Source organism: Salvelinus fontinalis, chromosome 4 (assembly GCF_029448725.1).
Source record: "Salvelinus fontinalis isolate EN_2023a chromosome 4, ASM2944872v1, whole genome shotgun sequence".
Lineage (NCBI taxonomy): Eukaryota > Metazoa > Chordata > Actinopteri > Salmoniformes > Salmonidae > Salvelinus > Salvelinus fontinalis.
Genome location: NC_074668.1, coordinates 51,836,512 through 51,902,884, shown reverse-complemented (window position 1 = coordinate 51,902,884; position 66,373 = coordinate 51,836,512). Strand labels below are relative to the sequence as shown.

General features: G+C 43.9%; 1 protein-coding gene across 2 annotated transcripts; it reads left to right on the top strand.

The window, feature by feature from the left end:
* The first annotated feature begins 9,664 nt into the window (after nucleotides 1-9,664).
* Nucleotides 9,665-36,414, top strand: surf4l (surfeit 4, like). Of its 2 annotated transcripts, XM_055920566.1 has the most exons (6): nucleotides 9,665-9,879; nucleotides 19,244-19,430; nucleotides 28,746-28,822; nucleotides 28,976-29,019; nucleotides 34,054-34,240; nucleotides 34,934-36,414. In XM_055920566.1, exons 1-6 carry the CDS (start codon nucleotides 9,832-9,834, stop codon nucleotides 35,198-35,200), a joined length of 810 nt encoding a protein of 269 aa, XP_055776541.1. In that variant the 5' UTR covers nucleotides 9,665-9,831; the 3' UTR covers nucleotides 35,201-36,414. The 2 variants fall into 2 exon arrangements, with proteins under 2 accessions (XP_055776541.1, XP_055776542.1); XM_055920567.1 differs by lacking the exons at nucleotides 9,665-9,879; nucleotides 19,244-19,430 and adding an exon at nucleotides 19,626-28,071.
* Nucleotides 36,415-66,373: the final 29,959 nt, after the last annotated feature.

Sequence of the window (66,373 nt, the reverse complement as noted above, 5' to 3'; positions counted from 1 at the left end):
CTCTATGCTCCAGACCTCCAGTGCGCCTCCACGGCCCAGTATATCCTGCACTGGCCATACATACTGTGTCTCCAGTGCGCCTTCACAGCCCAGTGCGTCCTGTGCCAGCTCCCCGCACTTGCCATGCGAAGGTGGTCCTTTGTCCAGGAGGCGTTGTGCCAGCTCTACACTCCAGACCTCCAGTGCGCCTCCACGGTCCAGTATATCCTGTGCACCCGGCCTCCAGTGCGTGTCTCCAGCCTGGTACGTCCTGTGCCTGCTCCACGCACGACACCTCCAGTGACGATCCATGGCACGAAGCTTCCAGTGACGATCCATGGCCCGAAGCCTCCAGTGATGATCCATGGCCTGAAGACTCCAGTGATGATCCATGGCCCGGAGCCTCCAGTGATGATCAATGGCCCAAAGCCTCCAGTGATGATCCATGGCCCGAAGCCTCCAGTGATGATCCATGGCCCGGAGCCTCCAGTGATGATCCATGGCCCGGAGCCTCCAGTGATGATTCATGGCCCGGAGCCTCCAGTGATGATTCATGGCCCGGAGCCTCCAGTGATGGTCCATGACCCAGAGCCTCCAGTGAAGATCCATGGCACAGAGCCTCCAGAGACGATCCAAGGTCCGGAGTCTCCAGCGACGGTCTGCAGTCCAGAGCCTCCAGCGACGTGCAGTCCAGAGGCTCCAGCGAGGGTTCCCAGTCCGGAGCCTCCAGCGGGGGTTCCCAGTCAGGAGCCATCTGCGACGATCTACGGTCCGGAGTCCCCGGCGACGATCTACGGTCCGGAGTCCCCGGCGACGATCTACGGTCCGCAGTCCCTTGCGACGATCTACGGTCCGGAGTCCCCGGCGACGATCTACGGTCCGGAGTCCCCGGCGACGATCTACGGTCCGGAGTCCCCGATGACGATCTACGGTCCGGAGTCCCCGGCGATGATCCACAGTTCGATTCCTCCGGCGATGATTCACGGTACGGAGCTTCCGGCGACAATCCCCGCACCAGAGGTGCCACCGAAGTTGGCGGAGCCACGAGCGGAGCGGGGTCTGCTTCCCGCACCGGAGCCGCCACCGAGGGTAGATGCCCACCAGGACCCTCCCCTATAGGTTCAGGGGGTACTGTCACGCCTTGACCTTAGAGATCCTTTTAATTCTCTATTTGGTTAGGTCAGGGTGTGACTAGGGTGGGCAATCTTTGTTTTCTATTTCTTTGTTGGCCGGGTATGGTTCTTTCCAGCCCTACAGAACTGTGCGTTTCGTATTGTATTTGTTGTTTTTTTCGGTGTCATCAATAAAAGAAAGATGCACGCATACCACGCTGCACCTTGGTCCGATCCTTCCATTGACGAACGTAACAATGGCAATTAAATGATAATTCTTCTTCCGGTGTTCTCTGCAAATGTCTTAGTGCCTTTTCAGACCCTCTGCCAGGATCTCATTTGCCAGGACATCCTCAACACTTGAATCTGCCTATACCAAAATAAATGTGAATATGTCAACTGTGTAGGTCTACATCAAGGATACACGATAATCAAATGAATGAATTCCAGACTTACTTCATAATGTACATCTTAGAAGGATATTGAGCCTTTTGGCCAAACTTCAAAAAGTATGGGGAGAACTTTGTCATCATTTTGTTAAGGCTGTCGCTCTCCTCATCCTCAGATGAGGTGAGGAGAGAAGGATCTTCTGACCAAAATGCGGAGTCAGGGAAATATGCCATCTTTATTACAAATAAGACGTCGACTAAACAAAACAAAAACACTTTCAAAACTTACAAAATAACAAAACGTAACGAACGGAACCTGAACATAAACTTACATAGACAAACGTAAACTCACGAACAGGAACGGACATCGAAACATACGAACAGCCAAACAGCTCCAAAAGTGAATACATCGAACACAAACGAAGACATCACAGGAGACAATCACCCACCAACAAACAGTGAGAATGCCCTACCTAAATATGACTCTTGATTAGAGGAAAATGCAAACCACCTGCCTCTAATCAAGAGCCATACCAGGCAAACCGAAACCAACATAGAAACAGATAACATAGACTGCCCACCCAAAACACATGCCCTGACCAAAAACACATAAAAACTAACATAAATAGGTCAGGACTGTTACACATTTGTTTCTTTGTTCTGATTACAAAAATGGTAGCATCCAGGAATTTGTTTCATTGTTCTGCTTTCAGGTTCACCTGTTTGTTAATCAAGGGTCCTGAAAGATATAAATACGTTTGAGGATTATGTAATTCCAATGTCATCACAATTTATAAATTATATTTTTAATACCTTTCAATCTTGGCATTCATCATCTCCACCAAGCCATTTGTTTGAGTGTACAGGGAACAAAAGCTACGTTATATTCCCAGCCTCTCACAGACATCTCTGTTGATCTTTCAAAGTGGGCAAATTATTAATTTGAATGTTCCACTCTAATGTCAATGTTAAAGCATGTTGAAAACGTGTCAATGAGAAATTAGGATACCTGGAATTTGTAGTTCAATTTAAGCAAAATACTAAGCATTAGACTGAAAAGTATTAGTAATGTTTGGACTAAAACTTACCTTGTTCACAAATTACTTTCCTAGATCAGTTACAATTATTCTGGGGGCGCCAAACCTGTAGAACAATTTCACAATGCCGTCTGTGACCTCCTCTGCACATTTTGTCTTTAACTTCTTACGGCTGAGATCGGCTGAAATCCCGTTAACGGGATCGACTTGACAACAGCCAGTGAAAGTGCAGGGCGCCAAATTCAAACAACAGAAATCTCATAATTAAAATTCCTCAAACATACAAGTATTTTACACCATTTTAAAGATAAACTTGTTGTTAATTCCACCACAGTGTCCGATTTCAAAAAGGCTTTACGACGAAAGCACAACATATCATTATGTTAGGTCAGTGCCTAGTCACAGAAAAACCCTGCCATTTTTCTAGCCAAAGAGAGGAGTCACAAAAAGCAGAAATAGAGATGAAATTAATCTCTAACCTTTGATGATCTTCATCAGATGACACTCATAGGCCTTCATGTTACACAATACATGTATGTTTTGTTCGATAAAGTTCATATTTATATCCAAAAATCTTAGTTTACATTGGCGCTGTCACGTTCCTGACCTATTTTCTGTTGTTTTGTATGTGTTAGTCGGTCAGGGCATGAGTGTGGGTGGGCATTTCTATGTTTTGTGTTTCTATGTTTAGTTCTTGTAATCAGCCTTATATGGTTCTCAATCAGAGACAGGTGTTTGACGTTTTCCTCTGATTAAGAACCATATATAGGTTGGCTGTTCACACTGTTTGTTGGTGGGTGATTGTCTCCTGTGTTTTCCGTGTCTGTGCACCACACGGGACTGTTTTGGTTGTTCGGTTCGTTTATTGTAGTCTGTGCCTGTTCGTGAGTTCTGCATGTTTTATGTAAGTTCCATGATCAGGTCTGTCTACGTTGTTTGTTTGTTATTTTGTATAAGTCAAGTATAGTTCGTGTCAGTCTTCGTCTTTTCAATAAATTCATTATGTCAATATACCTCGCTGCGTATTGGTCCACCGATCCTTCTCTCCTCTCCTCGTCCGAGGAAGAGGAAGACGACAGCCGTTACAGAACCACCCACCAACCTAGGACCAAGCGGCGGGGGAGAGCTCAACAGAGCAACCAGGACTACTGGACTTGGGAGGACGAGCTGGATGGAAAAGGACCTTGGGCTCAACCAGGAGAATATCGCCGCCCCAAAGCTGAGCTGGAGGCAGCGAAAGCAGAGAGGCGGCGATATGAGGAGGCAGCAAGGAGACGTGGCTGGAAGCCTGAAAAGCCCGTGAGTACTACCCAAAAATTTCTTGGGAGGGGGCTAAGAGGTAGTGGGCCAAGGGCAGGTTGGAGACCTGCGCCCACTTCCCAGCCTAACCGTGGAGAGCGGGAGTACGGGCGGACACCGTGTTACGCAGTAGAGCGCACGGTGTCTCCTGTACGTGTGCATAGCCCGGTGCGGGTTATTCCACCTCCCCGCACTGGTAGGGCTAGATTGGGCATTGAGCCAGGTGCCATGAAGCCGGCTCAACGCGTCTGGTCTCCAGTGCGTCTCCTCGGGCCGGCATTCATGGCACCAGCCTTACGCATGGTGTCCCCGGTTCGCCTACATAGCCCGGTGCGGGTTATTCCACCTCCCCGCACTGGTCGGGCGACGGGGAGTATTCAACCAGGTAAGGTTGGGCAGGCTCAATGCTCAAGGGAGCCAGTACGCCTGCACGGTCCGGTATTTCCGGCGCCACCTCCCCGCTCCAGCCCAGTACCACCAGTGCCTACACCACGCACCAGGCTTCCTGTGCGTCTCCAGAGCCCAGTTCCTCCTCCACGCACTCTTCCTGTGGTGTGTGTCTCCGGCCCGGTGCCTCCAGTTCCGGCACCACGCACTAAGCCACCTGTGCGTCTCCAGAGCCCTGTACGCACTGTTCCTTCTCCCCGCACTGGCCCTGAGGTGCGTGCCCTCAGCCCGGTACCTCCAGTTCCGGTACCATGCACCAGGCCTATAGGGCGCATCGAGAGTCCAGTGTGCCCTGTTGTTGTTCCCCGCACTAGCCTAAAGGTGCGTGTCCTTAGCCCGGTACCTCCAGTTCCGGCGCCACGCACCAGGCCTATAGTGCGTCTCAGCCGGCCAGAGTCTGCCGTCTGCCCAGCGGCGCATGAACTGCCCGTCTGCCAAGCGGCGCCTGAACTGCCCGTCTGCCCAACGGCGCCTGAACTGCCCGTCTGCCCAACGCTGTCTGAACTGTCCGTCTGCCAAGCGCCGCATGAACTGCCCGTCTGTATTGAGCCTTCAAAGCCGCCCGTCTGCCATGAGCCTGCAAAGCCGCCCGTCTGCCATGAGCCTACAGAGCCGTCCGCCAGACAGGAGCCGCTAGAGCCTTCCGCCAGACAGGAGCCGCTAGAGCCTTCCGCCAGACAGGAGCCGCTAGAGCCTTCCGCCAGACAGGAGCAGCCAGAGCCTTCCGCCAGACCGGATCAGCCAGAGCCTTCCGCCAGACCGGATCAGCCAGAGCCTTCCGCCAGCCATGACCAGCCAGAGCCGTCATCCAGCCAGGATCCGCCAGAGCCGTCATCCAGCCAGGATCCGCCACAGCCGTCATCCAGCCAGGATCCGCCAGAGCCGTCATCCAGCCAGGATCCGCCAGAGCCGTCATCCAGCCAGGATCCGCCAGAGCCGCCAACCAGACAGGATCCGCCAGAGCCGCCAACCAGACAGGATCTGCCAGAGCCGCCAACCAGACAGGATCTGCCAGAGCCGCCAACCAGACAGGATCTGCCAGAGCCGCCAACCAGACAGGACCTGCCAGAGCCGTCCAGCCAGGACCAGCCAGAGCCGGCCAGCCAGGATCCGCCAGAGCCAGCCAGCCAGGATCTGCCAGAGTCAGCCAGCCATGAGCGTCCAGAGCCGTCAGCGAGCCATGACCAGCCAGAGCCAGCCAGCCAGGATCCGCCAGAGCCAGCCAGCCAGGATCCGCCAGTCATTCTGGTGTTGCCCCTTAATTTAGGTGGGGTTATTTGGAGGGTGGTCATTTTGAGGAGGCTACGGAAGCTGGGATTGACTATGGTGGGGTGGGGACCTCGTCCAGAGCCTGAGCCACCACCGTGGTCAGATGCCCACCCAGACCCTCCCCTAGACTTTTGGTAGTGCGTCCGGAGTACGCACCTTGAGGGGGGGGGTTATGTCACGTTCCTGACCTATTTTCTGTTGTTTTGTATGTGTTAGTCGGTCAGGGCATGAGTGTGGGTGGGCATTTCTATGTTTTGTGTTTCTATGTTTAGGTCTTGTAATCAGCCTTATATGGTTCTCAATCAGAGACAGGTGTTTGACGTTTTCCTCTGATTGAGAACCATATATAGGTTGGCTGTTCACACTGTTTGTTGGTGGGTGATTGTCTCCTGTGTTTTCCGTGTCTGTGCACCACACGGGACTGTTTTGGTTGTTCGGTTCGTTTATTGTAGTCTGTGCCTGTTCGTGAGTTCTGCGTGTTTTATGTAAGTTCCATGATCAGGTCTGTCTACGTTGTTTGTTTGTTATTTTGTATAAGTCAAGTATAGTTCGTGTCAGTCTTTGTCTTTTCAATAAATTCATTATGTCAACATACCTCGCTGCGTATTGGTCCACTGATCCTTCTCTCCTCTCCTCGTCCGAGGAAGAGGAAGACGACAGCCGTTACAGAAGCGTTATGTTCAGTAATGTTTTGCCTCCAAAACATCTGATGATTTTTCAGAGAGCCACATCAATTTACAGAAATACTCATCATAAATGTTGATGAAAATACAAGTGTTATGCATGGAACTTTAGATAAACTAGATAAATTCAACCGGAGATATCCTTTGTCTTTAGAAAGGAGAAGGAACGCAGCTACCTCTCACGGGGGAGCGCCTGAGTGAGCTCATGGCACTCTGCCAGACACCTGGTTGAAACAGCTCTCATTCCCTCATCCTTCACAGTAGAATTCTGAAACAATGTTCTAAAGACTGTTGACATCTAGTGGAAGCCTTAGGAAGTGCAATATGACCCCATAGACACTGTATATTCGATAGGAAATTACTTGAAAAACTACAAACCTCAGGTTTCCTATTTCCTGGTTGGATTTTTTCTCAGGTTTTTGCCTGCCATATGAGTTCTGTTAAACTCACAGACATCATTCAAACAGTTTTAGAAACTTCAGAGTGTTTTCTATCCAAACTACTAATAATAAGCATGTCTTAGTTTCTCTGCCTGAGTAGCAGGCAGTTTACTCTGGGCATCTTATTCATCCAAGCTAGTCAATACTGCCCCCAGCCATAAGAAGGGGAAAGTCTCTGTCCATTTTGAAATGTAATCCATCATTACACATATGTACTGGTACCCCTCAGATGCCCTGGTTAGGTCCATCCCAACCAATTCCCATGGTTCCATTACCTAACAAAGCAGAAAAGACAAAAACATCTTCTATATCTGCATATTCATTGTTCAAAGGCATTGGAAATGTGTGGGTCGGTGGAGAGGAAATTACCACTATTGGGGTTTCAAGTTTTAATGTCACATGCACTAGTACATTTATTGCAAACTCAAAACTCCGAAATGCAATAATCAATAACAATGTATTAATAGAATAAAACACAAGAGAAATAAGAATAAGAAATATGAAATATAAAATACACAAAGTAAGTAAGCATACAGGAAATATTTAAAAAGTCAGTGCCAATACCATATTTACATGTGCAGGAATACTGGAGTGATGAAGGTAGATATGTATGGGGTAAGGGGTAAGGGTTAAGGTAACAGGATATAAAATAAACAGAATAGCAGCAGTTTGCATGTGAAGGGGTGTGCGGGTGTGTAGAATCAGTATACATGTACAGTATGTGCATATTACAGTATGTGTGAATGAGCAAATGATGGAATGAGTGTTTATGTGTGTGTTGGAGTGACAGTGTGTGTGCATGTGTAGGGCCATGTGAGTGTGCATAGAAACAGTGCAAATATTTAAATAAAAGGTCAATAAAGATAACTCAATAACTCAGTCTGTGTAGCTATTTTGTTAGCTATTTTTCAGTTGTATTGCTTGGGGATAGAACTTGTTCAAGAGCCTGTTATGGTCAGACTTGTAAGCAGACAATGAAAGCTCTTACAATATTCAATGATGACATTTCTCTAAACCAGGCTATAAGCTACATGTGCACCACCAAGTCAGAACAGTAGGCTAAATTATGAGGGGAAAAAGGACCAAATTATTAGGGTGAGGCACATGGGTTACTAACAGCTTACTATCCAACATATACATAGTATTACTTTCTTAGCTACAGTATACATATCTCCCTGGCATATTACATAATTTTTGCAGTAGCATAAAATACATTTCTGGACTCACGTTGTTGTGCTGTGTTCACTTGAACAGGAATGTGGCACGGCACTCCTTCGTGGGCAAATTTTGTCATCAAACTTTGTCATCAAAGTCTGGCATTCTCTGGATTTATGGTGCTTTCAAGACAACAGGGGATTCAGAAAAAAACAAGGTTGAATCATGACGTTAGTGATCTTCAGGATGGAGTTCTAGAAAGAGGTAGGTTGGAATTCCGAATTGGATGACTGTTCAAAATGTATTTTCCCAGTCAGAGCTCGTTTTTTTCAGAGTTCTTGAACTCACTGAAGTCTGAGATTTCCCAGTTCCGAGTTTCCAGTTGTTTTGAAAGGGGTAGAAGTCATGCTGGATTGACAGCATGGCCAATGTTGAATGTTTATCCTTTTAAGCTTGAAAAAGAGACTCTTAAACTCAGACTCGGACCACAAATCCACTCCACTGAATAGCAGGCTAGTGATTGCTTTGCAATGCTTGCAGTTAGCCACTGATTCCTTCCAAACCACTCATTGTTGAATTTGCAATTTCCAACTTGTTATGTAATGTTTATGTCCAATGGCCGATGAGCACCGAAACGTTTTATCTATAATTCTCTTCATAATTTCTCTTCATATGACAAGGATTGAAAAGGATTTTCCAGTAGATTGTCGACTTGATTCAAGATGATGACTGCTAGCTTGTCCAATCAAAGATAAAATCAAAGTTACTGTAGATATAACGTGGGCAGAGCCAAGCACACGCTAGCGAGATCCTATTGGTGCGTTCTAGCATGCACCTGCATATTTCCGTTAGGGAACGCCTACTCTGTGGTGTGCTTGCAATAACTCAATTCGCCTTTGCATTACACAGCGCGATTTTTTTAACGTTTTGCGAAAGGTACTTTACCTACAAAACTTAGTCCGCTCTGTTCAAAGTAGATTTGGGAACAGAAAACTGTATTGAGAGCAACGAGGAGTAGATGAGGAGAAAATGTGCAGAATGTCAGCCCCAAAAAATAGAGACCATATTTGTATTCGGCTTTATTACCTCAATTATTATAATTTTTTTTTATTTTTTACATTGTTTGCAAACTGATATTTGACACGTACTAATGCCAAAATAACATGCAAAACAGGCACATTTAAAAAAAATATATATAATAATTATAATTCTTGTTTTTAGCTAAACAGGTTCAATTCAATGCCCCACCTACCCTGGATGACGGTTCGCCACTGGTTAGGCTTAAGGTTAGTTAACTTAGAGTTTAGGGTAGGGACTTCCAATGGATCCCAGATAGCACTTTCCATTATAACACCGACGAGATTGCATGAGTGATTAAGATAGTTTTTCCTTCTGTGTGCACATGTGACACATTTTACCTTTATTCAACTAGGCAAATCAGTTAAACACACATTCTTATTTACAATGACAGCCTACCCTGGCAATGCTGGGCCAATTGTGCACTAACCTATGGGACTCCCAATCACAGCCAGATGTGATACAGCCTGGATTAGACCGCTGTACCACTCAGGAGCCCTAGCAGCATGAATATAAAATGTAAAATATAAAACTTTGGCTGTGAGTGATGGAAGAAAATTGGCCTTGGAGACAATTCATGGAAAAACTCAATGGATATTTGTCACAAAGGTGATGATGAAAGTTTCTTCTTAAATCATTTTGAAAATGGACTTCTCTTTGAGGGCGTCTTCTGGGCTCCGCGTCAGTTAAACTGCAGTACCGCCAGTCTCCTCTGTCTACATGGGATGGCGTGCTTCCCAACCCAAATGGATAAGTATACGTGGCACGCTATGGCAATTACTGCCTACAGAGGGAGCTGTGTTATGGGGCGGAGGTAGCGCTTGCACTTCTTAGATGAAGAGGAGCTAGCGTCTGAAAAAACCCAAGGCGAAAGGTCAGATTTTTGTCAGTTAGAATTTTAGGAAACTGTCGTGGCACCAGCTGTACCAGACTCAGAGCGTGACATGGGGCAGAATAATCTGATGAGCAATGCGGAGGACGTGGCGGACCAGGTAAGCAGTTAACCGACAAGGCCCTCGCGGCCACGGCAGAATCAGACAGGAGTCACCATTGAATTAAGAGGAGGGAGTCTTCTCACTTTTTCATGATAGCGAAACTAGAATGTGGATAAAAAAGTGAATGTAAATTATTGAACAATGATGGTGTAGTCCCTTCCCGTTGGAGTTATTCTTCAATCGTACAGTCATGAAGCCGAAACAGTTGCAATAGTGGCTACCTCAGGTTTAGCTTTCGAAAACACTTCTGTTCCGTATGTATGGGTTTCAGCGGTTACATTCGTCCACATTTGGTACATTTCCGACGCTGTGTTTCTACTCTTAGAAACGTCAATAATCATTGTTTTCGAAACGTATGCTGATATGCCCCTGACAATTGTTATAATAAAAATATATATATAATTACTGTAGCAGTTATGCTTACACACAGGTGTTCAGCGCAAGCTATATGGCTGATTAGCACATGTGGCCGCCTATGTCTTCCATCCGTCTTTTGAAACAAACGTAAACATGCAGATATGGCCGTGTGGGAACACTAACCATATAAAGGTGTGTCGTAGTTTAACCTTTTAGTTTTTAGAAAATCGTTTCGCTTAAATGAAAGATACGTTCCTTATGTTTCCAAAAACGTACCTCAATCGATATGTTAATGTTTAGATTAGTGTCGGGGCTCCTAACAAAACTCCCCCAGTTAGAAGCTACTATCATCAACAGGTAAGCGGTGGACCGCTAAATCAGTTGGCGTCTATGAATTGTCTACCTCAGGCTGTTTGCAGTAAACACAGTAACATGGATAGTCAGATTTAATATAGTTTGTTTAAAACGTTTACATGCTTTGCAATAAATATTATAATCCTGTTCACATGGAAATTTGAAATCAGGCTACCTGATGGGATTTAAATAAATTTAAGAAAATCTCTAATCAAAATAAACATTCTACCACAGAGATGATGTTATTTTTGTGAATCTTATTTGATTTTGAGATTGGACATATAAAGTTTGAATGTGAACTATTTCTAAGATGCATACTTGGGGTAAGTGAAGTGAGTTCATAAAAACTCAAGGTAGTATGACTGTCAGATTTGTCAATCTGAAGTTTAAAAAAACATTCATATGCAATTAGAATCCAACCTGAATAAGACATCCTATTTCTGACTTCCTTATAACTCATATCCAACCAAAATAAGATCCGTTTATGACCTGCCAATATTACTTGTGTAATGCTGTACTCATTTATCTCACAGCAGCAATGTACACTGCAAATCAAACTTTATTTGCCACATGCGCCGAATACAACAAGTGTAGACTTTACCGTGAAATGCTTACTTACAAGCCCTTAACCAACAGTGCAGTTCAACAGTGCATTTATTTACCAAGTAGGCTAAAATAAAAAAGTAACACAATAAAAGAAAAAATAACGAGGCTATATACAGGGGTCACCGGTACAGAGTCAGTGTGCGGGGGTACAGGCTAGTTGAGGTAATCTGTACATGTAGGTGGGGCGACGTGACTATGCATATGTAACAAACAAACAGCGAGTAGCAGCAGTTTACAAAAGGGAGGGGGGGTGTCAATGTAAATTGTCCGGTGGCGATTGTTATGAATTGTTCAGCAGTCTAATGGCTTGGGGGTATAAGCAGTTGAGGAGCCTTTTGGTCCTAGACGTGGCTTGCCATGCGACGGCAGAGAAAACAGTCTATAACTAGGGTGTTTGGAGTCTCTGACATATTTTATGGCCTTTCCTCTGACGCCGTCTATAAATCAGTCCATATGTATAGTACTTTACACCACTATCACAATATCCAGCTACTATGACAATGGTGAGATTATCGACAAAAATGAAATTGCCTTTTTAAAATAGCCAAATTATCCTAGGGTTCCATTCACAATAACTGTTGAACATTTATTTTGTACCACCATAAAAAAAAAACACATCAATAAAGAAATACAGTTTCTAAGTCGAATAAATTAACTAGGGGGGAGGAGATTATGTTACAAAATGAACCCAAATTAACAAGAACAGCAGCAACAACTTATTTTAGTGGCGATCCTCCACTCCATTGTTTATCCAGTGCCTACTTTTGAAAATTGACTTCTATGGTGGTGTTTTCTGGACTCCGCATCAGTTAAACTGCAGTACTGCCAGTCTCCTCTGCGTCTTTACGGTGCATACTTTAGCACCAGTCTGACACGGAACCCAAACCGGCTGCGCGTGTCCACCATCGTGCATAAATATATTTTGTCCCCCTACACCAAACGCGATCACGACACGCAGGTTAAAATATCAAAACAAACTCTGAGCCAATTACATTAATTTGGGGACAGGTCGGAATGCATTAAAAATGTAAGGCAATTTGCTAGTTAGCTTGCACTTGCTAGCTAATTTGTCCTATATAGCTACCTTGCTGTTGCTAGCTAATTTGTCCTGGGATATAAACATTGAGTTGTGCATTTCAGGTAAAATAACAAGGTCCTCTACTCCGACAATTAATCCATACATCAAACGGTCAACCGAATCGTTTCTACTCATATCTCCTCCTTCCAGGCTTTTTCATCGTTGAACTTATATGGTGATTGGCATCTAAACTTTCATAGTATTACCACGGCGACCGGCAAAACATTTCGTCTTTCAATCACCCACGTGGGTATAAACAATGGAGAGATGGCACTGACTGTTAGCACTTGGTCTATAGCAACTTCCCACAAGAATGGGCTTTAGGTGAGGCAGATTAACCTGTAGCCATATTACTTCAACAGTATTTAACATTAGATTGTCGCTAAGCTTTACAGGAATGTGGTTCTGAATATAGACCGAAACCACGCCTCATTGGCATTTGTCTTTTCGGTAGATGTGATAACCATGTATTGCTACCACTCTTATCTAAGTGAGTTTCAGAGATAATCAGAATATGAATGTCTTCTGTTACAAGCAAGTTATTGACTTAATGGACCTTGTTGATATGGGCTATTTTTAGCACTTCTGGGTTGTTTGATTTGTTTTTAATGCTTTACTGGGAAGCTTATCAGAAGTAGACTTGCTCATATTATTTATTATTATTTAGCTCACCCTGCACTAAGTGGACTTCCTACTAGAGCGCACCACCTCAGTGCTAACAGTGTATTTCCGGTTTCTTAGGCTCATGATTACTGCATACAAGAGGTATTCAGGGCAATTAGGGGTACATAAATTAAGTTACTTATATTGTCTGCCAATGCCCTTAGGATAATGTACATTGGATGCAGCATTATGATGACTCATTGTCACAATGATACAATGGTAGAGATTAATTGAGCTGGTCTTGGGTCACATGATGTCATAATGACGTCATGTGTCCATTGGGTAAGACGGAGGCTTGTGCTACCAGTGGTGGCACATGTGCAGATCAAATGCACAGCTGGAACACTGATTAAGCTGTTTACATGTCCTAATAATTTGAAAGATTGCTCAGAAAAACAGGTGTTTTAATCAGCGTATGCTTACTTAGATTTTGATTTGACGCAGATTTTAAGATAAGCAGAGTAAGATGTTTACATGACAATTTCCATACTCAACCTGCTGCCATAATCAGTTTAATATTGAATTATTTGAGTGCATGTAAACGTACCCAGTGATAGTTCTCTGAAACATTATGGGCATGGCTTCATTATGGTGACTTAACGTTGCTCAGTAAGTAAATAATCGTGGACGGCGAGAAGAACTTCAGTCTGGTGGCCAAGATTGAACGTTGATTGTATGAACTTGAGTAATGCTTCATGATTTTACTTTTTGGCTACTAGCTAACCTCTTTGCTCTGTATATTTTTGTCAGACATCTTTGTTTGGCTATGTTGTCGTCATGAATTACATCTAATCTGAAAACTCACTTAATGTTTAATCAGATACACTGTATGTATCACATGCAGTGCAGTCCATTGTACTGGTCCCGTGTGGCTCAGTTGGTAGAGCATGGCGCTTGCAACGCCAGGGTTGTGGGTTCAATTCCCACGGGGGGACCAGGATGAATATGTATGAACTTTCCAATTTGTAAGTCGCTCTGGATAAGAGCGTCTGCTAAATGACTTAAATGTAAATGTAAATGTACTTCACCTGTAAACCAGTAAAGTGACACATGATATCCAATCCATATAGCATTTTTCCCTGATGGAACAATTGCGCAGTACTTGTGTTTTATCTTTGAAGCTATCTTAAAATGCCTGTGATGTACATTGGAGAATAGGGCCCGGACGATACCAGTATTGCAATATTTTTTCCTATGACAATTATGAACTTTTTTACAAATAGATGCTTTAAGTCAAATATTGATATCATCCCAAAATGTATATAGCGATTAGTGTTGCACATTTTGGAGAATATTCGGAGGTGGAAACTTTCCGTGGGAATTAACAGGAATATATGGGAATTAACGGGAATATATGCAAATTAATATTAATGCCATTTAAATGTAGATGGTTTTTGCATTGGATATATTTACCATATATTATGAAGACAGAAACATAAACCTTTTACCTTATCATAAGTAGACATAATTGCAAATGATTGAATCAGTTCCAATAGAAACCCCCCCCCCCCAAAACAATTTACTTAGGAATTGAACTTCAATTAAATGTGTTGATTCTTCATATGGGATGATTTCACTGACCCAACGATCCATCGCATCTCCCAAAAATGTTTTCAACATGCATCTGTAAAGCTTTGGTTGTCTTCCTCTCGGGCTACCATGCCTTCTCCCTGGACCTCCTCAATGTCCACCTCTTGAACATCAGAATCTGAGGCCTCATCGTCACTGTCACTTTCCAACCTTGTTGAGGATGGCTCGTTGTCAGGCTAAAAAAAACTCACATTTGCTCAGATGGCCAGCAATTTTTCAACCCTTGTATTGGTCAGCCTGTTGCGTGCTTTGGTGTGTGTTCCCAAACAAGGACCAGTTGCGCTGAGGCGGCTGATGTTGGTGGGATTTGGCGGCTGATGGAGGAAACTGGGGAAAGAGCCTCAGATCCACAAAGTCCCTTCCACCAGGTGGCTGATGAGATATGTTGGCACGACTGCCATATTGCATCTCCATCCCAAAGCCCTTGCTTGGAAGTGTACTTTGCCAGACTGCCAAGAACCTTGCCCTCATCCAGGCCAAGTTGGCGAGACACGGTAGTGATGACACCATAGGCCTTGTTGATCTCTGCACCAGACAGGATGCTCTTGCCAGCATACTTGGGGTCCAACATGTACACTGCGGCGTGTATGGGCAGTTACTTATGCTTGAAGCAACAGTAAAGTGGGCAGGGCAGTACAGATTTATTCTCTTACATCTGCAAGCAGAGTCTGAACTAGAGGTTGACCGATTATTGGAGGATAAAAAAAAGCCGATAACGATGAATCAGCCGATTTTTAAAATGTATTTTTAATAATGACAATTACAAAAATACTGAATGAACACTTATTTTAACTTAATATAATGCATCAATAAAATCAATTTAGCCTCAAATAAATAATGAAACATGTTCAATTTGGTTTAAATAATGCAAAACAAAGTGTGGAGAAGAAAGTAAAAGTGCAATATGTGTCATGTAAGAAAGCTAACGTTTAAGTTCCTCGCTCAGAACAAGAGAACATATGAAAGCTGGTGGTTCCTTTTAACATCAGTCTTAAATATTCCCAGGTAAGAAGTTTTATGTTGTAGTTATTATAGGACTATTTATCTCTATACCATTTGTATTTGATATACCTTTCACTATTGGATGTTCTAATAGGCTCTTTAGTATTGCCAGTGTAACAGTATAGCTTCCGTACCTCTCCTCGCTCCTACCTGGGCTAGAACCAGGAACACAACGACAACAGCCACCCTCGAAGCAGCGTTACCCATGCAGAGCAAGGGGAACAATTACTCCAAGTCTCAGAGCGAGTGACATTTGAAACGCTATTAGTGCGCACCCCGCTAACTAGCTAGCCATTTCACATCACATTGTTACACCAGCCTAATCTCGGGAGTTGATAGGCTTGAAGTTATAAACAGCAGAGCTGCTGGCAAAATGCACGAAAGTGCTGTTTGAATGAATGCTTATGAGCCTACTGGTGCCTACCATCGCTCAGTCAGACTGCTCTATCAAATCATAGATTTTAATTATAACATAATAACACAGAAATGCGAGTCTTAGGTCATTAATATGGTCAAATCCGGAAACTATCATCTCGAAAACAAGACGTTTATTCTTTAAGTGAAATACGGAACCGTTACGTATTTTATCTAACGGGTGGCATCCATCAGTCTAAATATTCCTGTTACATTGCACAACCTTCAATGTAATGTCATAATTACGTAAAATTCTGGCAAATTAGTTCACAATTAGCCAGACGGCCCAAACTGTTGCATATACCCTGACTCTGCGTGCAATGAACGCAAGAGAAGTGACACAATTTCACCTGGTTAATATTGCCTGCTAACCTGGATTTATTTTAGCTAAATATGCAGGTTTAAAAATATATACTCCTGTCTATTGATTTGAAGAAAGGCATTGGTGTTTATGGTTAGGTACACGTTGGAGCAACGACAGTCCTTTTTCGCGAATGCGCACTGCATCGATTATATGCAACGCTAGATAAACTAGTAATATCATCAACCATGTGTAGTTGTAACTAGTGATTATAATTGATTTAAGTTTAATGCTAGCTAGCAACTTACCTTGGCTTCTTACTGCATTCGCGTAACAGGCGGCCTCCTCGTGAGGCTGGTGGCTAGAGCGTTGGACTCCAACCACAGTAAGGTTGCAAGATTGAATCCCTGAGCTGACAAGGTGAAAATCTGTTGTTCTGCCCCTGAACAAGGCAGTTAACCCACCGTTCCTAGGCCGTCATTGAAAATAAGAATGTGTTCTTAGCTGACTTGCCTAGTTAAATAAAGGTGTAAAAAAAAAAAATGGCAAAATCGGCGTCCAAAATGACCGATTTCCGATTGTTATGAAAACTTGAAATCGGCCCTAATTAATCGGCCATTCCGATTAATCGGTCGACCTCTAGCCTGAACATCAGACAGGATGGCATTCTCCCTCAATCTGTGCAATGGCTACTGCTATAGGTTTCAGGCTGCTTACAACTCTCTCCCAAAATACATCATACAGGAGGATCCTCTTGATGGGGCTGTCCATATCGGCAGACTGTGATATATGGCCATTTCTTGGAGAGACTCCTACACCTCCAGGAGACTGTCAAACATGACAAAACCACCCCAACACGTGTGGCTGGGCAGCTTCAATGTGGTTCTCTTATTCTTTGCTGGGTGAGGTAGATTACTGCTATAACTTGATGACCATTCACATACCTGTTAAACTCTCTTGTAGAGTTTATCCATTGTTTTCAGTGCCATGATGTCCTTGAGGAGCAGATTCAATGCATGAGCAGCACAGCCCATGGGTGTGATGTGAGGGTAGGACTCCTCCACTTTAGACCAAGCAGCCTTCATGTTCGCAGCATTTTCTGTCACCAGTGGAAATACCTTCTGTGGTCCAAGGTCATTGATGACTGCCTTCAGCTCATCTGCAATGTATAGACTGGTGTCTGTGCTCTTGTAGAATACTGGTTGAGGGGTGGAGATGATGTAGTTAGTTATTCCTTGCCCACGAGCAGTCGACCACCCATCAGAGATGATTGCAATACAGTCTGTTTTCTCTATGATTTGCTTGACCTTCACTTGAACTCTGATGAACTCTGCATCCAGCAAATTAGTAGATAAATCATGTCTGGTTGGAGGGGTGTATGCTGGGTGTAAAATGTTCAGAAATCTCTCCAGTTGCACATTGCCTGTGAGCATCAGAGGTGAACCAGTTGCATACACCGCTCGAGCAAGACATTCATCAATTTCTGACTACGTTCCTCAATTGAGTAAAAATAACTACTGATTCCAGGAGGACCATGAGCTGTTCCTATCGATTAAGTGTCTGATTCATAGTTTTCACCTCGAATAGAAGTAGAGGGACTTTTGTCAAATGTTGTGAGTGCTGAGGGAAAGTTAAGCACTTAGCCAGATGATTCTGCATCTTTGCCTTCTTCACATATGATTTGGCACAGTATTTGCAAATGTACACAGCTTTTCCTTCTAGATTAGCTGCAGTGAAATGTCTCCATACATCAGATAGTGCCCGTGACATTTTCCTGTAAAGATTAGAAAAAATGAGTAAAAAAACAAATACAATTTAATGTACAAACAAATAGTTAAGCAGTTAGATTAAACAACTCCTGTGTATGATACATGTTTTAAAATGAAAGAAGTATTGAAACAGGTGAATTAACACTCCTCAGTTAGCAGGCTCAAGCAAGCTCAAACCCACATGGTAGCAAAGACTAACTAGCAGAAATTAAGTTAGAAATTATTTTAAAACACTTTGCTGTAGGCTACTATTTACTAGTTAACAAAAAATCATGTTTGTCATATAAAATATGTTCACCCCACCCAGTATTGTAATCAAAACTTACCAGAAAGCATGTAGTCCTTGGCTCAGACAGTGTGGTTGTTTTGGGCTCAATAGCATCTCATTAGTGTGCAAGATCTTGAGATTCAGCTGTACATGTGATGGAAAAATGCACTGTGCATGCAGAGGGTTGCAATTCCATTGAATTGGGGATAGTTTAACCAAAATATGCCACAAGACCTAGAATTGCCTTGTGTATCTTACAAAAAAAGGTTCACTGTTATAAGCTAACTTTTTTTGATGAATTTAAGCAAAATTCCCCAAATTCATAAGCTAAACTTCCCATGGAAATTTACCTGGAAGTTTACGATCCTTTGCAACCCTAACTGCGATATGTAACTATCAATCCCCCCCCCCCCCCCCCCCCCCCCCCCCCCCCATCACTACTATTAGCCTACTTTCTAGTGTACTGATATATCCTAGCCTATAGCCTAACATCAGAGGGACAGTACAAGCACTACTGCAACAGTCCTCCCTCCCTTCACCGATCCCCTGTAGACACAACCGACTAGGTCGTAAATCTGCTTATAGGAATATATACCCGGTAAGCAAATCATCTTCTTCTGGCTCTAACCATTGGCAATGCTGGGGGCATTCCATGTTGTCTGTTATTATGCTAATGCATCTCAGAAGATGTCATATTAACCTGAGACGTTCAACACTTGTTACTGGACAGAAGATGACCTGCCTGAAACGCCAGTAATGACTACAAAAGTTGACCTTAGATACTGATCTTGGGTTATTTTAGCATTTTCCCCACTTATGGATAAGGTTTGGATTGAGGGAGGTATCCTAGATCTGTACCTAGGGAAAACTTAAACTCAAACCTGCAACTGCATGTGTTGTGACTGAGCTACTCTCTCTGACTGTAACCATTTAACCAACCACTTCATCTTTTCTGGCAGTTCCTGAGAGTGACCAAACAATACCTTCCTCACGTGGCGCGCCTGTGTCTCATCAGCACCTTCCTGGAAGACGGCATCCGCATGTGGTTCCAGTGGAATGAGCAGCGGGACTACATTGAGGCCACCTGGAGCTGTGGCTACTTTCTGTCCGCCTGCTTCGTGTTACTGAACCTACTAGGACAGCTAGGTGAGTTACTTGAACCTGTTACTGAACCTACTAGAACAGTTGCACTGTAAAGCTTTTCCCTGTAAGTTTACAGCATTATACTGGCACCAGAGTTGCCAGCTTAATACTGTAATTTTGCTTTACAGCAGAGATGCTGTAATTTATTTGACAGTATTATTTTCCTTACTGTAAAAATATTTTGCAGCTCCCTGCTGTACATTTTAATGGATGGTGTAATGTTTTACAGTAAGGAAAATAGTACTGTCAAATACATTACAGGATCTCTTCTCACCAATTCGGAAAAGCATAGAAAAATAAAGAATAGAATGAGAGATGAGCACCAGTTACTCTGTGGGTAAAAAGGCAGGTGTTAAGGGACATATCAAGCTTGTGTGTGGTCATCCAAACTCAGTGAGCTCTTGGAAGAATGGGGCAATGTAGGGGTTGAGAACAGCTGGCTTCCTCTGGGCCACCTTGTCATGCACTTTGTCCCATCTTCAGGGTTAATCTTGGGTTAATTCAAACCAGGAATCTGTACAGCCATATATCCAATATAGTTTATGGAATCAATTGAGGCATTGAACAAATGCAAATAAGACAGCTAGATAAACCTACTTCAAACCTTTGCTAACTATACTGATCAAAAATATACTGTATATATAAATGTAAAGTGTTGGTACTAGGGATGCAAAATATATCTGTGAACATATCGGAATAGGCCGATATTAGCTAAAAATGCCAACATCGGTATCGGGCCGATGTGAAAAACGTCAAAGCTTACGTGCATACCAAAAAACTTAGGTACATGATGTAATGACGCCACATAAAATTTGCACTACACGTGCAACACAGCATTCCTAACCTAGCCCACAATGTCTGCTGTGTGGATCGAGCACTCATTTCAAAGAGTAAGAATATTTCAGCGAAACAACTCAAAAGTGAAATCCATTAATGGCAAGATAATGGAATTCATTGACAATCAACCGCTTTGTCGTGGTTGATGTTGGCTTTTGCGACTGGTCGAGCACCGGTACACACTAACGTTACCACGTGTGCTATTGTTCAGATGTTACCCTACTGGAGTTACACAGTAATAGCGTCACTGTTATTAGCTTCACGACATACTATGGAACGCCGTTTCGGTCTTTGCGTATCAAAAAAGATGCACGTCAAATAACACTATTTGACAATAACACTTTGACGTGTTAAATTAGCTTTTAATTTGACACATCAAATAACACCGTTCTAATATAGAATGTTGTCTTCTGAATTTTCACGTGCAAGCCAAGCACCACCACTACTATCAGTAGCACTGTCAAAGCGGTAAAACAAAAAGTCTGCAAACATTGGCCACGAACAATCTGTTTATAATACCGCGTAGGTAATAAACCATTATTTGTTTGACCGCAACTTCTGGGGTAGCTAGCTAGCTTTAGCTTGGTACCTAGATAGTACCAATACAACCAGCCTGAAAACAATGACCAGTAGAAACTGCAGTCATTTTCACTATTCTTAGAAATGATTTAGTAATCCTTGTGATTTAAGTATTAGCTTGGTAGCCACTTGTTGTTCGCCTATTGAAATTGAACTTCAGTTCATGAAAATAAATAGCTAGCCAGTTAATTAACTCTGTTGCCCAAAGCTAACGTTATAAGCAGCCAGATAGCTTCATCTGCCTAGTGAGGCTCGACCTGACCGGGTTGTGTGTTGTGAAGAAAGACACTAAGGATTAGACACAATATTGGAGTTTGCCTTCAAAATAAAAGTACCTCTTTGAAAGTGATGCAGAAGGTTACAATTGGTGGAATCATGCCATATTTAGACTAGATAATGTTAAAGAAGGTTGGAATGTGAAGCAATGAAGTGGGGGTTCAGTCTACTCGGTGACACCCACAGAACACAACTGTGAAGAGTTTATGCAAATATTAGCGTTGTAGCTCATATCGCGGGACTGTGACTTGTGTGAAATCACCTCCCCAGTCAGCCTATTGACATTCATATTGCGCTGTACAGCTTTACCGAAGGATTGGGGATCAATGAAATGGGGTAACAGTCTACTCAATACCCAATATATTTTTTCCCAGCGTCCTCCTCAGAGTTATCAGGCTCCTAAACATCCACACAGTATTGTTTTTCCTCGAATAGTGTTCAATACACATTGGTTGACAATAAATGTGGCTCAATTCAGTTGTTTCAGAGTCTGAGCTATGATGCTAATGTTCTCTGGGTGTCACTGAGCAGACTGATAACCCATGTCATTGAGCCACAATCCATAGAGAAGGCTGTACACAGTGAAATAAATAAACTGTACTAGAATGCTTAAAAGGCCGCAGGATTTTTTTTGGCAAGGAAAATATTGGATATTGGTATCGGCCAAAGATGTCATATCGGTGCATCATTAGTTGGTACCATGTTTCATGAGCTGAAAAAGAAGATCCCAGAATTGCATGTGTCTGCACCTATTTGTCTCTACAGTCCCGTTGTTCCATAAGTTGTATTTTTACCTGTGTTTTTAAAATCTGATTCTACTGCGTGCATCAGTTACCATGGATCTACAGTTGAAGTCTGACGTTTACATACACTTAGGTTGGAGTCATTAAAACTAGTTTTTCAACCAATCCAAAAATGTCTTGTTAACAAACTATAGGTTTGGCAAGTCAGTTGTCATGCACAAAGTAGATGTCCTAAGTAATTTTTCCAACAATTGTTTACAGACAGATTATTTCACTTAATTCACTATCACAATTCTAGTGGGTCAGAAGTTTACATACATTAAGTTGACTGCCTTTAAACAGCTTTGAAAATTCCAGAAAATGATTTCATGGCTTTAGAAGCTTCTGATAGGCTAAATTGACATCATTTGGGTCAATTGGAGGTGTAGCTGTGGATGTATTTCAAGGCCTACCTTCAAACTCAGTGCCCCTTTGTCAAGCTATTGGAGTGGCCATCACAAAGCCCTGACCTCAATCCCATAGAAAATGTGTGGGCAGAACTGAAAAAGCGTGTGCAAGCAAGGAGGCCTACAAACTTGACTCAGTTACACACATCATGGGAAAATCAAAAGAAATCAGCCAAGACCTGCATTTTTTTTTTTGTAGACCTCCAAGTCTGGTTCATCCTGGGAGCAATTTCCAAACGCCTGAAGGTACCACGTTCATCTGTACAAACAATAGTAAGCAAGTATAAACACCATGGGACCACGCAGCCGTCATACCGCTCAGGAAGGAGACGCGTTCTGTCTCCTAGAGATGAACGTACTTTGGTGCGAAAAGTGCAAATCAATTGAAGAACAACAGCAAAGGACCTTGTGAATATGCTGGAAGAAATGGGTACAAAAGTATATATTCACAGTAAAACGAGTCCTATGTCGATATAACCTGAAAGGCCGCTCAGCAAGGAAGAAGTCACTGCTCCAAAACCGCCATAAAAAAGCCAGACTACAGTTTGCAACTGCACATGGGTACAAAGATTGTACTTTTTGAAGATATGTACTCTGGTCTGATGAAACAAAAATAGAACTGTTTGGCAATAATGACATCGTTACGTTTGGAGGAAAAAGGGGGAGGCTGGCAAGCTGAAGAACACCATCACAACCGTGATGCACGGGGTGACAGCATCATGTTGTGGGGGTGCTTTGCTGCAGGAGGGACTGGTGCACTTCACAAAATAGATGGTATCATGAGGCAGGAAAATTGTGTATATATTGAAGCAACATCTCAAGACATCATACAGGAAGTTAAAGCTTGGTCGCAAATGGGTCTTCCAAATGGACAATGACCCCAAGCATACTTTCAAAGTTGTGGCAAAATGGCTTAAGGACAACAAAGTCAAGGTATTGGAGTGGCCATCACAAAGCCCTGATCTCAATCCTATAGAAAATGTGTGGGTAGAACTGAAAAACTGCAAGAAAGGAGGCCTACAAACCTGACTCCGTGACACCAGCTCTGTCAAGAGGAATGGGCCAAAATTCACCACTAAGCTTGTGGAAGGCTACACAATTCTTGACTCAAGTTAAACAATTTAAAGGCGCTGCTACCAAATACTAATTGAGTGTATGTAAACTTCTGACGCACTGGGAATGTGATGAAAGAAATAAAACCTGAAATAATTATATCTCCTGTTATTCTGACATTTCACTTTCTTAACATAAAGTGGTGATGCTAACTGACCTAAGACGGGTAATTTTTACTAGGATTACATTTTAGGAATTGTGAAACTGAGTTTAAATGTATTTGGCTAAGGTGTATGTAAACTTCCAACTTCAACTGTATATAAACTCAGCACAAACAAAACGTCCTCTCACTGTCAACTGCGTTTATTTTCAGCGAACTTAACATGTTATGTTCATACAAATATTTACACAAGATTTAACAACTGAGACATAAATTGAACTAGTTCCACAGACGTGACTAACAGAAATGGAATAATGTGTCCCTGAACTAAGGGGGGGTCAAAGTAACATTATCTGGTGTGGCCACCAGCTACATTAAGTACTGCAGTGCATCTCCTCATGGATTGCACCAGATTTGCCAGTTGTTACTGTGAGTTGTTACCCCACTCTTCCACCAAGGCACCTGCAAGTTCCCGGACATTTCTGGGGGAAATGGCCCTAGCTCTCACCCTCCTATCCAACAGGTCCCTGATGTGCTCAATGGGATTGAGATCTGGGCTCTTTGCTGGCCATGGCAGAACACTGACATTCCTGTCTTGCAGGAAATCACGCACAGAATGAGCAGTATGGCTGGTGGCATTGTCAAGCTGGAGGGGCATGTCAGGACGAGACTGCAGGATGGGTACCACATGAGGGAGGAGGATGTCTTCCCTGTAACGCACAGCGTTGAGTATGTAACCCCCTAGGCTAAGGACTTCTCCAAAAGCTAATTGGAGTCAGCTAACCTGGAGTCCAATCAATGAGATGAGATTGGAGATGTTGGTTAGAGTTGCATTGCCCTATAAATAACACTCACAAGTTTGTTTGCTATTCACAAGAAGCATTGCCTGATGTGAACCATGCCTTGAACAAAAGATCTCAGAAGATTAAGAATTATTGACTTGCATAAAGCTGGGAAGGGTCACAAAAGTATCTCAAAGCCTTGATGTTAATCAGTCCAAGGTAAGACAAATGGTCTATAAATGGAGAAATTTCAGCACTGTTGCTTTGCTCCCTAGGAGTGGCCATCCTGCAAAGATGATTGCAAGAGCACTTCACAGAATGCTCAAGGAGGATAAGAAGAATCCTAGAATGTCAGCTAAAGAGTTACAGAAATCTCTGGAATATGCTAACATCTCTTACGTGTCTACGATACGTAAACCACTAAACAAGAATGGTGTTCATGGGAGGACACCACGGAAGAAGCCACTGCTGTCCCAAAAAAACATTGCTGCTCGTCTGTGGTTTGCAGTAGTGCACCGGGATGTTCCACAGCACTACTGGCAAAATATTCTGTGGACAGATGAAACTACAGACATTTGCAGGAGAATGTAAGGCTATCTGTCCGCCAATTGAAGCTCAACAGAAGTTGGGTGACGGTACAGGACAACCCAAAACACAGAAGTAAATCAACAACAGAATGGTTTCAACAGAAGAAAATACGCCATCTGGAGTGGCCCAGTCAGAGTCCTGACCTCAACCTGATTGAGATGCTGTGGCATGACCTCAAGCAGTTCACACCAGACATCCCAATAATATTGCTGAACTAAAACAGTTTTATAAAGAGGAATGTTCTGCAACTACAGAAAATGTTTGGGTGAGGTTATTACTGCCAAAGGAGGGTCAACCAGTTATTAAATCCAAGGGTTCACATACTTTTCCCACCCTGCACTGTGAATGTTTACACTGTGTGATCAATAAAGACATGAAAACGTCAATTTATTAGTTTTAAGCAGACTGTGTTTGTCTATTGTGACCTAGATGAAGATCAGACCAAATTGTATGACCAATTTATGCAGAAATCCAGGTATTTCCAAAGGGTTCACATACTTTTTCTTTATACAAGGTCCCACAGTTGACAGGGCATGTCAGAGCAAAAACCAAACCATGAGGTCGAAGGAATTTTCTGTAGAGCTCCGAGACAGGATTGTGTCGAGGCACATATTTGGGGAATGGTACCTAAACATGTTTGCAGCATTCGAAGGTCCCCAAGAACACAGTGACCTCCATCATTCTTAAGTAGAAGAAGTTTGGAACCACCAAGATTCTTCCTAGAGCTGGCCACCTGGCCAAACTGTGCAATTGGGGGAGAAGGGTCAGGGAGGTTACCAAGAACCCGATGGTCACTCTGACAGAGCTCCAGAGTTCTGTGGAGATGGGAGAACCTTCTAGAAGGACAACCATCTCTGCAGCACTCCACCAATCAGGCCTTTATGGTTGAGTGGCCAAGTGGAAGCTGTGCCTCAGTAAAAGGCACATGACAGCCCTCTTGGAGTTTGCCAAAAGGCACCTAAAGGACTCTGACCATGAAAAACAAGGTTCTCTGGTCTGATGAAACCAAGATTGATCTCTTTGGCCTGAATGCAAAGCGTCACATCTGGAGTAAACCTGGCACCATCCCTACGTTTAAGCATGTTGGTGGCAGCATCATGCTGTGGATGTTTTTCAATGGCAGGGACTAGGAGACTATTCAGGATTGTGAGAAAGATGAACGGTGCAAAGTACAGAGGGAGCCTTGATGAAAATGTGCTCAGGACCTCAGACTGCTATCAAGGTTCACCATCCAACAGGACAAAGACCCTAAACACACAGCCAACACAATGCAGGAGTGGCTTCTGAACAAGTCTCTGAATGTCCTTGAGTTGCCCAGCCAGAGCCCGGACTTGAACCTGATCGAACATCTCTGGAGAGACCTGAAAAGAGCTGTGCAGCGACGCTGCCCATCCAACCAAACAGAGCTGGAGAGGATCTGCAGAGAGGAATGGGAGAAACTCCCCAAATACAGGTGCGACATGCTTGTAGCGTCATACCCAAGAAGACTCGAGGCTGTAATCGCTGCCAAAGGTGCTTCAGCAAAGTACTGAGTAGAGAGTGAATACATTTCATATTTCAGTAGTTTTTTTCATAAACTTGCAAAATTTCTAAACCTGTTTTGCTTTGTCATTATGGGGTATTGTGTGTGTATATATGGGGGGGGGGGGCTATTATTGAATCAATTTTAGAACAAGTCTGTAATTTAACAATGTGGAAAAAGTCGAGGTCTGAATACTTTCCGAATGCACTCAAGTTTTGAGGGATCATGCTGACTGCAGGAATGTCCTCCAGAGCTGTTGTCAGAGAATTGAATGTTCATTTCTCTACCGTAAGGCACCTCCTACGTCAATTTTGAGAATTTAGCAGTACGGCCAACCGGCCTCAACTGCAGAACACGTGTAATCACGCTAGCCCAGAACCTCCACATCTGTTTTTTAACCTGCGGGATCGTCTGAGACCTGCCACCCGGACAGCTGATGAAACGGAGTATGCACAACCGAAGAATTTCTGCACAAACTGTCAGAACCATCTAAGGAAGCTCATCTGCATGCTCGTCGTCTTCACCATGGTCTTGACTTGACTGCGGTTCGGCATAACCGACTTCTGTGGGGAAATGCTCACCTTCGATGGCAACTGGCATGCTGTAGATGTGTGGTTTTACAGATGAACAGTACCAAGCAGATTGTATGGTGTCGGGTGGACTAGCCTTTGTATGGCGTCGGGTGGACTAGCAGTTTGCTGATGTCAATGTTGTGAACAGAGTGGCCTATGGTGGCAGTGGTGTTATGGTATGGGCAGGCATAAGCTACGGACAATGAACACAGTTGCATTTTATCGATCACAATTTGAATGCACAGAGATACCGTGATGAGATCCTGAGGCCCATTGTGCCGCCATCACCTGATGTTTCAGCATGAAAATGCAAGGATCTGTACACAATTCCCAGATGCTGAAAATGTACCGGTTCTTCCATGGCCTGCATAATTACCTGACATGTCAACCATTGAGCATGTTTGGGGTGCTCTGGATTGACATGCGTGTTCCAGTTCTCGCCAATATCCAGCAACTTCTCACAGCCATTGAAGTGGGACAACATTCCACAGGCCACGATCAACAGCCTGATCAACTCTATGCGAAGGAAATGGTCACACCATTTAAGGTACTGTAGCTGTGACCAACAGATGCATATCTGTATTCCCAGTCATGTGAAATCCATAGATTAGGGCGTAATGAATTTATTTCAATTGACTCATTTCCTTATATGAACTGTAGCTCAGTAAAGTCTTGGAAATTATTGCGTTTTGTATTTTTGTTCAGTGTATAAACAAATCAAGGTAGCTGCTGAAAAATATTCTTCCACTTCAAGATATTTACTAAAATAGTCTGAGCGTCATGCGTCTCACCCGACAGCATGAGTTTGGCGCCTGAGACAGATAATTTGAATCTATAGTAGGCATAAGATATAACTGTTAAATAGTGTTAGGTACATTTTTACATGAGGCTTCGGATTAGTTATAGTATTTTTTTTAGCTTTTTACCCATAGTACAGTGTAGTCTAAAGCATTCATGCTGTGAAACACTTGAAATTACAGGAAAGTCTTCGTGTCGGTGAGTTACTAAACATTCTAGAGCAGCTAGGTTAGCTACTGAACCTACCAGGACAATTAGGTGAGTTACTGAACCTACTAGGACAGCTAGGTGTGAGAGGCTTGTTGTGCACTATGCAGTGAATATGTTGGTGCAATTTCTGGCATTGCCTGGGGAGACTGCTAGTAGAGCTGGGAATTGCCAGGGATCTCGTGATATGATTATTATCACGATTCTTATGTGCAGAGACGATATGTATTGCAATTCTCACGATTCTATATGTATTGCGATTTGATGTTCCAAACATAATGCTCACTATATGTCTGCTGCAGAGAGATGAGAAAGCATGTTAAAATAAGTTTTGATCACTCATTGAAATAAAAGTGCTGAAAACATGTTGGCTCACTTTAAAACAAAGATTGAGAAAAGGCTAAAGGATGAATAATAGCAGAGTGTTGGCGCAGGTACAGCCAACTAGCGCTAGCTAACACTACCTACCAGTCAAATATCGATATAATATCCTGATACGTTACTGTATCGATTTTATTCCCCATCGCTATCTAGCAGATGAGGACCCATATGGCCAGTTGCAGTTACGTTGGGCCCTGAACTGGCCTAGGGAGGGAGAGAATCCAGGCTGTATCACATCCGGCCGTGATTGGTAGTCCCATAGGGCGGCACACAATTGTCCCAGGGTAGGCCGTCATTGTAAATAATAATTTGTTCTTAACTGACTTGCCTAGTTAAATAAATCAAATGTTATTGTTCATCTCTCTTTCAAACAGGTGGCTGTGTCCTTATCCTCAGTAGGAATTTTGTCCAGTATGCTTGCTTTGCGTTATTTGGAATCCTTTCTTTACAGGTAAGTCTAAACTTGTTTTTCTTTAATTGTATATGGGCTGAATACAGCGGAAGATGAAACCATTCATGATACTATATTCTGTTTTACATTATTTATAGTTAATTAAATACATAAGGGAAACCAGAGTCTCACTAAATCATCTTACCATTTCAGACTATTGCCTACAGCATTTTATGGGATCTTAAATTCTTGATGAGGTGAGTCCTTTGTTTGTCTTTTTCATATGAACCAATTAGCGCCAAGTTGGTGGTCATAAGTCTTTAAAAAAATATCCTCCTGTGAAGCACAGATCAGAGCAACACGCCCCAGCGAATGATACAGTGGTTTCTCCTTTAAAAGTTGCAAGCTTAGACCGTGGGACTAGAAAATTAGTGGGTAGAACTGAAATTGCGTGTGCGAGCAAGGAGGCCTACAAACCTGAGTCAGTTACACCAGCTCTGTCAGGAGGAATGGGCCAAAATTCACCCAACTTATTGTGGGAAGCTTGTAGAAGGCTACCCGAAAGGTTTGACCCAAGTTAAGCAATTTGAAGGCAATGCTACCAAATACTAATTGAGTGTATACTTCCTGTTAACCTGACCTCTCACCTATGATCATGCGGTGCCCTCTGTGTCAGCCAGTTCAGATGCGGGAGGGGTTCACCGACACAGCTGATATAACCTAGAGGATTTAGGGAGGAGGAGATGGATGAAGTGAAGGAGAGACTTTATTGTGTGTGGTCTCACCTGGTGTCCACACTAAGTGGCCAAAGAGTACTTTATGCTGAAAAACAGACACATGAGGAGAAACAATAGAAGATAATGTCATTATTAGACAAAATACCACTTGAAGCTTGTTGATGACTTTATAATTTGAATCAGCTGTGTAGTGCTAAGGCAAAAACAAAAATGTGCACAGGTGTTTGGAGCATTCCGATATGCCACAGCTGGTGAGGTGTCAGGTTCGCCTCTGTACTTAAATGGTGTTTATTCCAACTCTGTGAAATGCTGCAGATCTGCCCGTAGATGAGGTAGGAACATTTCCCACACAGAAGAGGTGGATAGAATTCGACAGGTCAAGGTATCCTTCCTCCAAACTGTGCATGTGAGACAGGTTCCATGTACTACAAGACAGGCAGAGGGAAAAAGAACACAGAACATTTTAATTACCTCTGGTTATGGACACTTGCCAGCAATAACGCTTCCACGGCCTGATCCTCGGACAGTGAACATCTGGCAATATCTACATTTTCTACCCCTTGATCAGCTCGTACTCTGAAAGTACAGAAAATAGCTTATTTTTTGTAGATATGAAAACATAACTTGAGATGACTGTTCAATCTAAACTAGCAGATGTCGTTTTCAGGATACGTCAATACAGCACAGAAAGCTTAACGCCAAACTGGTATTGTGGTTGTTCATTAGGTGATGGGAATTATGCAATATGTATACAAAATAATATGCTTACCTGTTGTATCTTGAAAAAAGCATTGGAATTTAAAGTGTAATGTTTAACCTATTAACCTTCATTATTTATGTATTACCAGTTGAAGAACAACTCCCAATTTCATACTTATTCCTAGACCAATTTTCAATGATGTAAGAATAAAGAAGTTTAAATAACTACTTAGATTTGATGGAGACAAACTCAGCAAAAAAAGAAACGTCCTCTCACTGTCAACTGCATTTATTTTCAGTAAACTTAACATGTGTAAATATTTGTATGAACATAAGATTATTATTATTATTATTGACTATATGTTTGTTTTTACTCCATGTGTAACTATGTGTTGTTGTATGTGTCGAACTGCTTTGCTTTATCTTGGCCAGGTCGCAATTGTAAATGAGAACGTGTTCTCAATTTGCCTACCTGGTTAAATAAAAAAATTAAAAAAAATGAACATAAGATTCAACAACTGAGACAAACTGAACAAGTTCCACAGACATGTGACTATCAGAAATATAATAATGTGTCCCTGAACAAAGGGATGATCAAAAGTAAACAGTCAGTATCTGGTGTGGCCACCAGCTGCATTAAGTACTGCAGTGCATCTCCTCATGGACTGCACCAGATTTACCCGTTCTTGCTGTGAGATGTTACCCCACTCTTGCACCAAGGCACTTGCAAGTTCCCAGACATTTCTGGAGGGGAATGGACCTAGCCCTCACCCTCCGATCCAACAGGTCCCAGATGTGCTCAATGGGATTGAGATCCGGGATCTTTGCTGGCCATGGCAGAACACTGACATTCCTGTCTTGCAGGAAATCACGCACAAAACGAGCAGTATGGCTGGTGGCATTGTCGTGCTGGAGGGTATATTATCCACAATTTGAGTAGTATGAGGCTCAAGCAGTTAGTCTTTTTTTTTTATCTCCCAGTCTTAACTCTGGATCTTTGAAAATAATTTTTTATAAATGTATGTTAATTAGAATCATTGAAAAGTGAAAGACTAAAGTTACATACATGGGATGCTTTAGTGAATTTCAGAATGTCTGGAATAGAAAAGGCAGAAATAAAACAATTCAATAAGCATTCGCAGCCAGTCATCCAAAACATAGTCCTATGCAGTTGTTAAATTCCTATAGAAGGCTAAGGATGTGTGTTCAACAGGCAGACAAGTTTCAAACCATTTAAATGCATTCAAATCATTTTTGTGAAGACCTTTAGTGTTATTGTGGACCTGCAGGAAGGGTACCGCATGAGGGAGGAGGATGTCTTTCCTGTAACGAACAGCGTTGAGATTGCCTACAATGACGAGCCCAATTCGATGATGCTGTGACACAAAACCGAGACTCGTCAGTGAAGAGCACTTTTTGCCAGTCCTGTCTGGTCCAGCGACGGTGGGTGTGTGCCCATAGCCGACGTTGTTGCCTGTGATGTAAGGCAGGTCCTCACCAGACAACAGGCCTACAAGCCCTCAGTCTAGCCTCTCTCAGCCTATTTTGGACATTCTGAGCATTGGAGGGATTGTGCGTTCCTGGTGTAACTCGGGCAGTTGTTGTTGCCATCCTGTACCTGTCCCGCAGGTGTGATGTTCGGATATACCGATCCTGTGCAGGTGTTGTTACACGTGGTCTGCCACTGCGAGGACGATCAGCTGTCCGTCCTGTCTCCCTGTAGCGCTGTCTTAGGCGTCTCACAGTACGGACATTGTAATTTATTGCCCTGGCCACATCTGCATGCCTCTTTGCAGCATGCCTTAGGCACGTTCACGCAGATGAGCAGGGACCCTGGGCATCTTTCTTTTGGTGTTTTTCAGTCAGTAGAAAGACCTCTTTAGTGTCCTAATTTTTCATAACTTTGACCTTAATTTCCTTCCGTCTGTAAGCTGTTAGTCTTAATGACCGTTCCACAGGTGCATGTTCATTAATTGTTTTATGGTTCAATGAACAAGCATGGGAAACAGTGATTAAACCCTTTACAATGAAGATCTTTGGATTTTTACGAATTGTCTTTGGAAGACAGGGTCCTGATAAAGGGACCTTTCTTTTTTTGCTGAGTTTACATCTTGGTACCTTATCAATTTATGATTTGTATCAATGTGGAAAAAAGACGGTTTCAGGAATAGAGTATTTTTGTCAAGCAATGCAACGAAGCTGGATCATTCTGGCAATGATACCTGCACCATCTACACGCTACAAAGACTCCTCGCCATTGTACACGATGGCTCATTGCTCTGAGACTTCCTTTGACCATTCTAAAGCCCACATGGGGCATCCTTGCATTCCCTGACAGACATTGTTCTTTCATCCTTCTGTAAAGAATGCTAACTGTTACACTGTCATGAAATATGATTATATATCGACTGTGAAACAAATAGGACATGGCCTGCTTATGAGTTGCCATGAAAGAAAGTTAGATTAATTCAACTGAAAATGGTGAGAACAGGCGTTCGTAGCTAAATGCTTTTGGTTAGCTTGATAATAATAATTGCATGATTTATTTTTCTACGGTATGTATGTAATATAGTACAATTATGAACCGACACTGAATCAGTACAATGTTATGAACCGACACTGAATCGTAGGAGCTATGTAAAAGTTGGACAGAAGAACGGCCAGTGCTGCTTACCTGAGATGCCATCATCACACAGTCCTTCGTAGGTGTCCGCAGAGTCGATAGAGCGCGTCCTTGCGGTAGCTTGCAACTCAATGAAATACATTTTTAAATAAGTTACCTTACATGTTTTGTTGGCTGACAATGTTAGCTACGCTGTCCTTACGAAACACATACCGGTACATACTCCTGTAATAATATGCTATGTTAGCTATCTACCTAACGTTAGTAGTTATACATCAAAATTGACAGTATATTAACTATAGGCTGTCTAACTACCCAACGTTTATGGACTTGATTATTCCTGTCATGCTTAGCTAAATGGTATTGTCGGTGTGCGTTCTCAATGGACATTCGGGTGCTTTCGTAAATTCGTTCTGGCTATCTACTCCGATTTCAGAGCACTCGTCTGGCTACCAGAGCTCGGGAATAATGAATTTACGAGCACTCAACACCCGTTGATTATGGCCGGTGTCAGTAAACATCGGCAAAAATGCGTAATTAAGTTGTTTCCCGCAGCACAATTAGTCACCAACTCTGGTTAACAGAACATGCCTAACCAGCTCTGCTTGGGTGAGTAAAATGGTCAGTAGTCTCATTTGTGTCTGGAAGTAGCTAGCAAGCTAGCCAAAGTTTGCTTGGGTGCTTGACTGCCTCGGCGCGAACGTCCCTTGTGTGCTCCGAGAGCGAAACGGCCTGAATTTACCCAGAGGGTTTTTAGTTTTTTCATGGAATAAAAACACAATATTAATCAAATTAAGCAAGTACCAGTCAAACGTTTGGACACACCTACTCATTCCATGATGTTTCTGTAGTTTTACTATTTTCTACATTGTAGAATAATATTGAAGACATCACAACTATGAAATAACACATGGAATCAATTAAGAACTCAATCTTATTTACAAGGACAGCCTACTCCTTCCTCCCCGTTGGGAGATTGAACCCCGGTCTCCCGTGTGTCTGACTCAAATGCTTCTCAGAGATGCCTTCTGGTGGTCAAACTAGCAATAACTTGCAGTAACAGAAAAAATGGCTGAGAATTAAATGACGTGCCACAGAATGTTGAGGCAGCACGCAAGGTGTGCCGCAGTATGACGCCACTTTTAATGGAGGAACCACTGTACATCTCTGTGCAAAACTGCAAATACACTGCTTAACTCTTTCTTCCTCTCACTCTGCCTCCTCCTTTCCAGGAACCTGGCCCTGGGCGGGGGGCTCCTGCTGTTGCTAGCCGAGTCACGTGGAGAGGGGAAGAGCATGTTTGCTGGGGTGCCGTCAATGGGAGAGCACTCGCCTAAGCAGTACATGCAGCTGGGCGGACGGGTTCTCTTGGTGCTCATGTTCATGACCCTGCTGCACTTTGACCCTAGCTTCATCTCTGTGAGTTCTGAGCTCCTGCAGACTGATTGAAATCGCATTTGTTCTTTACTTTTGATTCAGCATTTGATCGATCCTGCCTGGATGAGGGTGTTTATTTAAAAAAAAAAAAAAAAAAACTTTTGGGACTTCCATTGGTTTCATTGCGAGCTCAATCAAGCACCTTGTGTATTTGAAAGAAAACATTTTATTCTATTTGAATCCAGGTCTAACCTGTTCGTCTCAGGCACTCAGCTTGGTATGCATCTGTGCAGCCAGCCACATTTAGTGTAGTTGCAGTGTATTGGCTCTGAAATGCATTTTTACATCATAATTCAAGAGATGGACACAGGGGAAGTAGTGTAGGTACATATTGTCACATAGTACTACAACTGTTGTACATAAACATTTTGGAGAGTGCTCTTTCAAAATTCCTTTTGAGTTATCAGATCCAGTGCATTTACGAAAGTCAATAGGGATTCAGGCACATAGGCTGTGTCCCAAATGGCACCGTCCCTTGTTAATAAATAAATATTTTATTAAAACTACTACATATTGAACTACTTTTGACTAGGGGTACCTGGACAATAGTAGTGCACTATATAACATATAGGGTGCCATTTGGGATGCAGCCATATCAACATGCTTCTGTAATCCTGGTACGAGTTTGAATGAACATTGACTGCTGTCCTACTTTACACCTACCCCTCATTTTAGATTCTGCAGAACCTGGTGGGCACAGCTCTGATCGTGCTGGTGGCAATTGGCTTCAAGACCAAGCTGGCTGCCCTCACCCTGGTGTTGTGGCTGTTTGCCGTCAACGTATACTTCAATGCCTTCTGGATGGTGCCCACCTACAAGCCCATGCACGACTTCCTCAAATACGACTTCTTCCAGACCATGTCGGTGATCGGTGGGCTGCTACTGATTGTGGCTCTGGGGCCCGGTGGGGTGTCCATGGACGAGAAGAAGAAGTTGTGGTGAGACTCGACCCAAGTTACCAGGACCGACAGGACTGGGGCCCCCCCCCCCCCGCCCCTTACCGAACATGGCCTAAGCAGTACGCACCTCCTCCCTCTAACCCCCTCCCCTCAGCACTCTCACTCCCTCGCTAACTTTTCTGTGACTGTCCTCCACAGGCACTTTTACAAATGGTTTGCAGTCTTTATTTTGCTACTGTAGCTCGTTGTGACATGGCCATCTCTCGATTTGGGGATATCCAAGACATCACTAATATTTTTTTTGTCTTTTTATTTTTTAGTGATCAATTTAAGGTATTGTCTTTAATGGTGTATTTGTACAATTTGTATACTGTAATTGTTTCATGCTTCTTTTGCTATTTTTTTGTGCGCATCTTTTGTCTATGCTTTCGATAATGCCAGCCCTTAACTAAAGACACAACCCACTGTTTTAGAGGACATGTTTTACACTATTGTGTGTAAATGATGGTAGCTGCTTTTGTGCTGATTTTGAGTTAGCGCAGAATAGATACATTACTATATTTATGGTCAGGTAGGTTTCTACGAAGGGGCAAATGCAGTACTTTCTATCAAATATTTTAAGTTAGGATGAACAAGGGATAAAAAAAAAAGTACCTTTGGCTAGTCACAATTTTACAGTTCAATGAACTGGAGCGACAGGTAGCTTAGTGGTTAGTGTTGGGCCAGTAAACGAAATGATGCTAGATCGAATCCCCGAGCTGACAAGGTAAAAATCTGTCGTTCTGCCCCTGAAAAAGGCAGTTAACCCGCTCTTCCTAGGCCGTAATTGTAAATAAGAATTGGTTCTCAACTGACGTGCCAAGTTAAAATAAAAAGCATGTTAGCTGCTTTTTACTGTATTTGTCTTGGTCCACGTTCTGAGTTTCTGTGTGCCTATTCAAATGCCTTGTAGACTCCCATGAACACCTCAAGCCATTTAATGTACAGACACTTTCACATGAGGAGATTTATATTCTGTTCTTTATTTAAATTGTCACAAGTATGAGTCCTCATAGCATTCCATATGACAAATGTGAGTGCTGTCAATTGAGTCCAAAGTTTACAATTGGTTAATTATAGTATTCTATATCATCCAGCACAACAGGGCCATTTAGCTTTAAAGCCCTCTATCGTTGGTCTCACTCAGTGTTTTTCCATTTAAAGTATGAGAAAAGTAATGATTTTCTATTGTTTATAAATCATAAACAAAAACATTAACTCTGGTGTGTTTATTACGGCTCTGTGTAGATGGCTGTGTTTCTCCGCGCAATTTTTTTCCACCATGAATCTCGAGGCTCCCATGATATCAGGAAATAATTTACATTTTGAGGACAGTCTACAAATATGATTTTTCACTGTCCTGCTAGATTTTCCACTATTCTGTTTCATGATAGGTGAATCAAATATTTAAATGCACTATAAAGACCTGAGTTGATAAACGCATACATGTTACATTTTTTTTTCTAGTTCAAACCATATCTTTTTAAAATTTGTAGCTCAACTGTTAATCTTTTAGTTAGTTGTGCCATCTACTGGACAAATCGGAAGTTACAGCCACAGTGGTTTTATTGGCATAACTGAGTATTTTATTTTTTATTTTTATTTCACCTTTATTTAACCAGGTAGGCTAGTTGAGAACAAGTTCTCATTTGCAACTGCGACCTGGCCAAGATAAAGCATAGCAGTGTGAACAGACAACAACACAGAGTTACACATGGAGTAAACAATAAACAAGTCAATAACATGGTAGGAAAAAGAGAATCTATATACAATGTGTGCAAAAGGCATGAGGTAGGCAATAAATCGAATAATTACAATTTAGCAGATTAACACTGGAGTGGTAAATCATCAGATGATCATGTGCAAGAAGAGATACTGGTGTGCAAAAGAGCAGAAAGGTAAGTAAATAAAAGCAGTATGGGGGTGAGGTAGGTAAATTGGGTGGGTAGTTTACAGATGGACTATGTACAGCTGCAGCGATCGGTTAGCTGCTCGGATAGCAGATTTTTAAAGTTGTTGAGGGAGATAAAAGTCTCCAACTTCAGCGATTTTTGCAATTCGTTCCAGTCGCAGGCAGCAGAGAACTGGAAGGAAAGGCGTCCAAATGAGGTTTTGGCTTTAGGGATGATCAGTGAGATACACCTGCTGGAGCGCGTGCTACGGGTGGGTGTAGCCATCGTGACCAGTGAACTGAGATAAGGCGGCACTTTACCTAGCATAGCCTTGTAGATGACCTGGAGCCAGTGGGTCTGACGACGAACATGTAGCGAGGGCCAGCCGACTAGGGCATACAGGTCGCAGTGGTGGGTCGTATAAGGTGCTTTAGTAACAAAACGGATGGCACTGTGATAAACTGCATCCAGTTTGCTGAGTAGAGTATTGGAAGCTATTTTGTAGATGACATCGCCGAAGTCGAGGATCGGTAGGATAGTCAGTTTTACTAGGGTAAGTTTGGCGGCGTGAGTGAAGGAGGCTTTGTTCCGGAATAGAAAGCCGACTCTAGATTTGATTTTGGATTGGAGATGTTTGATATGAGTCTGGAAGGAGAGTTTGCAGTCTAGCCAGACGCCTAGGTACTTATAGATGTCCACATATTCTAGGTCGGAACCGTCCAGGGTGGTGATGCTAGTCGGGCGTGCGGGTGCAGGCAGCGAACGATTGAAAAGCATGCATTTGGTTTTACTAGCATTTAAGAGCAGTTGGAGGCCACGGAAGGAGTGTTGTATGGCATTGAAGCTCGTTTGGAGGTTAGATAGCACAGTGTCCAGGGAAGGGCCGGAAGTATACAGAATGGTGTCGTCTGCGTAGAGGTGGATCAGGGAAACGCCCGCAGCAAGAGCAACATCATTGATGTATACAGAGAAAAGAGTCGGCCCGAGAATTGAACCCTGTGGTATCCCCATAGAGACTGCCAGAGGACTGGACAACATGCCCTCCGATTTGACACACTGAACTCTGTCTGCAAAGTAGTTGGTGAACCAGGCAAGGCAGTCATTAGAAAAACCGAGGCTATTGAGTCTGCCGATAAGAATATGGTGATTGACAGAGTCGAAAGCCTTGGCCAGGTCGATGAAGACGGCTGCACAGTAATGTCTTTAATCGATGGCGGTTATGATATCGTTTAGTACCTTGAGCGTGGCTGGGGTGCACCCGTGACCGGCTCGGAAACCGGATTGCACAGCGGAGAAGGTACGGTGGGATTCGAGATGGTCAGTGATCTGTTTGTTGACTTGGCTTTCGAAGACCTTAGCTAGGCAGGGCAGGATGGATATAGGTCTGTAACAGTTTGGGTCCAGGGTGTCTCCCCCTTTGAAGAGGGGGATGACAGCGGCAGCTTTCCAATCCTTGGGGATCTCAGATGATACGAAGGAGAGGTTGAACAGGCTGGTAATAGGGGGTGCGACAATGGCGGCGGACAGTTTCAGAAATAGGGGGTCCAGATTGTCAAGCCCAGCTGATTTGTATGGGTCCAGGTTTTCCAGCTCTTTCAGAACATCTGCTATCTGGATATGGGTAAAGGAGAAGCTGGGGAGGCTTGGGCGAGTAGCAGCGGGGGGGGTGGGGCTGTTGGCCAAGGTTGGAGTCGCCAGGTGGAAGGCATGGCCAGCCATTGAGAAATGTTTGAAGTTTTCGATTATCACGGACTTATCAGTGGTGACCGTGTTATCTAGCCTCAGTGCAGTGGGCAGCTGGGATGAGGTGCTCTTGTTTTCCATGGACTTTACAGTATCCCAGAACTTTTTGGAGTTAGAGCTACAGGATGCAAATTTCTGCTTGAAAAAGCTGGCCTTTGCTTTCCTGACTGACTGCGTGTATTGGTTCCTGACTTCCCTGAACAGTTGCATATCACGGGGGCTCTTCGATGCTATTGCAGTTCGCCACAGGATGTTTTTGTGCTGGTCGAGGGCAGTCAGGTCTGGAGTGAACCAAGGGCTATATCTGTTCTTGGTTCTGCATTTTTTGAACGGAGCATGCTTGTCTAATATGGTGAGGAAGTAACTTTTAAAGAATGACCAGGCATCCTCAACTGACGGGATGAGGTCAATATCCTTCCAGGGTACCCGGGCCAGGTCGATTAGAAAGGCCTGCTCGCAGAAGTGTTTCAGGGAGCGTTTGACAGTGATGAGGGGTGGTCGTTTGACCGTGGACCCGTGGCGGATACAGGCAATGAGGCAGTGATCGCTGAGATCTTGATTGAAGACAGCAGAGGTGTATTTGGAGGGCAAGTTGGTCAGGATAATGTCTATTAGGGTGCCCATGTTTACGGATTTAGGGTTGTACCTGGTGGGTTCCTTGATGATTTGTGTGAGATTGAGGGCATCAAGCTTAGATTGTAGGACTGCCGGGGTGTTAAGCATATCCCAGTTTAGGTCACCTAACAGAACAAACTCTGAAGCTAGATGGGGAGCGATCAATTCACAGATGGTGTCCAGGGCACAGCTGGGAGCTGAAGGGGGTCGGTAGCAGGCGGCAACAGTGAGACTTATTTCTGGAGAGATTAATTTTTAAAATTAGAAGTTCGAACTGTTTGGGCATAGACTTGGAAAGTATGACAGAACTTTGCAGGCTATCTCTGCAGTAGATTGCAACTCCTCCCCCTTTGGCAGTTCTATCTTGACGGAAAGTGTTATAGTTGGGTATGGAAATCTCAGAGTTTTTGGTGGCCTTCCTAAGCCAGGATTCAGACACGGCAAGGACATCAGGGTTGGCAGAGTGTGCTAAAGCGGTGAGTAAGGCAAACTTCGGGAGGAGGCTTCTGATGTTGACATGCATGAGGCCAAGGCTTTTTCGATCACAGAAGTCAACAAATGAGGGTGACTGGGGACATGCAGGGCCTGGGTTTACCTCCACATCACCCGAGGAACAGAGGAGTAGTAGGATGAGGGTGCGGCTAAAGGCTATCAAAACTGGTCGCCTAGAGCGTTGGGGACAAGGAATAAAAGGAGCAGATTTATGGGCGTGGTAGAATAGATTCTGGGCATAATGTGCAGACCAGGGTATGGTGGGGCACGGGTACAGCGGAGGCAAGCCCAGGCACTGGGTGATGATAAGAGAGGTTGTATCTCTGGACATGCTGGTCTCAATGGGTGAGGTCACCGCATGTGTGGGGGGTGGGACAAAGGAGGTATCAGAGGTACGGAGAGTGGAACTACGGGGTCCATTGCAAACCAAAACAATGATAACTAGCCTGAACAACAGTATGCAAGGCATATTGATATTTGAGAGAGACATACAATAAGGCATAAAGTGATTGCAGGTCATGATTGGGAGAGCTAGCTAAAACAGCAGGTGAGATAACAGCAGCTAGTCAGCTAACACAGCAACAGAAGGTAAAAATGGCGACGACTGGGCAGAGAGGGTCGGATTAACTACACACAGATCCTGAGTTAAGGCACAGAGCCGACAGATAAAACACAAATAAACAGAATGGAGTACCGTGAATTAATGGACAGTCAAGCAGGCATCAGCTATGTAGCCAAGTGATCATAGTGTCCAGGGGGCAGCCGTAGATGGAGTAGTGAGGCCTCCACTAAGCTAGCCCGCGGCGTTTAAAGTTAGTAGCCCGGGGGGGTGGTCTGCTCAGACGGAGGGGGTCTGCTCAGACGGAGGCCGGTTGAGGGCACAGCGGATGGGGTATTTGTCTGCAGACCAGACGTGGTCGTGTCGACAGAGAATCCAAGCCGGATGGCGGTGGCGAAAGAGAGGTTGTGAGTTGTAGAACTGTGTTTGCTAACTGGTGCTAGCTTCGTGATTCAGACAGCTAGTCATGGGTAGCAAGCTAGCAGAAGATGGAGGTCTGTTTTTAGCCACGCCGTGCAATTCCGTCGGTAGATTAGTGGGGTTCCGTGTGGTAGAGGGGACCAATCCAATTGTCAAAATAGTTATAGTGGCCTAAGAAGATTGTTCGATAGACCTGTTCAGATAGCAGCCGATATGCTCAAGACAGCTAACGATTAGCGGGCCGCAGTTAGTATATGGACGTTCAGGTTACGTCGCGATGGAGGGGCCGGTTGAAATACTCCCTCGGGCAGATAACGTCGGTATCCCAGTCGTGAAGGCCCGGTGGGGCTCCGCATCGGCAGTAAAACGGGTCCGGATAGGTGATTGTAGCCCAGGAGTGGCTGATGGAACTCTTCAGCTGGCTAGCTCCGGGATAATTGGTGTTTGCTCCGGAATTGATGTTAGCCGATAGTCACTCGGATAGCAGCTAGTTAGCTGCAAGATCCAGGTGTAAATGTCCAGAGCTTGAGGTAAAAATCCGGGGATATGGAGAGAAAATAGGTCTGGTATGCTCTGGTCTGAGTCGCGTTGTACAAAACTGGCAATAGTTTTCCGAGCTAAAGGATAGCTGATGAGCGCTAGCTGTGGTTAGCTGAACTACTAACGTTAGCTTGTGAGCTGGCTAACTTCTGGTTAGCTTCTGTTGTAGATTTCGGATACGAGGTGAATAATACTTTTGAGGAAGAAAAAAAAAAACAGATCCGCACCACATTTGGTGAGGTGGGTTGCAGGAGAGTGTTTTGAAGTTGAGTTTTTAAGAAGAAAAGAATATATATATAAAAAGATATGCGAAGAAAAATATATAAAATATATATACACGGGACAAGACGAGGACGAGGACAAAGGACATCTGACTGCTACGCCATCTTGGATTCTATGAAGCCCTAAGTCCTCCCACTGACTCAATACTAGCAATCGGGAGTTCCTGTCAACGCGGACCTTGAGGAACACTGCGGAAGAGACCATGAGGGAGCATCAGTTTAGGTTTGCAATCTCCTCCCAGGCTGTCTCTTTGTCATCACATTTCAAGGAGTCTGTTTTGTGGTCAGTAGCATACACAAGGCTGCTTCACTAAACTAGACTGACCTGACATCACCTTTTATGAACTGACAGCTTCTCTTGGCACCAGGCAGTTGAGGTGGGTGTTGTGTGGCAGAGGTGAGTGCATAGCCGTGCCGTACCAGCCCTTGTGCTGAAACAGAGGGCTAAATAGGTTGACTGCTGGAGCTGAGTGAACAAAGGAAAAGCGACTTCAGAATGTACATAAAAGAAAGTGCATGAAATGGAGCACACAGAGGATGAACAAAGTGATACCCTATCGGAAGGGGAAGAATCTTTGTGTTTTGTCCATTTCAGACAATGGCCACGGATACTGGGTGACACCGCTACTAGATGGAAAAGCAGTACGGATGCAAGTGGACACAGGAGCAGCCATATCTTTTCTGTATACAAGGAGAAACTACATCACTTCACACCACAGCCTACAAAGAGGACACTGAGAACATACACCGGTGAGATTGTTCCAGTGAGAGGAAGTGTGATTGTTAGCAGTGAGAAGGACATAATAGTTAGTGACTGTGAAACCAGACAGCAAGCCAAAATGCTTCAAAGCTAGACCTGTCCCATACTCCTTGAAACTGAGCTAAACAGACTAGTCGAGAGTGGAGTATTGGATCAAGTGAATGTTAGTGAATGGGTTACACCTGTCGTTCCAGTCATTAAAAAAGATGGATCACTCAGACTCTATAGTGATTTCAAAGTCACCATTAACCCAGTCTTGACTGCTGAAAAATATCCACTACCCTGCATTGACCTCTTTTCTGGTTTAGCTGGAGGACATAAATTCAGTAAGATAGGCCTGACATAAGTCTATCTACAGATGCATGTGGACCAAGAGTCACAAGAACTGTTGACCATAGTGACTCACAAAAGACTGTACAGGTACCGGAGGCTTCCTTTTGGAATCACCTCAGCTCCGGCCTTGTTTCAGAGAACTATGGACCAGATAGTGAGCGGGCTCACTGGGGTCCAATGTTACCTTGATCTACTCATCACCGGCAAAGACGAGCACTTAAGAAACCTGAATGCTACACTACAGAGACTGGAGGAGTACGAATTGAGGGTCTGGAAGGACAAATGCAAGTTTTTTTTCTTCTGTTGAGTACCTGGGCCATGTCACAAGGCACCGTCATAGGTGAAGGCCGTCGCGGAAGTTCCATACCCACAGAACGTGAGTTGAGATCATTCTTAGGATTACTGACGTACTACGCAAAGTTTGCCGAACCTAGCTAGCATGTTAAAGCCACTGCATGAACTTTTGAACAAAACCAAACAGTGGAAGTGGTCAGACAAATGTGAGGCCTTCAATAAAGTGAAAACAGCCTTCGCTCAGAGGCCCTAACCCACTTCAACCCCAACTTGCCATTACAGTTGGCATGTGATGCATGGCCTTATGGCAATGGTGCTGTTGTTTCACACATCATGCCATCAGGTGAAGAAAGGCCAACTGCTTTCGCATCACGGACCTTAAGTAAAGCTGAGAGCAATTATGCACAGATAGAGAGTGAAGCCCTCACCATCGTGTTTGGAGTTAAGACATTTCATCAGTTTCTGTTTGGCCGACGATTCACACTGCTGACAGATCACAGACCCCTCACCTCCATCTTTGGTCCCAACACCGGCATGCCGTCGCTCGCAGCCAACCGCATGCAGCGATGGGCATTACTGTTATCTGCTCACCAGTACGATATCAAGTACAGAAGGTCTGAGCAGCACAGCCTCTCAAGGCTTCCCTTACCGGTCGCACACACTGAGCACTCCCAGGCTAAAATCTTCTACTTCAAGGAAGTGACAAACGCACCAGTTAGGTCTGTCCAAGTGAAAAGGTTCACCCAGACTGATCCAGTGATGTCTGAGGTCATGGACATTATCACTTGTGGGAAAGGAGGAGACCTGTCGGACAGCCTAAACCCTTACCTAGTGAGGAGAAACGAGCTCACAGTTCAGTTTGGATGCTTGCTATGGGGCTGGTATAGGAATAATGATGCATTTTATTTTGTAAAGTGGTTTCTTGCATCAAACAACATTTTCAGTCACCTCGTCTGAAAGACAAGTGTATAAACAGGTTAATGTCAAGCCCTGCATGTTTTTTTCAAAGGTTTAATGGAATGTAGACCTACATTGAACACGACACATTGGCTGCTGCTGTAGGCTGAACGATAGAACAGCTACAGTATTTCCGTGTTAAAATGTTATAGGATGCATTTTCTACATTGTTTTTGATGGTAGGCAACTCTCGTAGGCCTACATTAAGATTAAATAGCCACAGTAGACTACTTGACTTGACTGTTAAAACAAACTTAAAGTGTGTATCAGTGTTCAGCATCAGTGTTCACAGTAAATGCGCGCCGGAAGTTGCACAACATTTTCTGTAGAGTTCCATTTTCCACCTCATATTCTCTTGATAATCCCACCCTGACCTGGAAGGTTCGGTCAAACAAGAAATCCATAATTTGGTTATACATTCTCCCACTAATACCCATTCCATTCAATTTATTCAGTAGACCTTCCCTCCACATCGTTTAATGCTTTTTCAATATCAAAGTATACTATTGACATCACTTCCTTCATTGCCAAAGCTTTGGTCACCTCAGTACTAACTTTAACTGATGCATCAAGGGTAGTCCTTCCTTTTTGAATCCACTCTGGCCTTAATAGATTCCTATGTTCCAGATAATACATCGGCTTACAATAAACTTTTCCACTAATTTACAGAGATTTGATGTAAGTGCAATAGGTCTATAACTAGCAGGACTGGATGGAACTTTACCAGGCTTCACAAAAAGCAAAACCACAGCACATTTCCATCCTGATGGTAGCACTCCTTTCCTCCATATTTTGTTAAATACAATCTTTCCAAAAACGTCTGTAGGCAGATGTTTAAACATAATGTAGCATATTTGATCCTCACCTGGAGCAGTGCAACCACACCCCTCCAAAGCCCTCGTTATATTAAACATGGTGAATTAAGCATCCATTGATTCTCCAGAATCGTACTTCTTATGGTATACATCTTCATGCATTCTTAGCTTTTTTTCTTTACATCTTTGACATTCATCACTTTGTCAACTTTTATGCACTGCTGCAAAAGCTCTTCCTAGAGCGTCTGCTTTTCTTTGTTTGAAACAGCCATATCTTCCTCAGCTAACACGGGTATCTGTACTGTCTTTCCTTTCCCTATCATCCTCTAATATTTTCCACACATCCCCCAGTTGTGTTTACCTTCCTATAAAATAACAGAATTCCCGCCAGGCACCTACCTTTCTTTTCGTTCCTGATAACTTTCTGAGCCAACGCTCTTTCTCTTAATGACTATCATGCTATCAAATGTCGAATTATTCTTCAAAGTTTTAAAATATTTATCTCAATCATTGATGGCTTTATTGCATGCTTCAGTCCACGAAGGAACTATCTTTTGTCTACTATCCCCCCTCTGATTGGAATAGCCAGTAAGGCAGCATCCAATATGACTGAATTCACAGATGCAGCACAGTCTTCTATCAACAATTCCAATGAAAATGTATTCTCTCCTTTTACTTTCCGAGTTTGCTCTGTCAAAGCAATTTGAAACCAGTTTCATTTTCTGAAAACATACCTAAAGATCTACGTTGCACATGTCTGGGAAATTATCACTGCCTATAGTGGATTCTATCTTCACATCCCACTCATCCCACGCCAGCAATGGACGAGGACACCAATGTAAGATCTGAACAAAGCGATGTACCTCTAGTCACATTTACCCGTGTACCCCGAACAGTGGCAACCCGTCATTCAGGGCAAGTGGGGCAGAGCCCCACCTGTATTGAGCGCCACATGTTAAGCTAAGAAAAACGTTTTTGTTGTTGTTGCCTGTTTTCCATGTTATTTTGGCCTTTATTAATGCGTGTCTGTTTGCAAACAATGTAAAAAAAATTATAATAATTGTTATGTCATGCTTACTCCCGCTCAGGTGCTCGTCATCGCCGGACTACTAACCATTGTGGCATAGAAAGATGGAGGTCTACACCCATGCATCGAGGACAGAGGCCTCAATTCCATCACCACCAAGTACCGCTACCCTCTCCCGTTGGTGCCAGCTGCAATCTAACAGCTCTGCGGACCCAGTTTTTTACCAAATTAGGCCTGCGGAGTGCCTACAATCTGATCCGCATCTGGGAGGGGGATGAATGGAAAACGGTATTTAGCACGATGTCTGGCCACTACGAGTACTTGGTGATGTCTTGTGGTTTAGCCAATGCTCCCTCGGTGTTCCAGGCATTCATTAGATGTTCTGGGACATGCTCGGGCGCCAGGTGGTCATTTATATCCACGACATCCTGGTCTACCCGGCCACCTTGGATGATCACATTGCCCACATCAGAGTAGTCCTGGAACGCCTCCTGAAGAATCACCTGTATGTGAAAGCGGAGTGCCAGTTCCATCAGGTCGCTGTCTCCTTCTTAGGATACCAGATCAGTCCACAGGGAGTGAAGATAGAGTAGAGGAAGATTGATGCAGTCATGTCATGGCCAGTCTCAACCACTATAAAAGGGCTACAGTGGTTTTTGGGGTTTGCCAACTTCTACAACTGCTTCATTAGGAACTTCAGCTCCATCGCCTCTCCTCTCACCTCGCTCCTCAAGGGTGGTCCCCGTAAGTTGGTGTGGAGTCCTGCAGCCAATGAGGCCTTCCATATACTAAAGGGGCATTTCACCCCAGCCCTGTTGTTGAAACACCCAGATCCTACGCTGCCCTTTGTGGTGAAGGTGGATGCTTCAGAAGTATCCCAACGTCAAGGTAACCAACAGAAATTGTATCCATGTATATACCATTCCAAAAAAAATGTCTCCTTTAGAGAGGAACATGGACGTCGAAGACCAGGAACTCTGGGCGGTAAATTTGGCTTTAGAGGAGTGGAGATACTGGCTGGAGGGCACCGATGGACCCATTTCTCATCCTCACTGAACATCGGGATTCGGGAGAGGTTCATGTTCTGAGTGTACCCATCATTCTACACTCTCTCTCGCTGGACACCCAGGTATCACCCGCACTATTCAATCTACCTCCGGAAAGTACTGGTGGCCCACCTTGGAGAAGGACGTCACTCGCTATGTCAACTCCTGCTCCATATGTGCCCAAACTAAATCTCCCCAGCACGCTCCAGCAGGAAAACTTCTTCCCTTTCCCGTGCCTCAGCGGCCATCATCTCATCTGTCCATTGATTTCGTCACTGATCTCCCCTCTTCTGATGGTTTAGGCAGCTAGGCAGGTTCGTTAGGACTCACTGCCATGACCAGCAGGGTGAGTGGGCCCGGTTCCTCTCTTGAGAGGAGTTTTCACAGAATTCACTGCGTCACTCCTCCACCGGGCTGAATGACTCCGACTGTGTCGTGGGATATCAGCCAGCCCTGGCTATGTGGACCCCAAGCCAGACTGAAGCTCCTGCGGTGGACGAGTGGTTCAGGCACGCAGAGGAGGTTTGGAACGATGCCCACGTCAGGCACCAGCGCTCCAGAGGATCAACGGGGTAACCTATAGATTGGTCCCTCCTGGACTCCCGACATTATGGGGGTCGGCTCCAGTGCCTGGTGGACTGGGAGGGTTACGGTCCAGAAGAGCGCTGCTGGGTCCTGGTGGACGACATCCTGGATTCCAACATCATCCGGGATTTCCACCTCCGTTGTCCAGACTGGCCAACTACTCACCCTCGGGTCAATTCTCCTGGTCGGTATCTTCCTGCTGCTGGAAACGTGTATCAGGAAGGGGGTACTGTCACTCCTACTTCCGCTCTCGTTGAACGCCGGTCTACTAACCACCGGTCCTGGCAACCAACATTACGCACACCTTGCAACGATCATTGCGCACACCTGCTCCTCATTTTTACGCACATCTGGACTTCATCATCACCCTGATTACTCTCCATTTATTTAACCCTCAGTAGCCTCAGTCTTCAGGCAGTATTTGTTTACATTCAGTACGCTACTCCTGTTTTGATTATCTTCATTTTTCTTATTATTAAACTCACCTTCTGCACCTGCTTCCTGACTTCCTGCGTATACGTTACAAGGTAATAAATCCGCACATAAACATGGTCTCTTTTTTGCTGTCACGCCCTGACCATAGAGTGCTGCTTATTCTCTGTTGGTTGGGGCGTGACAGTGACTAGGGTGGGTTATCTAGGTGAATAATGATCTATGTTGGCCTGGTATGGAACCCAATCAGAGGCAGCTGTTTATCGTTGTCTCTGATTGGGGATCATATTTAGGCAGCCATTTCCCCATTGTGCTTGGTGGGATTTTGACTATGGATAGTTGCCTGTTAGCACTATTGTTAACTTCACATTTCGTTTGAGATTTATTGTTTTGTTTTGCTGTGAGTTTCACTTAGTAATAAAAAGATGTGGAACCCAGATCACGCAGTGCTTTGGTCCACTTATTATAACGATCGGGACATTTGCTTTCTTGAGTAAAGCAGCTTCAAAATGCAGGTGTTTCAGCCTAGCTCAGTGTATTCTGTGGTAGTGGGACAGCCAGTGGAAAATACGGAGCATAGGGGTTGGTAATGTTTTCTAGTTGCGCCGTGATTGGCTCAGTGTTCTGTCACTGATGGGGACACTACATCACCGCAAAATCTACGTGGAGCGCTCAAATATTCAAGCCCCTTGGTTGCTGCCATAGATTTACATTACAAGTGCCCATACAAGAAGGCTCAAGGTAATTTGCCATAGATAAAATCTACCGTAGCTTTGATTGGACTGATCATGTCAACATCATACTTTCAAAGTCTTAGCTATCAAGCTAGACAAGCAGACATGAATCATCATGAATAAAGTCGACAGTCTACTGGCAAATCCTTTTCAATCCTTGTCATATGAAGAGAAATTATAGATAAAATATATCGGTGCTCATCGGCCATTGGACATAAACATTACACAATAAGTTGGAGTTGGAAATCGCAAATTCAACAATGAGTGGTTTGGAAGGAATCACTGGCTAACTGCGAGCATTGCAAAGCAATCACTAGCCTGTTATTCAGTGGAGTGGGTGTGTGGTCCATGTCTGCGTTTAAGGGTCTCTTTTCCCAGCTTAAAAGGATAAACATTCACATGTTGAATGTTGAATATATTAGCCATGCTGTCAATCCAGCATGACTTCTGCCGTGTTCAAAACAACTGAAACTCGGAACTGGGAAACAGACTTCAGTGAGTTCAAGAGAACTGGGAACTCTGAAAACAATGAACTTGAAAATACGTTTTGAATTATCATCCAACTCTAAATTCCAAGTCGGGAACTCAGGCCTCTTTCTAGAGCTCCAACCTGAAGATCAGTGACATCATGATTCGACCTTGATTTTTTCCCAGTTCCCAGTTGTCTTGAAAGCACCATAAATCCAGAGAACACCAGACTTGATGACAGAGTTTCATCACAAAATTTGCCCAAAAGGACTGCCATGCCACCTTCCTGTTCAAGTGAGCACAGCACAACAAGGTGTGTAGTAAGCTGTTAGTAGCTCATGTGCCTCACCCTAATAATTTGGTCCCTTTCCCCCTCATAAGTTAGGTTACTGTTCTGACTTGGTGGTGCACATTTAGGGAAATGTCATAATCGAATATTGTAAGAGCTTTCATTGTCTGCTTATTTTCCCCCTTTATTCATCCTACAGTTCTGACTTGGTGTACAGGGAGAATACTGTAAGAACGACCCATGTTCTGAATTCTGTCTCTGTACATTAAAAAAATGTTGGACAAAATTAATAATAGTTATATTGACTACATCTCTCCTATCTTGCCTTAATCTAAATTACGGATTGCCCCTAATCCGCTCGTTGTTCCCTTATGCCATAGTTTGTACATCTCAATAGTCAGTAGAAACCACATTTATTTAAGCAAGTCAATCATATCAGCTATGTTTTTTAAAAAGACTGAATGAACTGTTTCGCTGCCAGACAAGGCTTTGTTGATAGCCAGGTGTAGCGGTGGTAAGGATTCACTTCATGGTGCTGAAAGGAAAGCTCCGCTATATAGACCCAAACAGTTTGTGGGCACCGTTTGTCACCGTTATAGTGCAATTAATGTAGTGTTCAGTGTTGTGTAGTGGATTTGCGGTTTAAGCCATGGTTTAAGCCATGTTTCTTGTATACACACCATGTCCGGTAAAACATCTAAATCATGTATAAACTTCTTAAATGAGTGTCCATTTGTTATCACACTCCTAGCGTTCCATTGAACAACAAGGAACACCATAATTAAGTGACAATGCCCAAGAAGCTGGTGTTTGGAGGATATATTGTCACAGGTGTTGTTGGGCCCAAGACAAAGTTTTCTTGTGACATCTATTTGGATACATCCATAACAAGGAGCTAATGAGGCGCGATTTCGCCAGGAATAGAAAATGTGCTCACTCGTCAGGACAGTGTTGTTCAGAGGAGCTAGCCAACAACACAGTTTAACACAATCACTTTGTCACGGTCGTCGTATTGTGGAAGAGAGGAGGACCAAGGCGCAGCGTGATAACTATACATATTCTTTAATAAATGAAGATGAAACGAACACTTTTACAAACTAACAAAAACAACAAACGTGAAGCTATACAAACAAAAGTGCAGACACAGGCAACTTAGACATAGACAATCACCCACAACCTACCTAATGACTATGGCTGCCTAAATATGGCTCCCAATCAGAGACAACGATAGACGGCTGCCTCTAATTGAGAACCAATCTAGGCAACCATAGACTTACATAAACACCTACAATGAACACAACCCCATGAACTCTACAAACACCCCCTAGACAATACAAACACCCTAGACGAGACAAAAACACACAAACATCCCCCATGTCACACCCTGACCTAACTAAAATAATAAAGAAAACAAAGATAACTAAGGCCAGGGTGTGACAGTACCCTCCCCCAAAGGTGCGGACTCCGGCTGCAAAACCTGACACAGAAGGGGAGGGTCCGGGTGGGCCTTCCTATGGCGGCGGCTCGGGTGCGGGACGTGGACCCCACTCCACCATAGTCAATACCCGCTTAGGTGGCCTCCCAGGAACGAGGACCCTTGCAGCGAGTCCCGGACTGAAGACCATCGTAGAGGGCGCCACTGGACTGAGGGGCAACTCCGGACTGAGGGGCAACTCCGGACTGAGGGGCAACTCCGGACTGAGGGGCAACTCCGGACTGAGGGGCAACTCCGGACTGAGGGGCAACTCCGGACTGAGGGGCAACTCCGGACTGAGGGGAAACTCCGGACTGAGGGGCAACTCCGGACTGAGGGGCAACTCCGGACTGAGGGGCGGCTCCGGACTGAGGGGCGGCTCCGGACTGAGGGGCGGCTCCGGACTGAGGGGCGGCTCCGGACTGAGGGGCGGCTCCGGACTGAGGGGCGGCTCCGGACTGAGGGGCGGCTCCGGACTGAGGGGCGGCTCCGGACTGAGGGGCGGCTCCGGACTGAGGGGCGGCTCCGGACTGAGGGGCGGCTCTGGACTGTGGGGCGGCTCTGGACTGAGGGGCGGCTCTGGACTGAGGGGCGGCTCTGGACTGAGGGGCGGCTCTGGACTGTGGGGCGGCTCTGGACTGTGGGGCGGCTCTGGACTGTGGGGCGGCTCTGGACTGTGGGGCGGCTCTGGACTGTGGGGCGGCTCCGGCGGCTCCTGACTGGCGGGCGGCTCCGGCGGCTCCTGACTGGCGGGCGGCTCCGGCGGCTCCTGACTGGCGGGCGGCTCCGGCGGCTCCTGACTGGCGGGCGGCTCCGGCGGCTCCTGACTGGCGGGCGGCTCCGGCGGCTCCTGACTGGCGGGCGGCTCCGGCGGCTCCTGACTGGCGGGCGGCTCCGGCGGCTCCTGACTGGCGGGCGGCTCCGGCGGCTCCTGACTGGCGGGCGGCTCCGGCGGCTCCTGACTGGCGGGCGGCTCCGGCGGCTCCTGACTGGCGGGCGGCTCCGGCGGCTCCTGACTGGCGGGCGGCTCCGGCGGCTCCTGACTGGAGGGCGGCTCCGGCGGCTCCTGACTGGCGGGCGGCTCCGGCGGCTCCTGACTGGCGGGCGGCTCCGGCGGCTCGGGACTGGCGGGCGGCTCCGGCGGCTCGGGACTGGCGGGCGGCTCCGGCGGCTCGGGACTGGCGGGCGGCTCAGACGGCTCGGGACTGGCGGGCGGCTCAGATGGAGCTGGGCAGGCGGGCGGCTCAGATGGCGCTGGGGAGACGGGCGGCTCAGATGGCGCTGGGCAGACGGGCGGCTCAGATGGCGCTGGGCAGACGGACGGCTCAGATGGCGCTGGGCAGACGGACGGCTCAGATGGCGCTGGGCAGACGGGCGGCTCAAGCGGCGCTGGGCAGACGGGCGGCTCAAGCGGCGCTGGGCAGGCGGGCGGCTCAAGCGGCGCTGGGCAGGCGGGCGGCTCAAACGGCGCTGGGCAGACGGCAGACCCTGGCCGGCTGAGGCGCACAGTAAGCCTGGTGCGTGGTGCCGGAACTGGTGGTACCGGTCTAAGGACACGCACCTCAAGGCTAGTGCGGGGAGCAGCAACAGGGCGCACAGGGCTCTGGAGACGCACAGGAGGCTTGGTGCGTGGTGCCGGAACTGGTGGTACCGGGCTGGAGACACACACCACAGGGCGAGTGCGTGGAGGAGGAACAGGGCTCTGGAGACACACTGGAAGCCTGGTGCGTGGTGTTGGCACTGGTGGTACTGGGCTGGGGCGGGGAGGTGGCGCCGGATATACCGGACCGTGCAGGCGTACTGGCTTCCTTGAGCACCGAGCCTGCCCAACCTTACCTGGTTGAATGCTCCCCGTAGCCCGACCAGTGCGGGGAGGTGGAATAACCCGCACTGGGCTGTGTTGGCGAACCGGGGACACCATACGTAAGGCTGGTGCCATGTATGCCGGCCCGAGGAGACGTACTGAAGGCCAGATACGTTGAGCCGGCTTCAAGGCACCTGGCTCGATGCCCACTATAGCCCGGCCGATACGTGGAGCTGGAATGTACCGCACCAGGCTAAGCACACGTACAGGAGACACCGTGCGCTCTTCCGCATAACACGGTGTCTGCCCGTACTCTCGCTCTCCACGGTAAGCACGGGGTCTCCTACCTGACTTCGCCACACTCCCTCTTAGCATCCCCCCAATACATTTTTGGGGCTGACTCTCAGGCTTCCAGCCTCGCTTCCGTGCTGCCTCCTCATACCACCGCCTCTCGGCTCTAGCTGCCTCCAGCTCTTCACAAGGGCGGCGATACTCTCCAGCTTGAACCCAAGGTCCCTTACCGTCCAGTATTTCTTCCCAAGTCCATGAATCCTGTGTTCGCTGCTCCTGCTGCTGCTGCCGCTTACCACGCTGCTTGGTCCGAGTGTGGTGGGTGATTCTGTCACGATCGTCGTATTGTGGAAGAGAGGAGGACCAAGGCGCAGCGTGATAACTATACATCTTCTTTAATAAATGAAGACGAAACAAACACTTTTACAAACTAACAAAAACAACAAACCGACGAACGTGAAGCTATAGAAACAAAAGTGCCGCCACAGGCAACTTAGACATAGACAATCACCCACAACCTACCTAATGACTATGGCTGCCTAAATATGGCTCCCAATCAGAGACAACGATAGACAGCTGTCTCTAATTGAGAACCAATCTAGGCAACCATAGACTTACATAAACACCTACAATGAACACAACCCCATGAACTCTACAAACACCCCCTAGACAATACAAACACCCTAGACGAGACAAAAACACACAAACATCCCCCATGTCACACCCTGACCTAACTAAAATAATAAAGAAAACAAAGATAACTAAGGCCAGGGCGTGACACACTTCAAACTGAAGCTGGAAAGACTGCAAACTAGCTGCACTTCATTTCGTTTAACTTTTTTTCAGTTGACATTTCTTTCTTCATAAATGTGATGCCAGCTGATTCATGATTTAGACTGGCTGAGAAACACTGCCTGCCTGTCTGTCTTGTCCCGACTCCCGACATGTTCATCACTATGGGACAGCTGGAGATCCAATTTGAATATTGAAACAATGTTGCAAATGTCAGAAAGACAGGCAGCAAGGTTTATACAAATCTCCACTGTTGAAAACTAAATGTTAGTCTAAAAGAAATGTGAGATAATGACTTGATGCTTTTTATAGTGGAGATTTATAAATTGCTGGGCTGGACTGATGAGACAGTGGATTGCGCAGTCAGATGGAACAGAGTAAGTAGGCATTTTAACATCATAGATTTAGCCGGTGGTAACTTGTGGAATAGATATTGGCTGGAATGCAGTTTTACCCAATCAGCATTCAGGATTAGACCCACCCATTTTATAATTAAGTGATAATGCCCGAATAGCCGGTATTTGGAGGAAATATTGTCATGGGTGTTGTTAGGCCCGAGATGAAGTCGAGAGCCGGCTAAACGTGCCAATATATCCTCAAAGCACAGGCGTAGAGGGCATTATCGCTTTTATACAACGGGTTACCAACATATTAAAATAATGATTGACATATTTTCAATAAAAACAAATACATTTATTCATACTATTTCATCCTTCCACAAGATATAGTCCCGACACAAATCTAGGGTTGCTTCCCAAGCCGGCTGGTCGTTCGTTCTATCGGTTCGGTTGCTAGAGACGTGACCCAGTCTTTTAGTCTTTTTTTTCTGTATCTATGGACGCGACCCAGTCGTTAATTTGAAATGTTCCACTGCCATACTGGCTGGCTACGTTCTTATGTCTTGCTTGCTAGCTAGCCAACTAAGGCGAACTTACAGTCACTTCAAAATCAGAAAGTGCAGCCAGAATAACCGCAAAGTAGTTGCATTTGTTTGAGCTGTTTTCTAGTGGATACATCCAAAACAATGAGCTAATGATACTATGTATTATCCTGATCATCATTAGAATTTTGGTTCAGCATCCGATGTATCATTTCTACCGTAACTTCAGAAATCCCCGGAATGTCTTTGGCTGCCTTCACTACTTATTTTATTTGTGCAGTCCTGCTCTTATATAGAGCACAGAGCTGCCAACTTTCACGCATTCGCCGTGAGATAATAATTTTATGAACGCTAAGAAGCCAACCTTACTGAAGCATATATCATTTGTTGGCCTATCCCTCTGTGCTGGCAGAGATCTGCTACTCAAAATCCTCTCAGAATCTCCCACCCTTGATCAACCCTCTTCTACTTTCTTCACTGCCTCACCATACGACATCTTCTGCACTACTCTGACCCTGGCCACTTCAACCTGCCTCTCTCGCACCGGATGCCTCCGATCCCCAGCATCATGGGCAGTTGACACACAACCCTTTCCACCGAAACTACACATTCCTCTATCCTATTTCCTCCTAAACACTGCTGTAACAAGCCCATAAATGTGACGGCTATAACACCCTATAAAGTTGTGGTGCAATTTGTTTCTTGAAAATGATTTCTTGCTGATATGAATGATACATTCCTTATGTTTCCTGACGTTAGCTGCTTGAGACAAGCATGTTTTGCTAAAGTTAGCTAGCTAGTTACATAGCTAACATGAGCTAGTTACACGCACATACTCACCAATAACTAATCACCAGCAGTAGCTAGCTAAATTTTGCCAACTCATTTTCCTCACCCCCCTTCTTAGTGGCTTAATAATGCCCCTCTCTCACACGCAATGATAGCAAGTTAGATAGCTAGTTAACTCATACAGCAAGCTAGTTAGTTATTAAATCAGTTAGTTATGCTTTCCCACCATAGCTAGCTACCAGTAGCTAACTAGCATCTGCAGGTATCCAGAGTAACTAACGTTAGCCTAGAGTATAGAGAAAAATAATATTTTTGAACTTGAACAGATTACAAATTACAAAATGTCCAAAAAATTGTGCAGACAAAAATGGGTAATTACAGTCCCATCTCTCGCTTGTCTTCAACTTTTTGAAAGTCATTGTTGTGTGGCTTATGTGTGGTAGTGAGAGGAGTTAATGTCACAGAAGTAAATAGCGGTTAAAATAAAGATTTGTAATAAAATCAGTTGTTAAATTACAGGCCAAAACTACAACTACTACTTTAAAAAATATATTGTATGAATTTTTATATTGTGGATATTTTCATGAAGCCAACTTAATTTAACCAAAAATACTTAGTACATCCGTTTTGGTCCAAATTTTGCCGAAGATCAGTCTGACCGCAGCAACCTAGCTGTTTAGTACAGGAGATGCGTTCACAAAAATAATCATAGGCTATATTGAGTGAAATAATGGCCACAACAGAGGGACCTGATATTGTCCATATGGTACATAATTCAACGCCCATGGAAGTCGCGTGCTGAGTGGGTGTGATCATTCTACAGTGGTCCTTGCAGCATACACTCAAACGGGTGTGATTAGAACACTTCTTAAGAACGTCTACTTACGATTGACGCCAAAGTCAGCATTTTGCTGAAACACAGTCTTACAAATTGATGTCCTCAATGTGAGCAGTAAATTTTTGGATGCAATGTTCAGACATTCACAGAAGTAGCTCTGGGGTCCCGCAACCCCCCAAAAAAGAAAACATAGAGGCCGTGTAAAATAGCAAAATGGCAAAATGCGTAGAATAGCATGAGATTAGTTAGAAAGAGTTGGAGTTTTATCTCTGCCCAATGGCATTATGTGTAAAATTGCAGGAAATGTGCTTTAAAAATGCTAAATTCGCTCTCAGCCTCATTGGCAAAAATGTGTAAAAAGCATTTTAATCTAAAAAATATTTTTATTTTAAAATAGCACATTTATCTCTTTGCACCATGGGTTTACAGGGTGGGGCCATTCCTCAGACCTTGTGGCCCCCCCGAGAAACTGCAGTATGTCATTGGCAACTGCATAACACAATTAGTCTTAACACTAACTGAGAAAAAAACACAAGCAGTCATACAGTGCATTCTCAAAGTATTCAGACCCTTTGACTTTTTCCACATTTGTGACCAGATTCAGGAAACTAGGCGTATGTCATAAGTCACGACTTCACAGGAGAGCTGTTTGAAAAATATTTTTTATATCAAAATTCCTTCTCAAACAAGTGAACTTTCATGTGTCTTATTAATATCAAACTTGTATGCCATCTGTAAATACGAATACAATTAAGTTACGAGCCTAGTTGGTTTAGCCACAAAAAAAGAGAGCAATCTTCCCGCTAGCCATAATTGGCAAAGATAATGATTTGGCTGGACATGCCGAGAGATGACTTTGGATTGGTCTGCCATATTGCACGTGTCTGTCTATTGGAGCTGGTCAGTATGTCTAGGTAATCATGTCAAACGCTGCTTTTTAAAAAAAAATGATCGTGTAGTAAAACTGCATAAACCTAATGTCAAGATAAGTGTACAGTACTGTTAGCTAGCTAACGTTAGCTGGCTCACTAGCTAACGTTATGTGTATGCGCTCCACTTTCTGGAGGACCGAGTTTTGAAATCAGTGGAATTCGAGTATGATAGCTAAGGAGATGGATAAAACACCAGTCTGGTGTGAGTGGACCAAGTCATTTGGTGTTACTCTAAAGCTGAAAGGTGGAATAAACGAGTCAGGAGTATGTTTTCTTAATTGAACAAAGTTCTCTATTGAGGGATTCCTTTCAACTCAAACACTCCAACACAATCAATGGTGATATCCCAAGGAAAACCTAAATCTTCTTCTTTACACGAAAAAAGGAACACAAGACGAGTATCTTTAACCTCACTGGTGTAGGGGGCAGTATTTTTACATCCGGATGAAAAGCGTGCCCAGAGTAAACTGCCTGCTACTCAGGCCCAGAGGCTAGGATATGCATATTATTAGTAGATGTGGATAGAAAACACTCTGAAGTTTCTAAAAATGTTTGAATGATGTCTGTGAGTATAACAAAACTCATATGGCAGGCGAAAACCTGAGAAAAATCCAACCAGGAAGTGGGAAATCTGAGGTTTGTAGTTTTTCAAGTGAATGCCTATCCAATATACTGTGTCTATGGGGTCAGATTGGACTTCCTAAGGCTTCCACTAGATGTCAACAGTCTTTAGAATGTTGTTTCATGCTTCTACTGTGAAGGGGGAGCGAATAAGAGCTGTTTGAACCAGTGGTCTGGTTGAAAGCCTTTAGTTTAGTCACGCGCGCGGCCGTGAGCACGAGCTCCGTTCCTTTTCATTTCTAAAGACAAAGGAATTGTCCGGTTGGAATATTATTGAAGATTTATGATAAAAACCATCCTAAAGATTGATTCTATACATCGTTTGACATGTTTCTACAAACTGTAATAGAACTTTTTTGACTTTTCATCTAGACTTTGTGCTCGCGCCTTGTGCATTTTGGATTACTAGACTAAACGCCCGAACAAAAAGGAGGTATTTGGACATAAATGGTGGACTTTATCGAACAAAACGAACATTTGTTGTCTAACATGGAGACCTTGGAGTGCCATCAGATGAAGATCATCAAAGGTAAGTGATTCATTTTAACTCTATTTCTGACTTTTGTGACACCTCTCCTTGGTAGGAAAATGGCTGTATGGTTTTCTGTGGCCAGGCGCTGACCTAACATAATCGCAAAGTGTGCTTTCGCCGTAAAGCCTTTTTGAAATCTGACACAGCGGTTGCATTAAGGATAAGTTTATCTTTAAATGTATGTTAAACACTTGTATCTTAGATCAATGTTTATGATGAGTATTTCTGTAATTTGATGGGGCTCTCTGCACTTTAACCGGATGTTTGTTTGAGACAATGCATTTCTGAACATAACGCGCCAATGTAAACTTAGATTTTTGGATGTAAATATGAACTTTATCGAACAAAACATACATGTATTGTGTAACATGAAGTCCTATGAGTGCCATCTGATGAAGATCAAAGGTTAGTGATTAATTTAATCGCTATTTCTGACTTTTGTGAGCCCTCTCCTTGGCTGGAAAATGGCTGTATGGTTTTCTGTGACTAGGCGCTGACCTAACATAATCGCGTGGTGTGCTTTCGCAGTAAAGCCTTTTTGAAATCGGATACTTAGGTTGGATTTACAAGAAGTTTATCTTTAAAATGGTGTTTAATACTTTTATGTTTGAGGAATTTTAAGTATGGGATATCTGTTGTTTTGAATTTGGGGCCCTGCAATTTCACTGGCTGTTGTCGAGGTGGGACGCTACCATCCCACTTGTACCAGAGAGGTTGAACTATAACATAAATCACGAATTTGTCACTGGCCATCCCCAGAGGTAGTTTGTCTTCTCCTTCTTTTCGCCTTCCGAAAGGTACGTCTTCTCCTTTGGAGGAGCAAACACTCTTCTTTATTTTCCCCTCCCTCAATGCCGGTTCACTTCTCTCTCTTGTCGGGGAAAGAGAATAGGTCATTAGTACCGTCAGCTGTGCTTAATTGCCTCTGATCACCTTGACTCACATGCCTGGCTGGGCTACTATCCGTGAGCCCAGCCTGCCCTCTGGTGGTCCTTCCACACTAGATTACATCGTGCATGGCACCAGACAGGAGACGCGTCCAACCATGATGTATACTCCTAAGATGGTCTAGCTAGCTACATTTTCAGATAATACACGTTTCTAATTTTCACAGAAAGTGGTTTCCTTTCAAGTGTACTTTTAGCTAGCTAACGAGGTGTATGATGTTATTCTTCGTATCTCAGACACATTTACTTGACCCCCAAAAAGAAAACATGGAGGTTGTGTAGAATAGCAAAATGCGTAGAATAGCATGAGATTAGTTATAAAACTCCAACTCTTTCACTCCGCCCAATGGCATTATGTGTAGAATTGCAGGAAATGTGCTTTAAAAATGCTTTTTTAAAGCTTCCTATTTCCTATCCTATCGGCTTCCTATTTCGCAACAAAGCATCCTTCACTCATGTTGCCAAACATACCCTCGTAAAACTGACTATCCTACCGATCCTTGACTTCGGTGATGTCATTTACAAAATAGCCTCCAACACTCTACTAAGCAAATTGGATGCAGTCTATCACAGTGCCATCCATTTTGTCACCAAAGCCCCATATACTACCCACCACTGCGACCTGTATGCTCTCGTTGGCTGGCCCTCGCTTCATATTCGTCGCCAAACCCACTGGCTCCAGGTCATTTATAAGTCTTTGCTAGGTAAAGTCCTGCTTTATCTCAGCTCACTGGTCACCATAGCAGCACCCACCCGTAGCACACGCTCCAGCAGGTATATTCCACTGTCCTTAAGGGGGGCAGAGCAGTCAGCCTCTTTGGAGGTTGGCTGCTCTGTCCCCCTTTTTTTTTGGCCCATTTCCCCATCACCACCAGGTAACCTGTTCAATCAACCGGCCCCAGGCCCACAGCTGGACATAGTCTAAGGAGGTCAAGTTGAACATATAATTCATTTTAATGAGATTTATCTGATATTTCTGGAATTTTGGACTCAGTCAATTTTCAGCAAAGTTCTGTCATTGATGTACATTGTGTTCCCAGGCCCCAATGCTTAAAATCAGCTTACCCTATCCAATGTCGCCCTCTTGTGGACAATCCCGGGTGGTGGGGGAATTGGTGGTATAATTTTATCCCATTCATAGTGCCTCTTTTCAGGCATAGTATCTAATGTGTATAGTCCCGCAAGCTTTAAAAATTACCAGTGCAGAGCTATGGCACCTGTGTCACTTATGGCACCTATTGAAGTGCATTGTGGCAGGTATATTGTGAGCCCTCAGGCTCCAAGGGCAGTGCTCTATGAATTGAATCCCATTCAGAGTGCCATTATTCATTATTTGAACTGGCTAGCCAGGTAACTTCATGTTAGCTAGCTAGCTTTCTAGCAAGCTAGAAATTAACCAATTTTTTTTATAAAGTTGCTTTTAGTTGCCTGGTTTGCTAGATTGACATATACTAAATTAATTTTGAAACTAATGGGTTTATTGGTGTTCAAATTCACCAGTTATGCTATCAGCAGCCTGTCGTTTTTGTGTTTATACTTTTTCATAACAACAACTTTGATGGTCGACGACAATAAAATGTTCATGATGTCACTGCGATAACTGTCTACAGACGTGTTGATGGACATAGTATAAACCAGCCTTTAGTCTTGAAATCTTTGGTTGTTTATTACACCATCTAAACACTTTTTTTAGCACATGGACTCACATGTGAATCCTTAAAGAGATAGGTGGGGCTAAGGCTTAAGACTGTGTCAATGATGCTGAAAGGGTGTAGACAAAGAGCTCTCCAGTAGGAGTACCAAAACATTCAAGGGCCATTTTCTCAAAAGTGGGGTTACAAGTTTATCAACTTTCAAAGCAGAATTACTTTCCCATTGTTCCTCAACTGTGGTGTATGATATGTAATAGCTCTGAGTCTCTTATTTTATCCAATGTAAAAAAAAAAAAAAACATAAAAATTGTTGCTACATAAGACCGAATCGAGTCGGTCGGTCACACATGTGGCACTGACTCGCCTATGGATTAACGTTTCAGCTTTGTTTCAATGAAGAGTTCGAAGTTCGACTAGCCTTGTGCGACAGGCATGCACAGTTACAAGCCTGCTAGAGTTAAGCAGGCGGAGGAGCAATATCCACCGTAGTAGTACAGATGAAGCCTGAGCTGGAATGTGAAGCTAACTGAAGCTTTAGAAAACACTGAGCAGATCTAGTGTGCTTCCTAGGATACACCTCTGGGCAGCTTCAAAGGATAAAACACAAGCTAATACTTATATGACGCCATTAGCATTGTTTTACAGAGCCAATAGAAGAATATAGCTAGCTACGTAATCACAATTGAGTACAACACCCTAAAGATTGTGAAATTAGTACACCGCGTGTCCGCGGTTGTTTCATTATGCAGTGTACTATCTATAGCTGCAGTGGGGAGAAGAAGTATTTGATACGCTGCCGATTTTGCAGGTTTTTCTACTTACAAAGCATGTAGAGGTCTGTAATTTTTATCATAGGTACACTTCAACTGTGAGAGACAGAATCTAAAACAAAAATCCAGAAAATCACATTGTCTGATTTTTAAGTAATTAATTTGCATTTTATTGCATGACATAAGTATTTGATCACCTACCAACCAGTAAGAATTCCAGTTCTCACAGACCTGTTAGTTTTTCTTTAAGAAGCCCTCCCGCTTTTTGGCTGTCCAGTATCCAGATGACCTGTCCCCAAAGCTTCCTATACAGTTAATCTCTTTCCGTAACGTGTTGAGGCAATTAAGGAGAATGAGGTGCTCAATTAAAGATGTTGCAGAACTGATGTATTTAAAGCACTACTCCCTTCTTCCCAGTTTCCCGATGTTCCTACGGCAATCAACCTGTTTTTACCATCCCTGTAACTGTTGCTTCCGCAGAGAGATGGTTTCATAAAGAACTACCCCAGGTTTGAACACCTGCTTAAACCTGTTTTTGTTTTGTCATTATGGGTTATTTTTTGTAGATTGATGAGGGAAAAAACTCATTGCACAGGCACTGTCGTAGCCTTGGCCAGGGAATTTGTTCACCGATGTTCCCTTCTACTTTCAATCAGTTAAATATTTTGTTTTTCAATGCCAGAGGCACTATTTCAGTCACATTCCTGAAGCCCAAGAAACAAACACTTAGCTTCATAGTACATATTTAAATTAAAAAGGTTTATGAATTACTTTTTGGACGATTACAGTAATTATTAGTTGAAACATAACCTATAGATAATTAGCAGTCAGTGAGCGTGCCTTGGTTTGAGGGCAGCGCGGGTTAACTGTCCTGTTGCGTAACAATGAAATGTTGGAACAGTGAGTCTGACATCACGCACACAAAAAAAACTTGTGGGACCGTCCAAAGATATTTGGAACTCAAACATTAAAAGATTAACTTCTTTGATATAGGAGGCAGCATTTTCACTTTTGGATGAATTGCGTGCCCATAGTGAACTGCCTCCTATTCTGTCCCAGATACTAATATATGCATATTATTATTACTATTGGATATAAAACACTCTGAAGTTTCTAAAACTGTTTGAATGATGTCTGTGAGTATAACAGAACTCATATGGCAGGCAAAAACCTGAGAAAAAATCCAAACAGGAAGTGAGAATTCTGAGACTGGTCAATGTTCAACTCATCGCCAATTCAATTCCCTGTAAGATATGGATCTGTTTGCACTTCCTACGCCTTCCACTGGATGTCAACAGTCTGTAGAACACTGAATGAAGCCTATACTGTGATGTGGGACCGGATGGGAGGTGTTTGAGTCAGTGGTCTGGCAGATTGCCAGTTCTTGGTCATGCGCATTCCTCATGATATCGCCATGCCTTCCATTACTTATAGAGACTGAAAATAATTCTCCGGTTGGAACCTTATTGGATATAAATGATAACAACATCCTGAAGATTTATTCTCTACTAAGTTTGACCAGTTTATTCGACTTGTAATATAACTTTTTGAAGTTTTCGTTTGCCTGCATCTGCGCAAGCGTTTGGACACGTGTACAACACATGCTAGCAAAAGTAGCTAATTGGACATAAGTAATGGACATTATCGAACAAAACAACGATTTATTGTGGAACTAGGATTCCTGGCAGTGCATTCTAATGAACATAATCAAAGGTAAGGGAATATTTCTGATGTCATTTCGTATTTCTGTTGACTCCAACATGGCGGAGAAATATTGTTAAATCTGAGCGCCGTCTCAGATTATTGCATGGTGTGCTTATTACGTAAAGTTTTTTTTTTAAATCTGACACAGCGGTTGCATTAAGAACAAGTGTATCTTTAATTCTGTGTAAAACATGTATCTTTCATCAAAGTTTATGATGAGTATTTCTGTTATTTGACGTGGCTCTCTGCAATTACTCCGGATATTTTGGAGGCATTTCTGAACATGGCGCCAATGTAAACCGAGATTTGTGGGTATAAATATGCACATTATCGAACAAAACATAAATGTATTGTGTAACATGATGTCCTATGAGTGTCATCTGATGAAGATCATCAAAGGTTAGTGATTAATTTTATCTCTATTTCTGCTTTTTGTGACTACTATCTTTTGCTGGGAAAATGGCTGTGTTTTTCTGTGGCTATGTACTGAGCTAACATAATTGTTTGGTGTGCTTTCCCCATAAATCCTTTTTGAAATCAGATGTTGGCTGGATTCACAACATGTGTAGCTTTCATTTGGTGTCTTCATGTGTGATTTCATGAAAGATAGATTTTTATAGTAATATATTTGAATTTGGCACGCTACATTTTTTCTGGATTTTGGCCAAGTGGGACGCTACCGTCCCAACTATCCCAGAGAAGTTAAGGAGCTTATTCACTTGTGTAGCCGTCATTAAATCTACAAAACTATCAAACATTCAAACTCAACAATACGACAGAACACATTAACCGGGATGCATCAAAATCATGCTATTGTTTGAGGAGAGTGCACAATTATGAAATAGAAAATTTATTAATAAACCAATTAGGCACATTTGGGCAGTCTTGAAACAACAGTTTGAACGGATATGCAATGGTTCATTGGATCAGTCTAAAACGTTGCACATACATCTAGTGGTCAAAATCGAAATTGTGCTTGGGCTGGAATAATACATTATGGCCTTTCTCTTGCATTTCAAAGATGATGGTACAAAAAAAACGTTTTTTCTTTGTGTTATATTTTACCAGATCTAATGTGTTATATTCTCCTACATTAATTTCACATTTCCACAAACTTCAGTGTTTCCTTTCAAATGGTATCAAGAATATGCATATCCTTGCTTCAGGTTCTGCCTGTTGTTCAGGCCCTGAAGCAAGGATATGCATATTCTTGGTACATTTGAAAGGAAACACTTTGAAGTTTGTGGAAATGTGAAAGGAATGACAGAGAATATAACACATTAGAGCTGGTAAAGGATAATACAAAGAAAAACAACCGTTTAAAAAATAAATAATTGTACCATCATTTTGAATGCAAGAGTAAGGCCATAATGTTTTATTCCAGCCCAGGTGCAATTTAGATTTTGGCCACTAGATGGCAGCAGTGCACGTGCAACATTTTAGACTGATCCAATGAACCATTGCATTTCTGTTAAAACATTTGTACCAAGACTGCCCAAATGTGCCTAACTTTTCATGTTCAAAACTGTGCTCTCTCCTCAAACAATAGCACGGTATTCTTTCACTGTAATATCTACTGTAAATTGGACAGTGCAATTAGATTAAACAAGAATTTAAGCTTTCTGCCAATATCAGATATGTCTATGTCCTGGGACATTTTCTTGTTGCTTAAAACCTCATGCTAATCGCATTAGCCTACGTTAGCTCAACCGTCCCACAGGGGACCCACCAACCCTGCAGAAGTTAAAGAAGCAATAAAACGGTCTTTAGACTAGTTCATCTGTAGTATCTGGAGCATCAGCATTTGTGGGTTCGATTACAGGCTCAAAATGTCCAGAAACAAATATCTTTCTTCTGAAACTCATCAGTCTATTCTTGTTCTGAGAAAGGAAGGCTATTCCATGCAAGAAATTGCCAAGAAACTGAAGATCTGGTACAACGCTGTGTACTACTCCCTTCACAGAACAGCGCAAACTGGCTGTAACCAGAATAGAAAGAGGAGTGAGAGGCCCCGGTGCACAACTGAGCAAGAGGACAAGTACATTAGTGTGACTAGTTTGAGAAACAGACGCCTCACAAGTCTTCAACTGGCAGCTTCATTAAATAGTACCCGCAAAATACCAGTCTCAACGTCAACAGTGAAGAGGTGACCCCGGGATGTTTGCCTTCTAGGCAGCTGGTGTACATATGAAATCAGATATCATATATGTGAACATGATGGTTAACAACTTTGCAGTAGATTTTTTAGTAGATACGGGTGCTGAAGTCACTGTATTGCCCATAAATTATGCAAAACATATATGTCCTCAGTACAGAAGATGAGAGAAACAGCAGTGGGGGAGAGACAGATTTGAAACAAACCAAACCATTATCAATTTATATTGGTCCAATGAAGATTGATGCAGGAATCTATAGTTCAGAACCATGCTATTTGGACAATGAAGAAAAATTTGTGTGGAACTTTGGATATGGAATCAGTATGCTTGACAGGTGTTGCTCCAACCTTGCACAAAACAATATCCCATTAGCAAGGAAGCTATGGACGCTACTAAAGTGGTCATTAAAAATCTATGGGACATGGGTATAGTTGAAAAGACACCATGCAATCCAGCTACTCTGATGATTCCTCCAGATACCACATTACTTGAACACAACTGTTGTGAGATGTTTTGGATCAGCTCTCTGATGGGTTTATAGAATCATTCATTGGAAAATCTTATACACAGACGGTTCAAGCTTTGTGGAGGGGGGTGTGAGGCAGGCTGGGCATGGGTAGTTACTACAATGGACAATATGATAATACCAGGCACGGTAGATTTTTTTTAAAGTACACATTTACTTTATGAGTGACACAATGCTTAATTATTGC

What these genes read in the sequence shown, in the direction of transcription:
- surf4l (XM_055920566.1), top strand. Translation starts at nt 9,832, where the DNA reads ATGGGGCAGAATAATCTGATGAGCAATGCGGAGGACGTGGCGGACCAG. An exon ending in TTGGAATCCTTTCTTTACAG is followed by an intron (nt 28,823 to 28,975) that starts GTAAGTCTAAAC and finishes TTACCATTTCAG; the next exon opens with ACTATTGCCTACAGCATTTT. An exon ending in TTGACCCTAGCTTCATCTCT is followed by an intron (nt 34,241 to 34,933) that starts GTGAGTTCTGAG and finishes CCCTCATTTTAG; the next exon opens with ATTCTGCAGAACCTGGTGGG.